Below are 72,089 nucleotides of genomic sequence, written 5' to 3'. Positions count from 1 at the left end.
GAACGAAACGCGCGAACAAAAAGGAGGTATTTGGACATAAATGATGGACTTTATCGAACAAAACAAACATTTATTGTGGAACTGGGATTCCTGGGAGTGCATTCTGATGAAGATCATCAAAGGTAAGGGAATATTTATAATGCTATTTCTGACTTCTGTTGACTCCACAACCTGTACTCAGATTATTGCATGGTGTGCTTTTTTTGTAAAGCTTTTTTTGAAATCTAACACAGCGGTTGCATTAAGGAGAAGTATATCTTTAATTCCATGTATAACACTTGTATTTTCATCAACATTTATGATGAGTATTTCTGTAAATTGATGTGGCTCTCTGCAAAAACACCGGATGTTTTGGAAGCAAAACATTTCTGAACATAATGCGTCAATGTAAACTGAGATTTTTGGATATAAATATGAACTTTATCGAACAAAACATACATGTATTGTGTAACATGAAGTCCTATGAGTGTCATCTGATGAAGATCATCAAAGGTTAGTGATTCATTTTATCTCTATTTCTGCTTTTTGTGACTCCTCTCTTTGGCTGGAAAAATGGCTGTGTTTTTCTGTGACTAGGTGCTGACCTAACATAATCGCATGGTATGCTTTCCTTATAAAGCCTTTTTGAAATCGGACACTGTGGTTGGATTAACAACAAGTTTATCTGTAAAATGGTGTATAATACTTGTTTGTTTGAGGAATTTTAATTATGAGATTTATGTTGTTTTGAATTTGGCGCCCTGCACTTTCACTGGCTGTTGTCAAATCGATCCCGTTAACGGGATTTCATCCATAAGAAGTTTTAAGTTGTAGAAACATCTCAAGGATGATCAATGGAAACAATATGTACCTGAGCTCAATTTAGAGTCTCATAGGAAAAGGTCTGAATAGTTATGTAAATAAGGTATTTCAGTTTTTTTAAAGTTTTTTTTAATACATTTTCAAAAAGGTCTAAAAACCTGTTTTGACTTTGCCATTATGGGGTATTGTGTGTTGATTGATGTATTATTTAGTACATTTTAGAATAATGCCGTAACTTTAATATATATTATTTTTTAAGTCAAGGGGTCTGAATACATTCTGAATGCACAGTATCATCATCATCAGACACATACAGCGCCTTCAGAAAGTATTCACACCCCTTGACTTTTTCCACATTTTGATGTGTTACGGGCTGAATTTAAAATGTATTTAGTTTATATTTTTTGACACTCTTCTTCACACAATAACCCATAATGTCAAAATTTACTTATGTTTTTAGAAATGTTTACAAATTAATAAAAAATGAAAACTTGAGTCTTGAGTCAATAAGTATTGAACCCCTTTGTTATGGCAAGCCTAAATAAGTTCAGCAGTAAAAAACAGCTTGACAAGTCACATGAGTTGTATGGACTCACTGTGTGTAATAATAATGTTTAACATGGTTTTTGAATCACCACCTCATCTTTGTACCTCACACATACAATTATCTGTAAGGTCCCTCAGTTGAGCAGTAACTTTCAAACACAGGTTCAACCCAAAGACCAGGAAGGTTTTCGAATGCCTCGCAAAGAAGGGCACCTATTGGTAGATGGGTATAAATAAAAATAGCAGACGTTGAATATCCTTTTTGAGCATGGTGAACTTATTAATTACACTTTGAATGGTGTATCAATACACCCAGTCACTACAAAGATAAAAGCGTCCTTCCTAACTCAGTTGCCGGAGAGGAAGGAAACCACTCGGGGATTTCACCATGAGGCCAATGGTGACTTTAAAACAGTTACAGAGTTTAATGGCTGTGATAGAAGAAAACTGAGGATGGATCAACAACATTGTAGTTACTCCGCAATACTAACCTAACTGACAGAGAAGGAAGAAGGAAGCCTGTACAGAATAGCAATATTTCAGAACATGCATCCTTCTTGCAACAAGGCACTTAAGTAATACTGTAGAAAATGTGACAAAGCAATTAACTTTTTTTCCTGAAGACGAAGTGTTATGTTTGTGGCAAATCCAATCCTTCACATTACTGAGTACCACTCTCCATATTTGCAAGCATAGTGGTGGCTGCATCATGTTATGGGTATGCTTATGATCTTTAAGGACTGGGGAGTTTTTCAGGATAAAAAAGAAACGGAATGGAGCTAAGCACAGGCAAAATCCTAGAGGAAAACCTGGTTCAGTCTGCTTTCCACCCGACACTGAGAGATTCATTTGCCTTTCAACAGGACAATAACAGGACAATAAGGCCAAATCTACACTGGAGTTGCTTACCAAGAAGACAGTGAATGTTCCTGAATAGCCGAGTTACAGTTTTGACTTGAAGATACTTAAGAATCTATGGCAAGACCTGAAAAAGGTTGTCTAGAAATGATCGACAACCAATTTGAGAGAGCTTGAAGATTTTTGAAATGAATAATTGGCAAATGTTGCATAATCCTGAAATGGAAAGCCCTTGCAGAGTTACCCAGAAAGACTCACAGCCATAAAAGCCCCGAAGGGGCTTCTAAAAAGTATTGACTCAGGGGTGTGGACACCTAGGTAAATGAAATAACTCAGTGTTTCATTTTTAATAACTTTGTAAAAATGTCACTTTGTTGTTATGGACTACTGTGTTAGATTCAGTCCTCCAGTATATTTTACCTTTATTTAAATAGGCAAGTCAGTTAAGAACAAATTCTTATTTTCAATGACGGCCTACCAGGGAACAGTAGGTTAATTAACTGTAACGGTTGTTCTCCTCCTCTTCGTCCGAAGAGGAGGAGTAGGGATTGGACCAAAGCGCAGCGTTGTTATATGACATAATGATATTTATTAAAGTAAAGACGAAACACGAAAATACTTCAACAAACTACAAAACAAATAAACGAGGTAGACAGACCTGAACTAGAGAACTTACATAAACACGAAGAACGCATGAACAGGTACAGACTACACAAACGAACGAACAAACGAAACAGTCCCGTGTGGTGCACAGACACAAACACGGAAGACAACCACCCACAAACAAACAGTGTGAACAACCTACCTTAATATGGTTCTCAATCAGAGGAAACGTAAAACACCTGTCCCTGATTGAGAACCATATCAGGCTAAATGACAATGAACCTAAACATAGAAACACATAACATAGAATGCCTACCCCAACTCACGCCCTGACCAACTAAACACATACTAAAACAAGAGAAAACAGGTCAGGAACGTGACATTAACTGTCTTATTCAGGGGCAGAACAACAGATTTTGACCTTGTCAGCTCGGGGATTCGATCGTGCAACCTTTCGGTTACTAGTCCATCGCTCTAACCACTAGGCTACCTGTTGCCCAATATAGGGGGGCTAGATTCAGTCCTCAACTATACAGTGGGGCTAGATTCAGTCCTTCTTGTAAATAGTTGGGCTAAATTCAGTCCTTCAGGTCAGAGTGGGGCTAGATACAGTCCTCCAGTACATAGTGTGGCTAGATCCAGTCCTCCAGTATATAGTGGGGATAGATTCAGTCCTCCAGTACATAGTGGGGCTAGATTCAGTCCTTCAGTTCAGAGCGGGGCTAGATTCAGTCCTCCAGTACATAGCGGGGCTAGATTCAGTCCTCCAGTACATAGTGGGGCTAGATTCAGTCCTTCAGTTCAGAGCGGGGCTAGATTCAGTCCTCCAGTACATAGTGGGGCTAGATTCAGTCCTTTAGTTCAGAGTGGGGCTAGATACAGTCCTCCAGTACATAGTGGGGCTAGATTCAGTCCTTCAGTTCAGAGTGGGGCTAGATTCATCCTTCAGTTCAGAGTGGGGCTAGATACAGTCCTCCAGTACATAGTGGGGCTAGATTCAGTCCTTCAGTGTAGAGTGGGGCAAGATTCAGTCCTCAACTATACAGTGGGGCTAGATTCAGTCCTCCAGTACACAGTGGGGATAGATTCAGTACTCCAGTACATAGTGGGGCTAGATTCAGTCCTCCAGTACATAGTACATAGTGGGGCTAGATTCAGTCCTCCAGTATATAGTGGGGATAGATTCAGTCCTCCAGTATATAGTGGGGATAGATTCAGTCCTCCAGTTCAGAGTGGGGATAGATTCAGTACTCCAGTACATAGTGGGGCTAGATTCAGTACTCCAGTACAAAGTGGGGCTAGATTCAGTCCTCCAGTATATAGCGGGGCTAGATTCAGTCCTCCAGTACATAGTGGGGCTAGATTCAGTACTCCAGTACAAAGTGGGGCTAGATTCAGTCCTCCAGTATATAGTGGGGATAGATTCAGTCCTCCAGTTCAGAGTGGGGATAGATTCAGTACTCCAGTACATAGTGGGGCTAGATTCAGTACTCCAGTACATAGTGGGGATAGATTCAGTTCCCCAGTATAGAGTGGGGCTAGATTCAGTTCCCCAGTATATAGTGGGGCTAGATTCAGTTCCCCAGTTCAGAGTGGGGCTAGATTCAGTCCTCCAGTACATAGTGGGGCTAGATTCAGTTCCCCAGTATAGAGTGGGGCTAGATTCAGTTCCCCAGTATATAGTGGGGCTAGATTCAGTTCCCCAGTTCAGAGTGGGGCTAGATTCAGTTCCCCAGTTCAGAGTGGGGCTAGATTCAGTCTTCCAGTACATAGTGGGGCAACAGGAGAGATCCAAGTGAAATATGCTCTCAATTACTGCAAGGGGTGTTGGGGCTCATAAAGTGAGTGTCCCTACAAGACACCAGAGCAGACTAATGGATCCTGGCTAATGAATCCTGGCTAATTGATCCTGGCTAATGGATCCTGGCTAATGTATTCTGGCTAATTGATTCTGGCTAATTGATCCTGGCTAATTGATTCTGGCTAATGGATTCTTGCTAATGGATCCTGGGTAATAGATTCTGGCTAATGGATCCTGGCTAATGGATATTGGCTAATGGATATTGGCTAATGGATTCTGGCTAATGGATCCTGGCTAATGGATCCTGGCTAATTGATCCTGGCTAATGGATTCTGGCTAATGGATTCTGGCTAATTGATCCCACCTAGCCATGTTGGGATATTGGCTAATTGATCCTGGCTAATTGATCCTGGCTAATGGATCCTGGCTAATGGATCCTGGCTAATGGATATTGGCTAATTTATCCTGGCTAATGGATCCTGGCTAATGAATCCTGGCTAATTGGTCCTGGCTAATGAATTCTGGCTAATGGATTCTGGCTAATTGATCCTGGCTAATTGATCCTGGCTAATGGATCCTGGCTAATGGATCCTGGCTAATGGATCATGGCTAATGGATATTGGCTAATTGATCCCGGCTAATGGATTCTGGCTAATGGATTCTGGCTAATGGATCCTGGCTAATAGAACCTGGCTAATGGATCCTGGCTAATTTGCTTTGACTGATGGATATCCACTGCAGTCGCTCACGTGGGGTTGAATAATTGACATTTATCACAAGAAACACAGACTCATTAAGGATTAGCAGAAGAGGGTTCATTAAAGCGATATTGTTTTTCTGAAGGAAAGCAGCATGTAGCAGCCACACGGGTTGATCACAATCATGTCTGTCCCAACATGGCTAGGTGGGAGCTGTGTTTGTCTGTCCCAACAGGACTAGGTGGGAGCTGTGTTTGTGTCTGTCCCAACAGGACTAGGTGGGAGCTGTGTTTCTGTCTGTCCCAACAGGACTAGGTGGGAGCTGTGTTTCTGTCTGTCCCAACATGGCTAGGTGGGAGCTGTGTTTGTCTGTCCCAACATGGCTAGGTGGGAGCTGTGTTTCTGTCTGTCCCAACATGGCTAGGTGGGAGCTGTGTTTCTGTCTGTCCCAACATGGCTAGGTGGGAGCTGTGTTTGTCTGCCTCAACATGCCTCCCGGGTGGCGCAGTGATCTAGGGCACTGCATCGCAGTGCTAGCTGCGCCACCAGAGTCTCTGGGTTCGCGCCCAGGCTGGGCTGGGTTCGCGCCCAGGCTCTGTCGCAGCCGGCCGCAACCGGGAGGTCCGTGGGGCGACGCACAATTGGCATAGCGTCGTCCGGGTTAGGGAGGGTTTGGCCGGTAGGGATATCCTTGTCTCAGTATGTAAAAATGTAATATGTAAAAAATGTAAAATATAATAAAATGTATGCACTCTACTGTAAGTCGCTCTGGATAAGAGCGTCTGCTAAATGACTAAAAATGTAAATGTAAATGGCTAGGTGGGAGCTGTGTTTGTGTCTGTCCCAACATGGCTAGGTGGGAGCTGTGTTTCTGTCTGTCCCAACATGGCTAGGTGGGAGCTGTGTTTGTCTGCCTCAACATGGCTAGGTGGGAACTGTGTTTGTCTGTCCCAACAGGACTAGGTGGGAAATGTATTTGTCTGTCCCAACAGGACTACATTTACATTTACATTTAAGTCATTTAGCAGACGCTCTTATCCAGAGCGACTTACAAATTGGAAAGTTCATACATATTCATCCTGGTCCCCCCGTGGGGAATGAACCCACAACCCTGGCGTTGCAAGCGCCATGCTCTACCAACTGAGCCACACGGGACTAGGTGGGAGCTGTGTTTCTGTCTGTCCCAACAGGACTAGGTGGGAGCTGTGTTTGTCTGTCCCAACATGGCTAGGTGGGAGCTGTGTTTGTGTCTGTCCCAACATGGCTAGGTGGGAGCTGTGTTTCTGTCTGTCCCAACATGGCTAGGTGGGAGCTGTGTTTGTGTCTGTCCCAACATGGCTAGGTGGGAGCTGTGTTTGTCTGTCCCAACAGGACTAGGTGGGAGCTGTATTTGTCTGTCCCAACAGGACTCGGTGGGAGCTGTGTTTCTGTCTGTCCCAACAGGACTAGGCGGGAGCTGTGTTTGTCTGTCCCAACATGGCTAGGTGGGAGCTGTGTTTGTGTCTGTCCCAACATGGCTAGGTGGGAGCCGTGTTTCTGTCTGTCCCAACATGGCTAAGTGGGAGCTGTGTTTCTGTCTGTCCCAACATGGCTAGGTGGGAGCTGTGTTTGTCTGTCCCAACATGGCTAGGTGGGAGCTGTGTTTCTGTCTATCCCAACATGGCTAGGTGGGAGCTGTGTTTGTCTGCCTCAACATGGCTAGGTGGGAGCTGTGTTTGTGTCTGTCCCAACATGGCTAGGTGGGAGCTGTGTTTGTGTCTGTCCCAACATGGCTAGGTGGGAGCTGTGTTTGTGTCTGTCCCAACAGGACTAGGTGGGAGCTGTGTTTCTGTCTGTCCCAACAGGACTAGGTGGGAGCTGTGTTTGTCTGTCCCAACATGGCTAGGTGGGAGCTATGTTTGTGTCTGTCCCAACAGGACTAGGTGGGAGGTGTGTGTGTGTCTTTGGCAAAAAACGTATGATGGATCCGCACTCAAACGGTATAAAAGGATTCCCATCGAAAGGCAGTACATTTGGTCAGAAGTTGTGGTAGTAGTGGTCAGTAGTTATGTGATTCAGTAGTTGTGGTCAAAAGTTGTTTGGATATGGTTAGTAGTTAAATGTGTGATCAGAAGTTGTGTTGTTGTGGTATATAATTGTGTGGTTGAGGTCAGGAGTTGTGTGGTTGTGGGCACCAGATGTGGTCAGAAGTTGTTTGATTGGGGTCAGAGGTTATGTGGTTGATGTATGTCATTGTGTGGTTGTGGACACCAGATGTGGTCAGAAGTTGTGTGGTTGCGGTTAGAAATTGTGGTCAGTAGTTGTGTGGTCAGTGGTTGTGTGGTTCAGTAGTTGTGGTCAGTAGTTGTGTGGTTCAGTAGTTGTGTGGTTCAGTAGTTGTGTGGTTCAGTAGTTGTGGTCAGTAGTTGTGTGGTTCAGTAGTTGTGTGGTTCAGTAGTTGTGTGGTTCAGTAGTTGTGTGGTTCAGTAGTTGTGTGGTTCAGTAGTTGTGGTCAGTAGTTGTGTAGTTCAGTAGTTGTGTGGTTCAGTAGTTATGTGGTTCAGTAGTTGTGGTCAGTAGTTGTGTGGTTCAGTAGTTGTGTGGTTCAGTAGTTGTGGTCAGTAGTTGTGTGGTTCAGTAGTTGTGTGGTTCAGTAGTTATGTGGTTCAGTAGTTATGTGGTTCAGTAGTTGTGGTCAGTAGTTATGTGATTCAGTAGTTGTGTGGTTCAGTAGTTATGTGGTTCAGTAGTTGTGGTCAGTAGTTGTGTGGTTCAGTAGTTATGTGGTTCAGTAGTTATGTGGTTCAGTAGTCGTGTGGTCAGAAGTTGTGTGGTCAGTAGTTATGTGATTCAGTAGTTGTGTGGTTCAGTAGTTATGTGGTTCAGTAGTTGTGTGGTTCAGTAGTTGTGGTCAGTAGTTATGTGGTCAGTAGTTATGTGGTTCAGTAGTCGTGTGGTCAGAAGTTGTGTGGTCAGTAGTTATGTGGTCAGTAGTTGTGTGGTTCAGTAGTTATGTGGTTCAGTAGTTGTGTGGTTCAGTAGTTATGTGGTTCAGTAGTTGTGTGGTTCAGTAGTTATGTGGTTCAGTAGTTGTGTGGTTCAGAAGTTGTGTGGTTCAGTAGTTGTGGTCAGTAGTTATGTGATTCAGTAGTTATGTGGTTCAGTAGTTGTGTGGTCAGTAGTTGTGTGTTCAGTAGTTGTGTGGTTCAGTAGGTGTGGTCAGTAGTTATGTGGTTCAGTAGTTGTGTAGTTCAGTAGTTGTGTGGTTCAGTAGTTATGTGGTTCAGTAGTTGTGTGGTTCAGTAGTTGTGTGGTTCAGTAGTTGAGTGGTTCAGTAGTTATGTGGTTCAGTAGTTATGTGGTTCAGTAGTTGTGTGGTTCAGTAGTTGTGTGGTCAGTATTTGTGTGGTTCAGTAGGTGTGGTCAGTAGTTGTGGTCAGTAGTTGTGTGGTTCAGTAGTTATGTGGTTCAGTAGTTGTGTGGTTCAGTAGTTATGTGGTTCAGTAGGTGTGTGGTTCAGTAGTTATGTGGTTCAGTAGTTATGTGGTTCAGTAGATATGTGGTTCAGTAGTTGTGTGGTCAGTAGTTGTGTGGTTCAGTAGTTGTGTGGTTCAGTAGTTATGTGGTCAGTAGTTGTGTGGTTCAGTAGTTATGTGGTTCAGTAGTTGTGTGGTCAGTAGTTGTGTGGTTCAGTAGTTGTGTTCAGTAGTTGTGTGGTTCAGTAGGTGTGGTCAGTAGTTATGTGGTTCAGTAGTTGTGTGGTTCAGTAGTTGTGTAGATATGGTCAGTAGTTAAATGTGCGGTCAGAAGTTGTGTGGTTGTGGTATGTGATAGTGTGGTTGTTGTCACTAGATGTGGTAAGCAGTTGTGTGGTTGCTGTCACTAGATGTGGTAAGCAGTTGTGTGGTTGTTGTCACTAGATGTGGTAAGCAGTTGTGTGGTTGTTGTCACTAGATGTGGTAAGCAGTTGTGTGGTTGTTGTCACTAGATGTGGTAAGCAGTTGTGTGGTTGTTGTCACTAGATGTGGTAAGCAGTTGTGTGGTTGTTGTCACTAGATGTGGTAAGCAGTTGTGTGGTTGCTGTCACTAGATGTGGTAAGCAGTTGTGTGGTTGTTGTCACTAGATGTGGTAAGCAGTTGTGTGGTTGCTGTCAGAAGTTGTAAAGTTGTGGTATGTGATAGTGTTAGTGATCAAAACGGCAGCTGTTTGGGAACGTTTGAAAAACACGGGGAAATGCAGTTACAAAAACAGCTGTACCGTAAGTTCCGTATGGAATATTTAGATTTTGCGCACAGCTATGAATAGCAGAGAAGTAGAGGAATATCCTGTACACTCCAACTTTTTGTGTAACTTGCTGCTGTATTGGTCAAAACGGACGTTGTTTGCCAAAATGTTCCGGAAAATGATGTTGATGCAGTTACTAAAACTGCTGTAGCTTTTGATGCAAATATTATTTGAGTAGCAGAGACGTATACGAAGCTGGTAGTATGATAGGTGCAGTGTAATGTGTTGTTGTACAGGGTCAGTCATAGTAGTATGATAGGTGCAGTGTAATGTGTTGTTGTACAGGGTCAGTCATAGTAGTATGATAGGTGTTGTTGTACAGGGTCAGTCATAGTAGTATGATAGGTGTTGTTGTACAGGGTCAGTCATAGTAGTATGATAGGTGTTGTTGTACAGGGTCAGTCATAGTAGTATGATAGGTGCAGTGTAATGTGTTGTTTACAGGGTCAGTCACAGTAGTATGATAGGTGTTGTTTTACAGGGTCAGTCACAGTAGTATGATAGGTGTTGTTGTACAGGGTCAGTCATAGTAGTATGATAGGTGTTGTTGTACAGGGTCAGTCATAGTAGTATGATAGGTACAGTGTAATGTGTTGTTTTACAGGGTCAGTCACAGTAGTATGATAGGTGCAGTGTAATGTGTTGTTTTACAGGGTCAGTCATAGTAGTATGATAGGTGTTGTTGTACAGGGTCAGTCATAGTAGTATGATAGGTGTTGTTGTACAGGGTCAGTCATAGTAGTATGATAGGTGTTGTTTTACAGGGTCAGTCATAGTAGTATGATAGGTGTTGTTTTACAGGGTCAGTCATAGTAGTATGATAGGTGTTGTTGTACAGGGTCAGTCATAGTAGTATGATAGGTGTTGTTTTACAGGGTCAGTCATAGTAGTATGATAGGTGTTGTTTTACAGGGTCAGTCATAGTAGTATGATAGGTGTTGTTGTACAGGGTCAGTCATAGTAGTATGATAGGTGTTGTTTTACAGGGTCAGTCATAGTAGTATGATAGGTGCAGTGTAATGTGTTGTTGTACAGGGTCAGTCACAGTAGTATGATAGGTGCAGTGTAATGTGTTGTTTTACAGGGTCAGTCATAGTAGTATGATAGGTGTTGTTTTACAGGGTCAGTCATAGTAGTATGATAGATGTTGTTTTACACGGTCAGTCACAGTAGTATGATAAGTGTTGTTTTACAGGGTCAGTCATAGTAGTATGATAGGTGCAGTGTAATGTGTTGTTTTACAGGGTCAGCCATAGTAGTATGATAGGTGTTGTTTTACAGGGTCAGTCACAGTAGTATGATTGGTGCAGTGTAATGTGTTGTTTACAGGGTCAGCCATAGTAGTATGATAGGTGTTGTTTTACAGGATCAGTCACAGTAGTATGATAGGTGTTGTTTTACAGGGTCAGACACAGTAGTATGATAAGTACAGTGTAATGTGTTGTTTTACAGGGTCAGTCACAGTAGTATAGCACCCCTGGTGAAATTTAGGTTTAAGTGCCTTGCTCAAGTGCACATCTACAGATTTTTCACCTTGTCGGCTCAGGTATTCGAACCAGCAACCCTTCGCTTACTAGCCCAACACTAACTTTTCTGGGCAGTAATATTTGATATATCTACAGTATACCCCATGAGGCTCATAATAAGACCACGTAATTAGTCTATTAACAGGTTTATCTGACTCCACAAAGATAATATAGAGATATGCAAGAGACTGTAGTTGAGTCACAGAAATAGACAATGAAGAAATGTCTGAGAATGTATTCTATTTACAGGTGTATTTAATGACTTTGTAAAATGAATTGATTCTACATACATACAAGGCATAAAGCTGAAGTTACAAGGAAATACTGACATCAATCAAGTTTATTTTATATAGCCCTTCGTACATCAGCTAATATCTCGAAGTGCTGTACAGAAACCCAGCCTAAAACCCCAAACAGCAAGCAATGCAGGTGTAGAAGCACGGTGGCTAGGAAAAACTCCCTAGAAAGGCCAAAACCTAGGAAGAAACCTAGAGAGGAACCAGGCTATGAGGGGTGGCCAGTCCTCTTCTGGCTGTGCCGGGTGGAGATTATAACAGAACTATGCCAAGATGTTCAAAATGTTCATAAGTGACAAGCATGGTCAAATAATAATCATGAATCATTTTCAGTTGGCTTTTCATAGCCGATCATTAAGAGTTGAAAACAGCAGGTCTGGGACAGGTGGCGGTTCCATAACCGCAGGCAGAACAGTTGAAACTGGAATAGCAGCAAGGCCAGGTGGACTGGGGACAGCAAGGAGTCATCATGCCCGGTAGTCCTGACGTATGGTCCTAGGGCTCAGGTCCTCCGAGAGAGAGAAAGAAAGAGAGAGCCAAGATTTTCAAAATGTTCATAAATGACAAGCATGGTCAAATAATAATCAGGAATAAAAGTCAGTTGGCTTTTCATAGCCGATCATTAAGAGTTGAAAGCAGCAGGTCTGGGACAGGTAGGGGTTCCATAACCGCAGGCAGAGCAGTTGAAACTGGAACAGCAGCAAGGCCAGGTGGACTGGGGACAGCAAGGAAACAAACAAAGCATACTTCTAGGCATATAGATCCTAAGATTAATTTAGAAGACAAGGCATGAACAAGGAGATGCTTACTAGGCCAGAGGCCCAGAAGCTCTAGGAAATGAGAATTGTTTACGCCAACCTTTCTCCATGGACTGGATACAGCATAACAGAGAGAACAAAAGGCATTTCATTCCATTTATACCGTCTAAAGGTATAACCTCAACCCTAAACCAACCACCATTGACCAATCAAATAATATCAAGTTTACAGTGTAATCTGACCACCAAGGCCAAATCTCCACAGGGTGACACAGCATCAAAAGGCTTTTGTTGGGGAAAGAGACCAACGTAAATCAAATCGAATTTGTCACATGCGCCCCGAATACAACAGGTGTAGTGTAGACCTTATAGTACAATTGTAACGGCAGCCTTCCCTCTCTTCACTAAAAGAGGGGGTGAAACAGGGATCGGACCAACACGCAGCGTAGCCAGTGCTCAACATGTTTAATTAAACAAAAAACAGTGAACACTTACAACGAACAAAAAATAACAAAGTGTGGCAAACCGAAACAGTCCTATCTGGTGCAGACCACGAACACAGAGACAGGAAACAACCACCCACAATCCCCAACACAAAACAAGCCACCTATATATGATTCTCAATCAGGGACAACGATTGACAGCTGTCTCTGATTGAGAACCATATTAGGCTGGACACAGAAACAGACAAACTAGACACACAACATAGAATTCCCACCCAGCTCACGTCCTTACCAACACTAAACAAGCAAAACACATAAGAACTATGGTCAGGACGTGACAACAATGCTTTCCTACAAGTCCTTAACCAACAATGCAGTTTTAAGAAAAATAAGTGTTATTAAGTAAAGAATAGATAAGTAAAAAAAATAAAAAATACATTTAGGGGCAGCAGTAAAATAACAAGCGAGGCTATATACAAGAGGTACCGGCACAGAGTCAATGTGCGGGGGCACAAGTAGAAAGGCAAGTAGAGGGGGGGGGGGGGGGAGGAACTTGTATGTCGGCCCTGTATTAAAGAACATAAATGGTTAAAGAAAAGTGTGATAAATAAAAACATATACCAATTTAATTTAAGGACCAAAAAACTGACAGCTGTGCCTTATAAATAGTTGGGAAGAGATTTTCGATGTACCCATTCCATGGCACATGGTTTATGAATTGATACGCAAAACAACGCCGGATTCAAAACTTCGAATTTTTTTATTTAAATTACTATACAAAATTCTTGCAACTAATAGAATGTTATATATATGGGGGATACAATCTTCCCAGCTCTGCAGATTCTGCTGTGAGGAGGCAGAGTCATTAGATCATTTATTTTGGTACTGTCAATATGTAGCTCGTTTTTGGTCACAGGTCCAGGAATGGCTGAGGAATTGCAACATTTACCTAGAACTAACGCTACAGATGGCAATACTGGGTGATTTGAAAAGCCATAGTCAATCAATCAATCAATAATATAATAATTATTTTAGCAAAAAAATATATTTTTAATTTACAATCTGTAGAAGCTATGAGAATAGGAAGGTTCAGTACTTTTGTGAAGCATCACAGCACAGTTGAAAAATATATGGCAAATAGAAATCCAAAATGGATGGTGTTAAGAGATAGATGGGAGGGGTTGAATGGAGCTGAAGGGTGGGACTAATAACAAGATAAACAATGTAAAACATATGGTGTCTGTAAAATGTATATAGGTTCGGAACTTTTGTGAAATAGCACAGTTACAAATAGAAATCAAACTGGATGGACATCAGAAATAGAGGAAGGACTAAGAACAAACAAGAGAGAACTATTGTAAAGTAGACTGTGTCTGTAAAATGTGTATAAGATGTATAAACTGAAGGTAGAAGCCTAAGTGTTTATTAGTTTACTCCAATTGGGGGAAGGGTGGTAGGGTTTGCGGGGAATAATAATAAAGGTATATTCTTTAAAAAAGTATGTATGTCTATATAGGTATGTGAATGTATATATGTGTATATGTATGCATGTGTGTATGGATATATTTACCCCAAAAATATATGGGGGATTGGAAATGATGCAGACAATTACATTGATGGAAGGAACATTCTTTCCGCAATATTAAGCTGATCCACCCCGTTATAAAAAAATATATAATAATAATTTTGCGGGGGCACAGGTTAGTCGAGGTAATTGAGGTAATATGTACATGTAGGTAGAGTTAAAATGACTTGTTGTCACGTTCCTGACCTGTTTTCCTTTTTTCTTGTATTTATTTAGTTGGTCAGGGCGTGAGTTGGGTGGGTTGGTCTATGTGTGTTTTTCTATGTTGGGGTTTTTTGTGTTCGGCCTGGTATGATTCTCAGTCAGAGGCAGCTGTAGATCGTTTGTCCCTGATTGAGAATCATACTAAGGCAGCCGGGGTTTCACGTGTGTTTTGTGGGTGGTTGTATCGCGTGTCTGCATTCGTGCCTCACGGGACTGTTTGTCGATTGTTTTCATGGTGTTCTTTTGTTTCGTGTTCAGTTTCGAATTAATAAATAATCATGGACACTAATCACTCCGCATATTGGTCTGATCCTTCTCGCCTCTCCTCCTCGTCCGAGGAGGAGGATTACGACGATCGTTACAGAACCACCCACCAATCTAGGATCAAGCGGAGTGCAAACGGGCAGCGACAGCAGTGGGAAAAAACCCAGGACTCCTGGACTTGGGAGGAGATCCTGGACGGCAAAGGACCCTGGGCTCAGCCAGGGGAATATCGCCGTCCCAAGGCGGAGCTGGAAGCAGCGAAGGCAGAGAGGCGCTGGTATGAGGAGGCAGCGCGGCGACGCGGTTGGGAGCCCGAGAGTCAGACCCAAAAATTTCTTGGGGGAGGGCACACGAGGAGTGTGGCAAAGCCGGGTAGGATACCTGAGCCAACTCCCCGTGCTTACCGTGGAGTGAGAGGGCGTCGTACTGGTCAGACACCGTGTTATGCGGTAAAGCGCACGGTGTCCCCAGTACGCGTGCTTAGCCCAGTGCGGGCTATTCCACCTCGCCGCACTGGTAGGGCTAAGTTGGGCATCGAGCCGGATGTCATGAAGCCGGCCCAACGCATCTGGCCTCCAGTGCGTCTCCTCGGGCCGGCATACATGGCACCAGCCTTACGAATGGTGTCCCCGGTTCGCCAGCATAGCCCAGTGCGGGCTATTCCACCTCGCCGCACTGGCAGGGCTACGGGCACCATTCAACCTGGTAAGGTTGGGCAGGCTCGGTGCTCAAGAGCACGTGTCCTCCTTCACGGTCCGGTATACCCGGTGCCACCTCCAAGTACCAGTCCACCGGTGGCAGCCCCCCGCACCAGCCAGGATCCGCCAGAGCCAGCCAGCCAGGATCCGCCCCTCAGTCCGGTGCTGCCCCTCAGTCCGGTGCTGCCCCTCAGTCCGGTGCTGCCCCTCAGTCCGGTGCTGCCCCTCAGTCCGGTGCTGCCCCTCAGTCCGGTGCTGCCTTTTGGTAGAGTGGGTTTGACATGGAGGGTGGCCATTGGGAGGAGACCACGGAAGCGGGGTTTGACTATGGTGGGTTGGGGACCACGACCAGCGCCAGAGCCGCCACCGTGGACAGACGCCCACCCAGACCCTCCCCTAGAGTTTATGCGGGTGCGCCCGGAGTTCGCACCTTAAGGGGGGGGTTATGTCACGTTCCTGACCTGTTTTCCTTTTTTCTTGTATTTATTTAGTTGGTCAGGGCGTGAGTTGGGTGGGTTGGTCTATGTGTGTTTTTCTATGTTGGGGTTTTTTGTGTTCGGCCTGGTATGATTCTCAGTCAGAGGCAGCTGTAGATCGTTTGTCCCTGATTGAGAATCATACTAAGGCAGCCGGGGTTTCACGTGTGTTTTGTGGGTGGTTGTATCGCGTGTCTGCATTCGTGCCTCACGGGACTGTTTGTCGATTGTTTTCATGGTGTTCTTTTGTTTCGTGTTCAGTTTCGAATTAATAAATAATCATGGACACTAATCACTCCGCATATTGGTCTGATCCTTCTCGCCTCTCCTCCTCGTCCGAGGAGGAGGATTACGACGATCGTTACACTTGTCTGTCAGTACTCCTGAGAAAACTATAAAACCTCTTTGCATACAGTAATTCAGAGTTCTCCCTGTACAGATATAAGTTACCACAGACATCCAGAGTTATCCTCAGAGAACAGTTACAACAGAGATCATAAATCCATATAGATAGCATCAGAGTTATCATCAGTGAACAGTCAAAACAGAGATCATAAATCCATATAGATAGCATCAGAGTTATCATCAGAGAACAGTTACAACAGAGATCATAAATCCATATAGATAGCATCAGAGTTATCATCAGTAAACAGTTCCAACTGTCACGCCCTGACCTTAGAGAGCCTTTTTATGTCTCTATTTGGTTTGGTCAGGGTGTGATTTGGGGTGGGCATTCTACGTTTTGTTTTCTATGATTTTGTGTTTCTATGTTTTGGCCGGGTATGGTTCTCAACCAGGGACAGCTGTCTATCGTTGTCTCTGATTGGGAACCATACTTAGGTAGCCCTTTTTCCCTCCTTTCATTGTGGGTAGTTAACTTTGTTTGTGGCACTAATTCCCTGTAAGCTTCACGGTTGTTTCTTTCGTTTGTTGTTTTGATGGCGTCATTTTAAATAAAGAGGAAAATGTACGCTCACCACGCTGCACCTTGGTCTTCTTCCAGCATCGGCCATGACAACAAGATGCCCACCCAGACCCATAGAGAACCAAGGGCTCTCTATGGTCAGGGCGTGACACTCAGTGAACAGTTACAACAGAGATCATACATCCATATATACATAGCATCAGAGTTATCCTCACAGTACAGTTACAACAGAGATCATACATCCATATAGATAGCATCAGAGTTATCATCAGAGAACAGTTACAACAGAGATCATAAATCCATATAGACATCATCAGAGTTATTGTAATGGCTTTCGTCGGTAGAAGGAGAGGAGGACCAAAGCGCAGCGTGGTGCGTATCCATAATTTATTAGAATACTTCTCAATATGAACAAAAACAATAAACAGACGAAAAACCAACGAAGCTACAGTCCCGAACTAGTGAACACAGAAAAACCAGGAACACACGAACAGGAACAAACAGTGAAAACAGGCTACCTAAATATGGTTCCCAATCAGAGACAACGTAAAACACCTGCCTCTGATTGAGAACCATATCAGGCCAATAAGACAAACCTAACCTAGAAACATAGAACATAGACTATACCCACCCAGCTCACGTCCTGACCAACTAAATAAAGACAAAACAAAGGAAATAAGGTCAGGAACGTGACAGTTATCATCAGAGAACAGTTACAACAGAGATCATAAATCCATATAGACATCATCAGAGTTATCATCAGAGAACAGTTACAACAGAGATCATACATCCATATAGATAGCATCAGAGTTATCATCAGAGAACAGTTACAACAGAGATCATACATCCATATAGATAGCATCAGAGTTATCATCAGAGAACAGTTACAACAGAGATCATAAATCCATATAGACATCATCAGAGTTATCATCAGAGAACAGTTACAACAGAGATCATACATCCATATAGACAGCATCAGAGTTATCCTCAGAGAACACGTTTCACAGAGATACCAGACATGGATACTACCGCATTATTCTATTCCACATCCAATATTCAGTCGTCTGGATACTTAGAGATTTCGGCCCCTCAGAGGGGGAAGGGCTGACTAGTCCATGGGTATTGCGCTTGTGTTCCTAGACCATTTGCCACGCAACTCCAGGTGACAGAGAACACATTAATTAGGGCCGAGCCTACAGTACACTAACCACTAGGCTACCTGCCACCCCTTGAGTGTGTACGTGTGCATGTGAGAGCGTGTGTTTGTGCGTGTGAGACAGTGTGTTTGTGTGTGAGAGCATTTGTTTGTGTGTGTGAGAGAGTGTGTGAGAGCGTGTGTGTGAGAGCGTGTGTGTGAGAGCGTGTGTGTGAGAGCGTGTGTGTGAGGGCGTGTGTGAGGGCGTGTGTGTGAGAGCGTGTGTATGAGAGGGTGTGTGTGAGAGCGTGTGTGTGAGGGCGTATGTGTGAGAGCGTGTGTGTGAGAGCGTGTGTGTGAGAGCGTGTGTGTGAGGGCGTGTGTGTGAGGGCGTGTGTGTGAGAGCGTGTGTATGAGAGGGTGTGTGTGAGAGCGTGTGTGTGAGGGCGTGTGTGTGAGAGCGTGTGTGTGAGGGCGTGTGTGTGAGAGCGTGTGTGTGAGGGCATGTGTGTGAGAGCGTGTGTGTGAGAGCTTGTGAGAGCGTGTGTGTGAGGGCGTGTGTATGAGAGGGTGTGTGAGAGCGTGTGTGTGTGAGCGTGTGTGAGAGAGCGTGTGTGTGAGGGTGTATGAGTGAGAGCGTGTGTAAGAGCGTGTGTGTGAGGGTGTGTGTTAGAGCGTGTGTGTAAGAGCATGTGCGTGAGGGCGTGTGTGTGAGAGCTTGTGAGAGCGTGTGTAAGAGCGTGTGTTTGTGTGTGTGAGAGCGTGTGTGTGAGAGCGTGTGTGTGAGAGCGCGCGTGTGTGTACGGGAGTGTCAGTGTATTTTAATTGAGTTCACCTTAATTTTAACAAGTTAGTCTCATTGAGATTAACAATCTCTTTTCCAAGAGAGACCTGGCCAAAATAGCTGCACACAAACAGTTTAAAAAACATCAGTTTACACATTGAACAGCAAGATGGTTTGGGGAAGTGTAGTGCGGTTAGGGGTCAAAAAATTGACAGCCCTCTATTTCATTTTCCATTATAGTGTTTAACCTAGCATTAATTTCAGGACCCTTTGAGGCTTGTTCCAATCGGAAGGGGGAGAGAACTGGAAATATTTTTTTTCCCCCCTAGCTCTGTACGAGCCTTAGGCACAATCAACAAAACACAGTCATGTTAGCGCAGGGCAATCGTTTTCATTTGTCTGATGGACAATGTAGTTACACAGGTAAAATAGGAGCTGTTTCAATATGGCCTTATGAATAAATCCGTATAAATGATTTGATCTCCGCAGAGCTAAGGAAGACCAGCCCAGTCTAATATAGAAAGTACAGTGATGACTGAGGGCCCCATTGTGAAGGCGTGATAGGTGGATATACTGCACACATAAACAGGGCTGAAAAGTGACAGGTAGCAGGAATATATAAATACTTCCGGTAATATACTCATGGTAATACTGCATAGACATGTAAACAAGACTAATAGTGACCAGTAGCAGGATACATAGATACATCATATTCATAATGGCAATCGGGAATCAATGAATCCGTGTTTATGCACGGGGTGGAGTGTATGTTGAACTTTTTATTTAAGAAAGTTTTGCAGCATTGGCAGTAATTACTTAACTGACATACTTTGTCAGTTTAAGTTTATTTGTTTGTAAAAAAACAAAAAAACAATCCCATTTGCACATCAAAAACCGAGCTGTAGTTCCCATGGAACTGTTTCCAACTCCAGTCCCCAGAATGCTTTCTGTTCCACTCTTATTGAGCGGTCTTAACGTGTACCCTTGTTGTGTCTGTTCTCTACCAACTCCAGTCCCCAGAATGCTTTCTGTTCCACTCTTATTGAGCGGTCTTAACATGTACCCTTGTTGTGTCTGTTCTCTACCAACTCCAGTCCCCAGAATGCTTTCTGTTCCACTCTTATTGAGCGGTCTTAACATGTACCCTTGTTGTGTCTGTTCTCTACCAACTCCAGTCCCCAGAATGCTTTCTGTTCCACTCTTATTGAGCGGTCTTAACGTGTACCCTTGTTGTGTCTGTTCTCTACCAACTCCACGTTGCTAACTATTGATTTGCATTTAATTAAACTCACTCATTTGCTCGTGAATGACGCCACATTGATCAAGGAGATCAATGATAGAACGTTGACATCCCATATGGCACCCTATTCCCTTTATAGTGCCCTACTGTTAACCAGGGTTGTATGGGGGGCTCTAGTCAAACGTAGTGCACTGTAAAGGGAATAGGGTGCCATTTGGAAAGCATCTCATATTACCAAAGTCAGCCGCCGTCGTTTGAGAAGGGGAAGAAGTAGGAAACAACCGATCTATCTCAGAATCATATGCTACGCTTACCTTTTAATGGAATCCGTTCCAAAAGGCACCCTGTCCCCTATTCACTATACAGAACCCTGGTCAAAAGTAGTGCACGATATAGGAAATCGGTTGCTATTTGGGACGAAGTCGTGGTGTCACGACCTGACCAGAAACAATAGTAATTTCTCTACCACATGGGACAGGGAAAGGAGAAAGTCCACAGAAACACAATTTGCAAAAAGTAATGACCATGAACCCTTAGATCAAGGAATTAATTCACACACATCCAAAAAAATTATCCCCAGGAAAGTTTATAGGACATTTTAATAAGGGGAAATTGTAAAACGCTGCCATACGCTGACACCATTTTACATTCGATTTTCACTTTGTTGATCCTCGTCCTCAGACGAGTTTTGGTGGCATTTCAGAGTTGCATTTTCATGTTGTCTCCTGACAAGCCTCGTTGGGCCATCCTGATCTCAGGAGATTACATCATGTTTCTCTGAAAGGAAATGAGTGCGCAGCATTCAGGATTGCGAGTCATGCTCCCATATGGCCATTGCCCAAACAGGTGATGCATTCTAACAGGTGATGCTGTATCGTATGTAGTAACAGGTGATGCTGTATTGTAAAAGGTGACATTCTATTGTAACAGGCGATGCTGTATTGTAATAGAGTCTGCTGTATTGTAACAGGTGATACTGTATTGTATGTGGTAACAGGTGATAATGTATTGTATGTGCTAACAGGGGATGCTATATTTTATGTGGTAACAGGTGATTTTGTATTGTAACAGTATTGTATGTAGTAACAGGTGATGCTGTGTTGTAACAGATGATGCTTTATTGTAAGTAGTAACAGGTGATGCTGTATTGCAACAGGTGATGCTGCATTGTAACAGGTGATGCTGTATTGTAACAGGTGATGCTGTATTGTAACAGGTGATACTGTATTGTAACAGGTGATGCTGTATTGTAACAGGTGATGCTGTATTGTAACAGGTGATGCTGTATTGTAACAGGTGATGCTGCATTGTAACAGGTGATGCTGCATTGTAACAGGTGATTCTGTATTGTATGTAGTAACATGTGATGCTGTATTGTAACAGAGTCTGCTGTATTGTAACAGGTGATGCTGCATTGTAACAGGTGATGCTGCATTGTAACAGGTGATTCTGTATTGTATGTAGTAACAGGTGATGCTGTATTGTAACAGATGATGCTGTGTTTTATGTGGTAGCAGGTGATGCTGTATTGTATGTAGTAACCGGTGATGCTGTGTTGTAACAGATGATGCTGTGTTGTATGTGGTAGCAGGTGCTTCTGTATTGTATGTGGTAACAAGTGTTGTATAGTTTATTCTGTAAGTATTCAGACCCCATGACTTTTTTCACATTTTGTTACGGTTCAGCCTTATTCTAAAATGGATTAAATTATTTTCCCCCCGTCATCAATTTACACACAATACCCCATAATGACATCACAATACCCCATAATGACATCACAAAACCCCATAATGACATCACAATACCCCATAATGACATCACAATACCCCATAATGACATCACAATACCCCATGATGACATCACAATACCCCATAATGACATCACAATACCCCATAATGACATCACAAAACCCCATAATGAAAAGGCACAAACAGGTTTTTAGAAAGTGTTGCTAATTTATTAACAATAAAATAATGAAATGTCACATTTACATAAGAATTCTGACCTTTACTCAGTACTTTGCTGAAGCACCTTTGGCAGCGATTACAGCCTCGAGTCTTCTTGGGTATGACGCTACAAGCTCGGCACACCTGTATTTGGGGGGTTTCTCCCATTCTTCTCTGCAGATCCTCTTAAGCTCTGTTAGGTTGGATGGGGAGCGTTGCTGCACAGCTATTTTCAGGTCTCTCCAGAGATGTTCAATAGGGTTCAAGTCTGGACTCTGGCTGGGCCACTCAAGGACATTCAGAGACTTGTCCCGAAGGCACTCCTGCATTGTCTTGGCTGTGTGCTTAGGGTTGTTATCCTGTTGGAAGGTAAACCTTCACCCCAGTCTGAGGTCCTGAGTGCTCTGGAGCAGGCAAAATCTAAGCGGGTTGTCATGTGCCTTTTACTGAGGAGTTGCTTCCGTCTGGCAACTCTACCATAAAGGCCTGAATGGTGGAGGAACTCTGGAGCTCTGTCAGAGCTTCGGGTTCTTTGTCAACCTCCCTGACCAAGGCCCTTCTTCCACGATTGCTCCGTTTGGCCGGGCGGCCAGCTATAGGAAGAGTCTTGGTGGTTCCAAACTTCTTCCATTTAAGGTATTTCTGTTGTTTATCTGTTATACATTTGCAAAAACATTCTAAAAACCTGTTTTCGCTTCGTCATTATGGTTGTATTGTGTGTATAATTATAAATGTAATCAATTTCAGAAAAATGTAATGTAATGTCACAAAATGTGGAAAAAATCAAGAGGTCTGAATAGTTTTCAGAGTACACTGTATGTGGTTGGGTTGCAACTGGTAGGCGTTCAGTTGTCCTCTCTGTGTGAAAAGCCTGTTCCGTCGCTTGATGCTCACTCAGTCAGGATGGTGTACGCTTGTCTGTTTCCTGGATGTTGAGCAAATGGCCCAACATTACCTGAACTATTAACATATAGGCTCCTCTCTGACAGACAACACACTGATCTAATAACATATAGGCTCCTCTCTGACACAGACAACACACTGATCTATTAACATATAGGCTCCTCTCTGACAGACAACACACTGATCTATTAACATATAGGCTCCTCTCTGACACAGACAACACACTGATCTATTAACATATAGGCTCCTCTCTGACACAGACAACACACTGATCTATTAACATATAGGCTCCTCTCTGACACAGACAACACACTGATCTATTAACATATAGGCTCCTCTCGGACAGACAACACACTGATCTATTAACATATAGGCTCCTCTCTGACACAGACAACACACTGATCTATTAACATATAGGCTCCTCTCGGACAGACAACACACTGATCTATTAACATATAGGCTCCTCTCTGACACAGACAACACACTGATCTATTAACATATAGGCTCCTCTCTGACACAGACAACACACTGATCTATTAACATATAGGCTCCTCTCGGACAGACAACACACTGATCTATTAACATATAGGCTCCTCTCGGACACAGACAACACACTGATCTATTAACATATAGGCTCCTCTCTGACACAGACAACACACTGATCTATTAACATATAGGCTCCTCTCTGACACAGACAACACACTGAACTATTAACATATAGGCTCCTCTCTGACACAGACAACACACTGATCTATTAACATATAGGCTCCTCTCGGACAGACAACACACTGATCTATTAACATATAGGCTCCTCTCTGACAGACAACACACTGATCTATTAACATATAGGCTCCTCTCGGACAGACAACACACTGATCTATTAACATATAGGCTCCTCTCGGACACAGACAACACACTGATCTATTAACATATAGGCTCCTCTCTGACACAGACAACACACTGATCTATTAACATATAGGCTCCTCTCTGACACAGACAACACACTGATCTATTAACATAGGGTCTTCTCTGACACAGACAACACACTGATCTATTAACATATAGGCTCCTCTCTGACACAGACAACACACTGATCTATTAACATAGGGTCTTCTCTGACACAGACAACACACTGATCTATTAACATAGGGTCTTCTCTGACACAGACAACACACTGATCTATTAACATAGGGTCTTCTCTGACACAGACAACACACTGATCTATTAACATATAGGCTCCTCTCTGACACAGACAACACACTGATCTATTAACATAGGGTCTTCTCTGACACAGACAACACACTGATCTATTAACATATAGGCTCCTCTCTGACAGACAACACACTGATCTATTAACATATAGGCTCCTCTCTGACACAGACAACACACTGATCTATTAACATATAGGCTCCTCTCTGACAGACAACACACTGATCTATTAACATAGGGTCTTCTCTGACACAGACATCGACCGTGATCGACAACACAAACACAACCACTTCAAAGATCTAATGATGTATGAATGAAACTTTAGCTCAGCTCCAACTGAAAAAAAAAAAAAAAGCTTCTCTGCACTTTAGTGGCATAGGCTTGCGTCACAAACGGCACCCTATTCCCCTTTATAGTGCACTAGTTTTGACCAGGGCTCATGATCAAAAGTGATGCATTGTATAGGGAATAGGGTGCCACTTGAGACTAAGTCATAATAATATAATATAATGAAGTGTGAGTTTCTTTGTGCTGGAGAGGTGTCTTTTAGCAGCTCTGTCTCATATCGCTTCTCCCACAACCCATCACGCTCAATATGGTTGCTTCCAAAATGGCACACTGGTCCCACATTATATAGTGCACAAAGGGGGCCCTGGTCAAAAGTAGTCCACTATATAGTGAATAGGGTCTTTTATCAACACTTTATCTCTTCCTTCCCCCACGGGGCTGCAAACTTCATTACAGAAGAGTTGTTCTTGTGTATAGCAACCCACCGGGGGGGATCCATACTGCCAGACAAGTCTCTCTCTCTCTCTCTCTTGTCTCTGTTTAAACATTTAAATAGTGTTGCTTCTTATTGTTGTCCCTCTTTCATCCAGTATGTTTGAAATAATAATGCTGTGGCTGATGGGAAACTGCTATAGGACAGAGGAGGGGTCTCAGAGGAGACAGAGAAGGGGGAGAGGAGACAGGGAGCGAGAGAGAGAGAGAAAGAGGGGAGAGAAGGAGGAGAGGGGAGAGAGAAAGGGAGATGAGAGAGAGGGGAGTGAGAAAGGGAGAGAAAGAGAGAAAGTGAGAGAAAGATTGACTTGAATTGAGAGAGAGAGAGAGAGAGAGAGAGAGAGAGAGAGAGAGAGAGAGAGAGAGAGAGAGAGAGAGAGAGAGAGAGGGGGGAGTGAGAAAGGGAGAGAAAGAGAGAAAGTGAGAGAAAGATTGACTTGAATTGAGAGAGAGAGAGAGAGAGAGAGAGAGAGAACAATTTCAGAGGGGGCAGCAATTCCCCCACCCCCATCCAACCCCCCCACTTCACTAAGCCAATCTTACTGCAGGAGACTGAAGATGAAAAAAGAGAATGAAGAACAACTGTTTTGTTGCAGATGAAATGCTCATTAAAAAGCAGACTATAGAACAAACAAAGCTGTTCCTATGAGGCCCTTACTCTTCCATTCAAACTAATTTCATAATTTCATCCCTGTTTTAATAAACTAATAATTCCTTGGTGGAAAAGGTATTCATTCAGACTTTTCCGGTCGTTTTGTTCTAGTGAGTGAGAGGTGGTATTATGAGAATGGCAAGGAGAATGGGACTCAAACCTCTAGAGGTGGACTAGCATCGTCTGTCTGTACTGATGGGAAATCAGCCTGATGTTGTATCAATCTCCTTGGATCCTGGACAATTAAATGATTTAAGTGTAATAATATTGAGCCTTTACACATCTGATGTCTGGTTAATGAAGCCAGGGGCTGGATGTCTAATATAGTGTGTCTTGTAAAGGAGAAGCTCAAGCTGAATGTCAAACAACTTTTGTCTTCATAACTTGAAGTTTTATGAAAGCTGAGTGTACAAAACATCAGGATATGTTTTTTTTCTTCGTTTTTAATACATTTGCAAAAAAATTTATTAACTTTTTTCGCTTTGTCATTATGGAGTATTGTGTCAAGATTGATGAGATTTATATATATATATTTTAATCCATTTTAGAATAAGGCTGTAACGTAACAAAATGTGGAAAAAGTTAAGCGGTGGAAAGACTTTCCGAATATATATATATATTGTGCCAGTCAAAAGTTTGGACACACCTACTCATTCAAGGGTTTTTCTGTATTTGTATTATTTTCTACACTGTTGAATAATAGTGAAGACATCAAAACTATGAAATAACACATTGAATCATGTAATAATCTCAAGAAATGTTAACAAATCAAAATATATTTTATATTTGAGATTCTTTAAAGTAGCCACCCTTTGCCTTGATGACAGTTTTACACACTCTTGGCAATTTTCTCAACCAGCTTCATCCTGAATGCTTTTCCAACAGTCTTGAAGGAGTTCCCACATATGCTGAGCACTTGTTAGCTGCTTTTCCTTCACTATGCGGTCCAACTCATCCCAAACTATCTCAAATGGTTTGAGGTCGGGTGATTGTGAAGGCCAGGTCATCTGATGCAGCACTCCATCACTCTCCTTCTTGGTCAAATAACCCTTACACATCCTGGAGGTGTGTTTTGGGTCAATGTCCTGTTGAAAAACAAATGATAGTCCCACTGAGCGCAAACCAGACGGGATGGCGTATCGCTGCAGAAGGCTGTGGTAGCCATGCTGGTTAAGTGTCCCTTGAATTCTAAATAAATCACAGACAGTGTCACCAGCAAAGCACCCCCACACAATCAGACCTCCTCCTCCATGCTTCACGGTGAGAACCACACATGTGGAGATCATCCGTTCACCTACTCTTCATCTCACAGAGACACGGCAGTTGGAACCAAAAATCGCAAATTTGGACTCACCAGACCAAAGGACAGATTTCCACCGGTCTAATGTCCATTGCTCGTGTTTCTTGGCCCAAGCAAGTCTCTTCTTATTGGTATCCTTTAGTAGTGGTTCATTTGCAACAATTCAACAATGAAGGCCTGATTCACGCAGTCTCCTCTGAACAGTTGATGTTGAGTTGTGTCTGTTACTTGAACTCTGTGAAGCATTTATTTGGGCTGCAATTTCTGAGGCTGAACTTATCCTCTGCAGCAGAGGTAACTCTGGTCTTCCTTTCCTGTGGCGGTCCTCATGAGAGCTAGTTCCATCATAGCGCTTGATGGTTTTTGCGACTGCACTTGAAGAAACTTTCAAAGTTCTTGAAATGGTTTCCGGATTGACTGACCTTCATGTCTTAAAGTAATGATGGACTGTCATTTCTCTTTGCTTATTTACAGCATTGAAGGTCCCCAAGAACACAGTGGCCTCCATCATTCTTAAATGGAAGAAGTTTGGAATCACCAAGACTTCCTAGAGCCAGTGGTGGAAAAAGGACCCAAAGTCATACTTGAGTAAAAGTAAAGATACCTTAATTGAAAATTACTCAAGTAGAGGGAAAATACTACTTGAGAAAAAGTTTTTTAAAGTATTTGGTTTGAAATATACTTAAGTATCAAAAGTAAATATAATTGCAAAAATATCCTTAAGTATCAAAAGTAAAAGTAAATATATAAATAATTTCAAATTCCTTATATTAATCAAACCAGACAGCACACTTTTCTTGTTTTTTTAATGTACGGATAGCCAGGGCCACAATCCAACACTCAGACATCTTTTAAAAAAACCAGGCATTTGTATTTACTGAGTCCACCAGATCAGAGGCAGTAGGGATGACCAGGGATGTTCTCTGATTAGTGAGTCCTCCAGATCAGAGGCAGTAGGGATGACCAGGGATTTTCTCTTTAAGTGCGATAATTAGACAATTTTCCTGTCCTGCTAAGCATTCAAAATGTAACGAGTACTTTTGGGTGTCAGGGAAAATGTACGGAGTAAAAAGTACATTATTTTCTTCAGGAATGTAGTGGATTAAAAGTAAAAGTGGTCAAAAATATAAATAGTAAAGTACAGATTCCTTAAAAACTACTTAAGTAGTACTTTAAAGTACTTTACACCACTGCTTAGAGCTGGCCACCCTGCCCAACTGAGAAATCAGTGGAGAAGGGCCTTGGTCAGGGAGGTGACCAAGAAGCTGATGGTCACTCTGACAGAGCTCCAGAGTTCCTCTGTGGAGATGGGGGAACCTTCCAGGAGGACAACCATCTCTGTAGCACTCCACCAATCAGGCCTTTATGGTAGAGTGGCCAGACGGACGCCACTCCTCAGTAAAAGGCACATGACAGCCCACTTGGAGTTCGCCAAAAGGCATCTAAAGGACTCTCAGACCAATGAGAAACAAGATTGTCTTGTCTGATGAAACCAAGATTGAACTCTTTGGCCTGAATGCCAAGCGTCACATCTGGAGGAAACCTGGCACCATCTCTACGGTGAAGCATGGTGGTGGCAGCATCATGCTGTGGGGGTGTTTTTCAGCGGCAGGGACTGGGAGACTAGTCAGGATCGAGGGAAAGATGAAAAGAGTAAAATACAGCGAGATCATTGATGAAAACCTGCCCCAGAGCGCTCAGGACCTCAGACTCGGGCAAAGGTTCACCTTCCAACAGGACAACGTGCCTAAGCACACAGCCAAGACAAACACAGCAGTGGCCTGAGACAACTGAGACATGGTTTGTGTATGTGTGTCATTCAGAGGGTGAATGGGCAACAAAAGATTTAAGTGCCATAGAACGAGGTATGGTAGTATGTGCCAGGTGCCTCGGTTTGTGTCAAGAACTGCAACACTGCTGGGTTTTTCACGCTCAACAGTTTCCCGTGTGTATCAAGTCCACCACCCAAAGGACATACAGCCAACTTGACACAACTGTGTGTAGCATTGGAGTCAACATGGACCAGCATCCCTGTGGAACACTTTCAACATCTTGTAATCCATGCGCCGATTAATTGAGGCTGTTCTGAGGGCAAAAGGGGTGTTGCAACTCAATAGTAGGAAAGTGTTCCTAATGCTTTGTACACTCGGTGTTAGTAACAGAAGGACACTGCAGGTACACCAATGTGCTATAAATATATAATAATAAAATAACACTCTGGTTTATACCATACAACACATATGTTACTAGAAAAAAAGAAAAGCCACATGGTAATATCAGTATTAATAACAACAGAAACATCATCTTATTGTATTTTGTAAATTGTAAAGAGTGCAGTTACTTTCATTGACAGATGATGGCGCTGTTCTCCCTGTTACAAAAGTGTACAAAGCATAAACTATGGGTCGAATTAAACTTGTTTCGTGAAATATTAAGAGAAAGGCACAATCTGTAATTTTAACAGCCCGACTCTTTACATTTTTTTTTTTTTGTAAAGATAAGGGGTAGGGCTGGGGTTTAGGTAGGTCTAACCAAGTGGTTAGACCTACTGACAGTCCATGAAGATCGACACAAAACTAATAAGGCATTGAAGTTATATTCGTTAAGAATTTAATTAAACGCCCTTAATAAAGCACTAAGTAACCCCATGCTATTACACTGGTGTAACTGGTGTGATTACTGTACTACACATGTACAAGAGCAACTTATTTTAAAGTATAACCAAGCAGACAAGAATGTTGTGAGTAATGTTTTGCGTAAGGATCCGATATTTGTTCGTAATGTGTGCGTAATGACTTTGCGTAGTGAGATGTTGCTGTTCTTTTTGGACAATTTTTTTTGGAGGTTGTTAATTTCCTAAACACAATGTGTCATACACACGGACCTACTGTGAAACTCTTCACGGCGCCATTAGGGACAGTTGTACGGTAACCATTCTCAGTACAAAGATGAGTTTCTCTCCTTCGACCCGCGGCGTAGCCTACAAGACGAGTATATCTCATTCAGATGCATTTTTCTTCCTTTACTTGGTGTCCAAGTCAACTACGTTCTTCTGATTGGGTGGATTTGTTATTCCGCTTGAATGGACCGCGTGTAGATTGGCTGCAGAGAGGTTTGCGTCATCCAACTAGAGGAGGTTTACTTGGGATTTTCGTTCTGTCACTGTCAAATGTAGAGCAGGCGACCATTGGGGACAAGGTAGCGTTGAACAGAAGAGAGAGAGAGATAGATAGAGAGAGATAGAGAGAGAGGACAGTAGTCGCGTATTGCCGCAACATTTTTGTTGTGCGTGCATCATTATAAACTTAGTGCCAGCCAGGTCTTCTGTATTAATTATTGCATGCGTAGAGCAGATCATCCAGCGTTGGACTGGCATCTGATTACGAAAGAAACGGGACGGCACCAGTGGAAATACTATCTGAAAACTCCATTAGCCTTGCTTCCTTCGTTTTACAATTGCCAGCAGTCACAGTCACAGCAGCCTATTTCTGAGGACGCGAATCGCGATCACAGGGACCGCTGGAGAAGTCGCACGTTTGTCGTTTGATTTATAGACTGGTCACTGTAATTTACGCAATAGTCTAGTTTTCTGGACTCCTTGTACAATTTTTTTTGGGGGGGTCCAAAGTAGTCCATGCAAGCCTAGTTGCTATACCATTTTTTAAGAAACCTACGTGACAGACAGATTCAATCATTACTCTCAAAAGGGACAAACGAGGTGGGTGTTTTATTATTGTTGTTGTGGGTCTGAATGTGTCGCATCATGGCACTTTAATGTGATTTATTACAATGCCTGTTATACCTAACAATAATGAAGGTTTAGGTCCAATTGGGTGTGAAAGGTTCCACTAAAAAGAGAATACTATACTTTTATTGTGCGTCTTTGCGTATGATTTTATATCATGTTAATATTATATTAATTAATCTAACCTCTAAAACGTACTGTCAATATGTTATTGTAATTTGTAAACATAGAGAGTCTGCGTTCAAATAAGGGAATTCGTAAAAGTAACCCCATGCATGTTCCTTACGTTCTATTTTTCCACGTTTTAATTTTCTCGACACGGGCACAGGCAATAAATATAACACCTTCTTTTCAGTGTTCTACTGTAGTCTGCTGTAGTGTATTCCATTTACTTTTGGCTTTCCATTAAAACGCAGCCATCAGATTGGCAGAACGGGAATGGGGGGTTTGTTTAGCCTTGGGCTGCAGCCGGTCTGGGTTGCCTGATCTGTTTTGTATTTCTCTCCGACTCCATCTCACTGCCTTCTAAATTGCCTGTCCGTGTAATTACTTGAGTTAGCCCATTTAAGTTAAAAGCTTTACCCCCTCAAATGTCCTCTCTTTCCCCAACCCGGAATGAAACTTGACATGGCCCATCTTATTTATCCAGGGAGTCACTTTCGGGCCAGCTTTTTGATTCATCTCCTTTTAGATTTAATCAGCACTAAGGTATAGCTTGTCCCTAAGAGCCTCTGCTAATGGGGTTAGTGAATGCTTTTCTCAGTGCAGCGTTTTTCCCCCCTTCCCTTCTCCTCTAATTACCTTTCAACAAAGATTTGTCTCAGCTAGCCATGAAGTCTGCCTTGCAGGCTGAAAATTGGGAAAGGATTAGAATTAAAATATATTTGTTTCAGATCAGTTTGAACAAAAAGTGTTTTGCATTGCGTAAATAGATGATCACAAATAGGATAGTAGGATAGTAATAGTCTTATGTAATACATTAATCCATAGTAGCCTGTGATATCAGTAGATTTGAGTCTCTCTGTAACGCCAACACATGCTAGACATTGATAGGGTCCGTCCCCTGCAGACAGAGTTAGGCAAAGTCTCATACAACTTTTATGGTTTTTCAATTAATAGCACTCCTGTGTTCACCCAGTCTTCCCTCCATTATAACAAGCCAATGCAGACCACCTTTCTTTCTGCCATCCATAGAAAGGGGACATTGACAGGTGTGAAGAACAGCGTGGTATAGAGTCATGTGTTGTTCTAAAGCCATTAAGAGCCCAACAAAAGGCAGGGCCCCCGTGCAGCTCTGCTCTAATTGTTCTTCTGGCTCTTGGTGTTATCAGTGAACACACATTCTTCACATCACACCGCAACCACAGAATGGATGGAGGAAACCGCATTTAGATGAGAGGAGAGAGTGTGTGTGTGTGTGTGTGTGTGTGTGTGTGTGGGGAGAGAAAGAGAGAGAGATAGCGACAAGAGAGAGAGAGTCAGAAAGATCAAGTGCAGATTTAGTACAGTAAATGACTTGTAGCCCCTCTCCTCTATAACCCTAGAACAGGTTTAACCACTGATGAAGGGACGGAAGAGTTCTACTGCTGTTTTATAAATACACTTATTACAGTCTGTAGTCCTTTTACAGCTGTGCGAATTCTTAATCTGACTATAACAGGCTAATAACTTATGGATGCCACATTGGGAAGCTTTTTTGACAATGACAGTTTGTCTGGAAAAGCACTCTGTATGTATAGGTCTATATGGTCTTTCAGTTGTTTACAGACGACCTACAGACAGACACTCAACATAAAGCTTTTACAGACTACAGACAACATTGCCGATGCTATCGGACCCAAACTGGAGCTTTCACAAACAACCGACAGACACTACAGACACGGTCTATCTCAGACTAGAGCTTTTTCAGCCTGCCTGGGTTGCCTCGTTGGTGAGGACGAGGTGTGGTTTACATGTGGCTGATCACGTGACCCCCGAGAAAACAGCGTAATTTAACACTACTTTAATTACCTTGTTACAACACTGGCCTCTCTGTTGACCAGGAATTCAAATGTAGGCTAATTGAAAATTCAGTTGGTTCAACTTCACATGTATAGGCCTATTTTGTAGCTTGGCTGCCAAAATGCTGCTTTGGACAAAAATTAAGTAGTGACTGCGTTGTAAATTGGCCATTATAAAACTTTTGCTAGAAGTATATTTAAAATAAATGTAAGTCTTATCTCAATAATAAGCACACTTTTAGTTGAAATGTAAAATTATTGACCATTTTCGTGTGAGAAGAATACTTATAGTTTCAATATGAGCTGCCATAAACCGCAATGTTTCAATATGAGCTGCCATAAACCGCAATGTTTCAAAATGAGCTGCCATAAACCGCGATGTTTCAATATGAGCTGCCATAAACCGCGATGTCTCAATATGAGCTGCCATAAACCGCAATGTCTCAATATGAGCTGCCATAAACCGCAATGTCTCAATATGAGCTGCCATAAACCGCAATGTTTCAATATGAGCTGCCTTAAACCGCAATGTTTCAATATGAGCTGCCATAAACCGCAATGTCTCAATATGAGCTGCCATAAACCGCAATGTTACAATATGAGCTGCCATAAACCGTAATGTTTCAATATGAGCTGCCATAAACCGCAATGTCTCAATATGAGCTGCCATAAACCGTAATGTTTCAATATGAGCTGCCATAAACCGCAATGTCTCAATATGAGCTGCCATAAACCGCAATGTCTCAATATGAGCTGCCATAAACCGTAATGTTTCAATATGAGCTGCCATAAACCGCAATGTCTCAATATGAGCTGCCATAAACCGCAATGTTACAATATGAGCTGCCATAAACCGTAATGTTTCAATATGAGCTGCCATAAACCGCAATGTCTCAATATGAGCTGCCATAAACCGTAATGTTTCAATATGAGCTGCCATAAACCGCAATGTCTCAATATGAGCTGCCATAAACCGCAATGTCTCAATATGAGCTGCCATAAACCGTAATGTTTCAATATGAGCTGCCATAAACCGCAATGTGCACTGTGTCAGACAACAATCCTTTAGTTAACAATCCCTGAAAACCCCATCTGAAACTTCTGAGTGCTGTCTTACAGGTTGTAGAAAAGTGAATTCCTGCACACAACAAAATATGACCTATAACCTCTGCATGTTTATTGTTTTGTTGTTTCGGTCAGCAACCTTTTTCTTGTCTTAATATGTTCCAGGTGTCACCACCTGTCAGTCACCACCTCATAGTCACCACCTCACAGTCACCACCTGTCAGTCACCACCTGTCAGTCACCACCTCATAGTCACCACCTCACAGTCACCACCTGTCAGTCACCACCTCATAGTCACCACCTCACAGTCACCATCTGTTAGTCACCACCTGTCAGTCACCACCTCATAGTCACCACCTCACAGTCACCATCTGTTAGTCACCACCTGTCAGTCACCACCTCATAGTCACCACCTCACAGTCACCATCTGTTAGTCACCACCTGTCAGTCACCACCTCATAGTCACCACCTCACAGTCACCATCTGTTAGTCACCACCTGTCAGTCACCACCTCATAGTCACCATCTGTTAGTCACCACCTGTCAGTCACCACCTCATAGTCACCACCTCACAGTCACCATCTGTTAGTCACCACCTGTCAGTCACCACCTCATAGTCACCACCTGTCAGTCACCACCTCATAGTCACCATCTCACAGTGACCATCTGTTAGTCACCACCTGTCAGTCACCACCTCATAGTCACCACCTGTCAGTCACCACCTCATAGTCACCATCTGTTAGTCACCACCTGTCAGTCACCACCTCATAGTCACCACCTCATAGTCACCATCTGTTAGTCACCACCTGTCAGTCACCACCTCATAGTCACCACCTCACAGTCACCATCTGTTAGTCACCACCTGTCAGTCACCACCTCATAGTCACCACCTCACAGTCACCATCTGTTAGTCACCACCTGTCAGTCACCCCCTCATAGTCACCACCTCACAGTCACCATCTGTTAGTCACCACCTGTCAGTCACCACCTCATAGTCACCACCTCACAGTCACCATCTGTTAGTCACCACCTGTCAGTCACCACCTCATAGTCACCACCTCACAGTCACCACCTCATAGTCACCATCTGTTAGTCACCACCTGTCAGTCACCACCTCATAGTCACCACCTCACAGTCACCATCTGTTAGTCACCACCTGTCAGTCACCACCTCATAGTCACCACCTCACAGTCACCATCTGTTAGTCACCACCTGTCAGTCACCCCCTCATAGTCACCACCTCACAGTCACCATCTGTTAGTCACCACCTGTCAGTCACCACCGCATAGTCACCACCTCACAGTCACCACCTGTCAGTCACCACCTGTCAGTCACCACCTCATAGTCACCACCTCACAGTCACCACCTGTCAGTCACCACCTGTCAGTCACCACCAGTCTCATAACAACTTTCTTAATCTCTTGTGTTTTTTCTTCATAACCAGGAACAATGCATCAAAATCAATACTAACAGGAATCCTTATCGCTTCTGTATTTCTTAACCAGTGACCAATACTGATGTCAACATGTTTGTCTCTCTTGTTATTTCTTCACCAGGGACCATGGTGAATCCTGGAGGTAGCAGCCAGCCCCCTCCGGTGGGAGCAGGGTCCCTGTCCTGGAAGAGGTGTGCGGGCTGCGGGGGGAAGATCGCTGACCGCTTCCTTCTCTATACCATGGACAGCTACTGGCACAGCCGATGCCTTAAGTGCTCCTGCTGCCAGGCCCAGCTGGGGGAGATAGGCACCTCCTGTTACACCAAGAGCGGCATGATCCTCTGCAGAAACGACTACATCAGGTGAGACTGGCGGGGCCTGCTGGGAGTGTGTGTGAGTATGTGTATTAACATCGGTTGAGGGCTCGGGCACAGGCGGCTGTGTGTGTGTGTGTGTGTGTGTGTGTGTGTGTGTGTGTGTGTGTGTGTGTGTGTGTGTGTGTGTGTGTGTGTGTGTGTGTGTGTGTGTGTGTGTGTGTGTGTGTGTGTGTGTGTGTGTGTGTGTGTTTTGTTGTTGCGCGTGTGAATTGTGCAGATCACCCTTCAGCGAGGGTGCATACAGGTAACATGTGTGGGTGTTTGTGTGTGTGTGTGTTTCTGTCTGTTTGGGTGCTTTGGTCTGTTTGCGTGTGTGTATTGTGCGGTACAGATCTGCCCTCAAGCCGTAACATACTGTATATCATTTTATATTCTGGAATGACAACTTGTATCGATGGATCTATGTCCCACATTAATTTCCTGACAAAAAAAGGATGTTACTGTCATGAAAAATAAAGGTGACGCCCTGGTTTAAAGGGGACGCCCTGGTTTAAAGGGGACGCCCTGTTTTAAAGGGGACGCCCTGGTTTAAAGGGGACGCCTTGGTTTAAATGGGACGCCCTGGTTTAAAGGGGACGCCCTGGTTTAAAGGGGACGCCTTGGTTTAAAGGGGACGCCTTGGTTTAAAGGGGACGCCTTGGTTTAAAGGGGACGCCCTGGTTTAAAGGGGACGCCCTGGTTTAAAGGGGACGCCTTGGTTTAAAGGGGACGCCTTGGTTTAAATGGGACGCCTTGTTTTAAATGGGACGCCTTGGTTTAAATGGGACGCCTTGGTTTAAATGGGACGCCTTGATTTAAAGGGGACGCCTTGATTTAAAGGGGACACCTTGGTTTAAAGGGGACGCCTTGGTTTAAAGGGGACGCCTTGGTTTAAAGGGGACGCCTTGGTTTAAAGGGGACGCCTTGGTTTAAAGGGGACGCCTTGGATTAAAGGGGACGCCTTGGTTTAAATGGGACGCCTTGGTTTAAAGGGGACGCCTTGGTTTAAATGGGACGCCTTGGTTTAAAGGGGACGCCTTGGGTTAAAGGGGACGCCTTGGTTTAAAGGGGACGCCTTGGTTTAAAGGGGACGCCCTGGTTTAAAGGGGACGCCTTGGTTTAAAGGGGACGCCTTGGTTTAAAGGGGACGCCTTGGTTTAAAGGGGACACCTTGGTTTAAAGGGGACGCCTTGGTTTAAATGGGACGCCTTGGTTTAAAGGGGACGCCTTGGGTTAAAGGGGACGCCTTGGTTTAAAGGGGACGCCTTGGTTTAAAGGGGACGCCCTGGTTTAAAGGGGACGCCTTGGTTTAAAGGGGATGTCTTGGTTTAAAGGGGACGCCTTGGTTTAAAGGGGACGCCTTGGTTTAAAGGGGACACCTTGGTTTAAAGGGGACGCCTTGGTTTAAAGGGGACGCCTTGGTTTCCGGGACAATAGAAAATAAAGGAGAACAGCGTGTTGCTAGGTAGGAAAAGTGCACCTTATGTATTCTTCTATCAAGATGTAGAATTAATTAAGTCATGGATATGACATGAAGGAGTTGTAGAAATATGGTACAGGCTATATAACGATGTATGGAAGCATGGAATGTATTTTCCATTCAGAATATTGAGAACATGTGTCTCAAATTCACCCGACGTCGGGGCCTTGTTTAAAAGTCTCTCCTCGTTGAATTCTCTCGGTTACTATTCTTAAAACGAGGTCAAACTGACTTGCTGGCATGTTGACAGAGAACAAGACGAAAAACAGTATTTTTCTAATAGAACATCTGCACGTCTGTTTGTTCATCGTGCCATTTTTCATCAAGCAGCAAAAGGTGGGAGCCTGGCTAAGGGCTGTGTTCCCCAGGGTTTTGTATTTGCTTTACGAGATGCTAGGAGAGACTATACAGGACAGGCATAGGTGACCTTTTAACACTGGGGGAATTTAAAAGGGTTTCTCATCCTGTTTGGCAAGTTTGTGTATCAGAAAAGAGATAATTTAATTAACAAAGAGGGTCTTTTTAAATATTTATATAAAGTGTGTGGGACACTTAACCAGCTAGCGCTTGATGACGGCAGGCGGTCTCATTCTGCTAATGCGGAATCGCCTGATTTGACAGCCTGATCGTTCAACAATTTGACCTTGCGAAGAAGAGCCAAAACGCTCAGTGGGCAGAGACACAGTGTAATGCAAGGATCAGGAGAACATTTCTCATAATAGACCACAATAAAATAACAAGAGTTGATTAAGTAGATGTGTCTTAGCAATACTTTTAGCTTCAGACTGTGTCACACCACTTAACAAAAAAAGTATATATATATATATATATATATATTACAGACTATTGCCAAACAGTAAACATAGTTTGTTATTTATTTTTATTTTGATAAATATTTATTGTAATAAGAGGTATTTTCTGATATTGTTTGTCTTACAGAAATGGACAGTTAAATGTGCAAAGATTTAGTTTTTCAGTGATCATATATGCCTATAATCTGAACGCTCTAAATATACTGTACTGCTAGTAATTGAGTTAATACTCAGTAACATGCTGCTGCTACTTATCAACACAGGCAGGTATATACAAACACTATACACACTATAGACCATACTATACACGTACTATATTACACTGTACTACACACCGTACTATAAAACACAATACTATACACCGTACTATATTACGCTGTGCTATACACTGTAGTGTAATACACCATACTATAATACCCTGTACAATAATACACCATACTGTACACCGTACTATAATACACTGTACTGTAATACACTGTACTATAATACACTGTACTATACACCATACTATAATACATCATACTATACATTGTACTATAATACACTGTACTTTACACTATACTACTCACCATAATATTATACCCTGTACTATACACCGTACTATAATACATCATGCTATACATTGTACTATAATACACTGTACTTTACACTATACTATTATACACCGTACCATAATACACCATACTATTATACACTGTACTATACACCGTACTGTAATATACTATAATACACTTACTATATGCCGTACTATAGACCATACTATAATACAATGTACTATAATACACCATGATATAATACAATGTGCTATACACCATACAATAATAAATGTACTATACAATGTACTATACTACACCGTACTATAATACACCATACTATACACCATACTATGCACTATATTATAATACACTATAATATACAATGTACTATACTACCCTGTAATATACATATACTATAATACACTACTATACACGGTACTATAATACACAGTACTATAATACACGATACTATAATACATTGTACTATAATACACCATACTATAATACACTGTAATATACACTGTACTAATATACATCATACTATACTACACCATACTATACACCATACTATAATACACTGTACTAAACACCATGCTATAATACACCGTGCTATATATCGTACTATAATGTACCATAATATAATACACCATAATATATACCATATTATAATACACTGTACTTTACACCGTACTATACACTATACTACAAAACATACTATAATACATAATACTATACACAGTACTATACACCATAATATAATACACCGTATTATAATACACCATACTGTAATAAATCAAATCAATTGTTTTTGGTCACATACACATGGTTAGCAGATGTAAATGCAAGTGTAGCGAAATGCTTGTGCTTCTAGTTCCGACCGTGAAGTAATATCTATCAAGTAATCTAACAATTTCACAACAACTACCTCATACACACAAGTGTAAAGGGATGAATAAGAATATGTACATATAAATATATGAATGAGCGATGGCCGTGCAGCATAGGCAAGATGCAGTAGATGGTATAGAGTACAGTATACAGATATGAGATGAGTAATGTAGGGTATGTAAACATCATATAACGTGGCATTGTTTAAAGTGACTTGTAATACATTTATTACATCCAATTTTTAATTATTAAAGTGGCTAGAGATTTGAGTCAGTATGTTGGCAGCAGCCACTCAATGTTAGTGATGGCTGTTTAACAGTATGATGGCCTTGAGATAGAAGCTGTTTTTCAGTCTCTCGGTCCCAGCTTTGATGCACCTGTACTGACCTCGCCTTCTGGATGATAGCGGGGTGAACAGGCAGTGGCTCGGGTGGTTGTTGTCCTTGATGATCTTTTTGGCCTTCCTGTGCCATCGGGTGGTGTAGGTGTCCTGGAGAGCAGGTAAAACACCATACTATACACCATACTATAATACACCATACTATACACCGTACTATAATACACCGTACTATAATACACCGTACTATAATACACCATACTATACACCATACTATAATACACCATACTATAATACACTATACTATAATACACCATACTATACACCATACTATAATACACCATACTATACACCGTACTATAATACACCATACTATAATACGCCGTACTATAATACACCATACTATAATACACCATACTATAATACACCATACTATAATACACCATACTATACACCATACTATAATACACCATACTATACACCATACTATAATACACCATACTATAATACACCATACTATAATACACCATACTATAATACACCATACTATAATACACCATACTATAATACACCATACTATAATACACTATACTATAATACACCATACTATACACCATACTATAATACACCATACTATACACCGTACTATAATACACCATACTATAATACGCCGTACTATAATACACCATACTATAATACACCATACTATAATACACCATACTATACACCATACTATAATACACCATACTATAATACACCATACTATAATACACCATACTATACACCGTACTATAATACACCGTACTATAATACACCGTACTATAATACACCATACTATACACCATACTATAATACACCATACTATAATACACTATACTATAATACACCATACTGTAATACACCATACTATAATGCGCCATACACCATACTATACACCATACTGTAATACACCATACTATAATACACCATACTATACACCATACTGTAATACACCATACTATAATACACCATACTATACACCATACTATAATACACCATACTATAATGCACCATACACCATACTATAATACACCATACTATAATACACCGTGCTGTAATACACCATACTGTGATACCCTGTACAATAATACACCATACTGTACACCGTGCTATAATACACTGTACTATAATACACCATACTATAATACACCATACTATAATACACCATACTATACACCGTACTATAATACACCATGCTATAATACACAATACTATACACCATACTATACACCATACTATAATACACCGTACTATAATACACCGTACTATAATACACCATACTATACACCATACTATAATACACCATACACCATACTATACACCATACTATAATACACCATACTATAATACACTGTACTATAATACACCGTACTGTAATACACCATACTATAATACACTGTACTATACACCGTACTATAATACACAATTTATAATACATCATACTATACACTGTACTATGCACCATACTATAATACACTGTACTATACGCCATACTATAATACACCATACCATACACCATACTATAATACAATGTACTATAATACACCGTACTGTAATACACCGTACAATAATACACTGTACTATACACCATACTATAATGCACCATGCACCATACTATAATACACCGTACTGTAATACACCGTACTGTAATACACCGTACTATACACCATACTATAATACACCATACTATAATGCACCATACTTTAATGCACCGTACTATAATACACCATACTATAATGCACCATACTTTAATACGCCGTACTATAATGCACCATACTATAATACACCATACTATAATACGCCGTACTATAATACACCATACTATAATACACCATACTATAATACACCATTTATAATACATCATACTATACACTGTACTATGTACCATGCTATAATACACTGTACTGTACAACTTACTATAATACACCATGCTATACACTGTACTATATTACACCGTACTATAATACACCGTACTATAATACACTAAACTATAAACCATACTATAATACACCATACTATACAGCATACTATAATAAACTGTACTATACATCACACTATTATACACCATATTAAACACACCATACTATACATCATCTGTAATACACTGTACTGTACACCATACTATACACCATTCTATACTCCATTCTGTAATACATTGTACAATATATCGTACTATACATCATATTATAATACACATAATATACACCGTAATGTACACTGTACTATATACTGTGTTATAATACACTGTACTATAATACACCATACTATAATACACCGTATTTTAATACATATACTATACACTGTACTATATACCGTACTATACACCATAATATAATACACCGTACTATACACTGTACTATATACTGCTCTATAATACACCGTACAATAATGGACCACACTATAGACTATACTATATCACACCCTACTATAATACACCATACTATACACCATGCTATGTACTGTACTATAATACACAATACTGTATACTGTACTATACACCATACTATACACCATACTAGAATCCATCAAACTTGAATACACCATATTGTACACCATACTATACACCGTACTATAATAGACTTTACTATGCACCATATTATAACACACCGTACTATAATGCACCATACTGTAATACACTGTACTATAATACACCATACTGTAATACACTGTACACCATACGGCAGGTAAGCAGGTAGCCTAGTGGTTAGAGCGTTAGACTAGTAACCGAAAGGTTGCAAGATCGAATCCCTGAGTTGACAAGTTAAAAATCTGTTGTTCTGCCCCTGAACAAGGCAGTTAACCCACTGTTCCTAGGCTGTCATTGAAAATAAGAATTTGTTCTTAACTGACTTGCCTACTTAAATACCAAGCACCATACTATAATGCACCATACTATAATACACCATACTATAATACACCATGCTATACACCATACTATAATACACCATACTATAATACACCATAATATAATACACCCTTCTATAATGCACCATACTATACACCATAATATAATACACCATATTATACACCATAATATAATACACCATACTATAATACACCATATTATACACCATAATATAATACACCATACTATACTACTCCATACTGGGCACCATAATATAATACACCATACTATACACCATAATATACTATACTATACACCATAATATAATACACCATACTATAATACACTACTATAATACACCATTCTATAATACACCATAATAAAATATACTGTACTATACACCATACTATAATACACCATACTATACACCATAATATAATACACCATACTATAATACACCATACTATACACCATAATATAATACACCATACTATAATACACCATACTGTGTACCATAATATAATACACCATAATATAATATACTATACACCATAATATAATACACCATAATATAATACACCATACTATAATACACTACTATTATACACCATTCTATAATACACCATACTAAAATATACTGTACTATACACCATACTATAATACACCATACTATACACCATAATATAATACACCATACTATAATACACCATACTATACACCATAATATAATACACCATACTATAATACACCATACTATAATACACCATAATATAATACACCCTTCTATAATGCACCATCCTATACACCATACTATAATACACCATACTATACACCATAATATAATACACCGTACTATAATACACTACTATAATACACTGTACTATAATACACCATACTATACACCATAATATAATACACCATACTATAATACTCCATACTGGGCATCATAATATAATACACCATTCTATACACCATAATATACTATACTATACACCATAATATAATACACCATACTATAATACACTACTATAATACACCTTTCTATAATACACCATACTAAAATATACTGTACTATACACCATACTATAATACACCATACTATACACCATAATATAATACACCATACTATACACCATAATATAATACACCATACTATAATACACCATACTGTGTACCATAATATAATACACCATAATATACTATACACCATAATATAATACACCATAATATAATACACCATACTATAATACACTACTATTATACACCATTCTATAATACACCATACTAAAATATACTGTACTATACACCATACTATAATACACCATACTATACACCATAATATAATACACCATACTATAATACACCATACTATACACCATAATATAATACACCATACTATAATACACCATACTGTGTACCATAATATAATATACTATACACCATAATATAATACACCATAATATAATACACCATACTATAATACACTACTATTATACACCATTCTATAATACACCACACTAAAATACACTGTACTATACACCATACTAAAATACACTGTACTATACACCATACTATAAAACACCATACTATAATACACCATACTATAAAACACCATACTATAATACACCGTACTGTAATACACCATACTATAATACACCATACTATAATACACTGTACTATACACCATACTATAATACACCATACTATAAAACACCGTGCTATAATACACCATACTATACACCATACTATAAAACACCGTACTATAATACACCATACTATAATACACCATACTATACACCATAATATAATACACCATACTATACACCATAATATAATACGCCGTACTATAATACACTATACTATAATACACTACTATAATACACCATGCTATAATACACCACACTATAACACACCATACTACAATACACAACTATAATACACTATACTATAATTCACTACTATAGTACACCATACTATAATACACCACTATAATACACCACTATAATACACCACTATAATACACCTGTATAATACACTACTATAATACACCATACTATACACCATACTATAAAACACCGTACTATAATACACCATACTATAATACACCATACTATACACCATAATATAATACACCATACTATAATACACCATACTATACACCATAATATAATACGCCGTACTATAATACACTATACTATACACCATACTATACACCATACTATAATACACCATGCTATAATACACCACACTATAACACACCATACTACAATACACAACTATAATACACCATAATATAATACACTATACTATAATTCACTACTATAGTACACCATACTATAATACACTACTATAATACACCATACTATAAAACACCGTACTATAATACACCATACTATAATACACTATACTATACACCATACTATAATACACCATACTATAAAACACCGTACTATAATACACCATACTATAATACACCATACTATACACCATAATATAATATGCCGTACTATAATACACTACACTATAATACACCACTATAATACACCACTATAATACACCACTATAATACACCACTACAATACACCACTATAATACACCACTATAATACACCACTATAATACACCACTATAATACACCACTATAATACACCACTATAATACACCACTATAATACACCACTATAATACACTATACTTTAATACACTACTATAATACACCATACTATAATACACCATGTTATAATGCACCGTACTATACTACACCATACTTTAATGCACCATACTTTAATGCACCATACTTTAATGCACCGTACTATAATACACCATACTTTAATGCACCATACTTTAATGCACCGTACTATAATACACCATACTTTAATGCACCATACTTTAATACACAATACTATAATGCACCATACTATAATACACCTTACTATACACCGTAAACAGACCTCCAGGGATGATGAGGGCCTGTGTCTCTCCTCTCCCCACCTAGCTCCTCATCAACAAGGATCAAGTCAATGGGTCACTCCATTCATAATGGCACTACAACATAATTTAAATAGAGAGGAAGGGATGGATGGAAAAGAGGACACACTTTGCCACTTGTAATGTAATGAGAGCTAGGTGGTAGAGGGGAGAGGAGCTGAAACACAGGCTTCCCAAACAGCACTCTATGCCCTTTATAGTGCACTACCACTACTTTTGACCAGAGCACTATAAAGGGAATAGGGGGCCATTGGGACAGAGTCCCTGCCTGTCTCTGCACTAGACTAGCCCTTGATTTGAGGAGAGATAAGGAAAGGAAAGCAGGTTAGAAAAAAACATCTGACAGTAAGTCCACACAATTAAAGTCTTTAATTAGAGTCCCCCTTCATTTAGCTTTAGTCCTGATGGGTTTTATCTAATGAGATCTGCTCTCAGGCTCCTCTCCTCTCCTCTCCTCTCCTCTCCTCTCCTCTCCTCTCCTCTCCTCTCCTCTCCTCTCCTCTCCTCTCCTCTCCTCTCCTCTCCTCTCTACTCCCTCCTCTTCCTCCACTCCTCTCACTCCTCCCTTTTCCTCCTCTCTACTCCCTCCTCTCCCTCCTCCCCTCTCCCTCCTCCCCTCTCCTCTCTACTCCCTCCTCTTCCTCCACTCCTCTCCCTCTTCCCCTCTTCCTCCTCTCTACTCCATCCTCTCCATCCTCTCCTCCCCTCCCCTCTCCATCCTCTCCTCCCCTTCCCTCTCCCTCCTCTCCCTCCTCCCCCTCCTCCCTCCTCCCCTCTTTCTCCTCTCTCCCCTCTCCTCTCTACTCCCCCCTCTCCTCCCCTCTCCCTCCTCTCCCTCCCCCCCCTCCTCCCCTCTCCCTCCTCCTCTTCCTCCACTCCTCTCCCTCCTCCCCTCGTCCTCCTCTCTACTCCCTCCTCTCCCTCTCCCTCCTCCCCTCTCCTCTCCTCTCTACTCCCTCCTCTTCCTCCACTCCTCTCCCTCCTCCCCTCTTCCTCATCTCTACTCCCTCCTCTCCCTCCCCCCTCTCCCTCCTCTCCATCCTCTCTACTCCCTCCTCTCCACTCCCTCCTCTCTACTCCCTCCTCCCCTCTCCCTCCTCTCTACTCCCTCCAATCCCTCCTCTCTACTCCCTCCTCTCCCTCTCCCTCCTCTCCTTCCTCCCTCCTCTCTACTTCCAATGACGTGTCCACACATCTAACAAACAAAACATTTAATTAACCAAATTGGCTTTTGAGAGAGCGAGAGAGAGATGGAGATAGAGAAAGGGGTAGAACGAAAGAGAGAGAGAATAGGGGGGATTATTGTGAAGGCCAGTTTTTTCTGGGTCTCAGTTTTTTCTGGGTCTCATCTTGTAATGGATTATTAAATTGCTCTTGCAGTATAAATAATGGAGTTATATCTCTTACTTTTATTAATAAAGCTGATGTGAAAACCGCTCCACATTGATCGTGACGCATGAGTGAAAATGCATCACATTACTTCTAATGGGAGACGTGCCTGACCTGAGATGATACCCATTCACCATCAATCACACAGGAAGACACACCACAAACACTGTGTATAGGGCCAAACGCTGTCACTCTGTAGGGCTGTCAGGGTACATTGCAACCTATCCCCTGTATAGTGCACTACTTATGACCAGGGCCCATGACACCCTATTCCCCTCAAACTCAACTGCGGACCTCCAAGACAGTTACACTGCATTTTTTTTATTTTTTACATTGTTCCCCTCTAATCAGGGACTGATTTAGATCTGGGATACCAGGTGTGGGCAATTAATAGTCAGGTAGAACAGAAAACCAGCAGGAACTCGTAGGTTAAGAGTTGAATACCCCCTGCCCCCTGCCCTATTCTCTATGTAGTACATTACATTTGACCAGGACCCATAGACCTCTTTTGCTCTCTGGTCAAAAGTCGTGCTGTATATATATATAGGGAGGGATTAAGGTACATTTAAGGTATCCGTTTGTCTCTGTCTGTGTAAAATAACCTCCCAATACAGCTTTCACCAGCTTTACTTACTGTCGTGTTTAAATCAGAGGTGCTATTATTTGTGTGGGTTGGTTTCAGTGAAGAGAGAGAGAGAAATAATTAATTTATCTAGCGTAGCAATCGTGTCGGCTGGATTTGGACGTAAAATGAACACTGTCCCTTTAATTTGAATAGAGACAAGGTAATTAAATGGCACTTTTCTAGTAGAATGTGCTGCTAGGTAAATGTAATAGTTGGTTCTTTAATATCACTTTGAAGTCTGCAGCACTATGACAGCAACAGGAACATGTGAAGTATTAGGGAAAGAACCGGGATTTCAGAAATTAATTAAATCGCATGCAATTTAGGCAAAACGTTTATCTTGATTTGTCATAACAGAATTAATTCAAGGCCTTCAATTCACCAGGGGCCAGATCTGTTACTCTAAATTAACCAAGTGTAATTGGCTGATCCCCCCCCCCCCCCCCGTCACCACCTCCCTCCCCCCCCTCCTCTCTCCTCCCCCCTCCCCTCTCCTCTCAACACCTCCCCCCTCCCAACCTCTCTCACTCTAATACAGCTCTTGTCATTATGTAAAGCCCTGTTTAAGTATCAATATGGCCTTAGTGCTTTTAAGGTGCTTTGGCTGACGATGTAGAGAGGCATTTTTTAATGGACTATGACGCGGAAATCATTGTTGTGTGGTTATTTCACCGCTGCTTCAAAAAGCCTCAGCGAGCGAGCGGCGGAACGAGGCTATGCATTTGCCAGACAGCCTAACAACACAACAAGCTGCGATGCTGTATTTCAGATCACCTGGCACACTCAGTCAGAGCTGAAATCCGGTAGTCTCTTATAGACAGACAGTAGACAGCACCAAATGATCTTTTAATGAAAGACATACGCTATCTTGTAGTGTCTCTTATTCCGATCACTTGCGTGGGAGGGGAACAGGGAGGGAAACACAAATAAAATCACCACATAGCCCCCCCATGGTGGTTGACAAAACCATCCTCCCATGTCATGTGATTGATTGTTCAGGCAAAGTGCTTGAAAAACAACAAAGGAACCCATTGAAAACCTCTGAACCTCTGATTTGGAGGGAAATTAACTGAAAACCAGTCATGTTGCTAACGAGTCCCCAGACCTGAATTATACTGACCTGGGGCTTCCTCATCCCCTTCTCTCCCCCTGTCCTGTCATCCTGTCCTCTCCCGTCATCCCCTTCTCTCCCCCTGTCCTCTCCCGTCATCCTCTTCTCTCCCCCTGTCCTCTCCCGTCATCCCCTTATATCCCCCTGTCCTCTCCCATCATCCCCTTCTGTCCTCTCAAGTCATCCCCTCATCTCCCCCCTGTCCTCTCCCGTCATCCCCTCATCTCCCCCCTGTCCTCTCCCGTCATCCCCTTCTCTCCCCCTGTCCTCTCCCGTCATCCCCTTCTCTCCCCCTGTCCTCTCCCGTCATCCCCTCATCTCCCCCTGTCCTCTCCGGTCATCCCCTCATCTCCCCCCTGTCCTCTCCCGTCATCCCCTTCTCTCCCCCTGTCCTCTCCCTTTATCCCCTCATCTCCCCCTGTCCTCTCCCGTCATCCCCTCATCTCCCCCTGTCCTCTCCCGTCATCCCCTTCTCTCCCCCTGTCCTCTCCCATCATCCCCTTCTCTCCCCCTGTCCTCTCCCATCATCCCCTTCTCTCCCCCTGTCCTCTCCCGTCATCCCCTCAATCTGTCCTCTCCCATCATCCCCTTCTCTCCCCCTGTCCTCTCCCATCATCCCCTTCTCTCCCCCTGTCCTCTCCCGTCATCCCCTCAATCTGTCCTCTCCCATCATCCCCTTCTCTCCCCCTGTCCTCTCCCATCATCCCCTTCTCTCCCCCTGTCCTCTCCCGTCATCCCCTCATCTCCTCTATAACCTCCACCCCAATACAGCAGCTCAATGGAAAACAGAGACCGTTAAAGTCCAAGTCCAGACTGATAGCAACTTCATTGAGCAGCCCTTTAAATCAAATACTATCAGCAGCTATCCCTGCCTGGTGATTAACCTGCTATGTATAGAGACCCAGCGATGGGGAGACGAAAGGAAAAGGAAGAATGGACGGAGGGCAGAAAAGTCTTTATTTTCTTTGTTTAAACCGCCCCTTTAAAGACATGAACACTGGCTAAATGTTGTTATACTGGGAAATACATAGATGAGAAGAGCTGTGCTGCAGTGTACGATGTTTCCTATGTGTTCAGGGTCAGAGTGAATGAGGCCTGGTAGTGTTAAACAAGATGTTAACACACAGTATTTGCACACAGCTGTAGAAACAAACAGAACAAAGTGTCATTTTCATTTCTGTTTCTATCTCACCGAGTGTTTGTTTCTTATATCCAATCAAATATGACCATTTTCCTATAACTTAGAGTGTTTTATGTGTTGTGTGTGGTTTTTTGACAACAGCACTTCCTGTTGGTGAAATGTCTCCCTGTAAGACTATAAGAACAATGGATCGGAGGATTTACAGTATCCAACTTTATTTTTTTTGTGATTGTGTTTGTCTATACACCAAACCTAATTACTTACGTCTGGAATTGAACAGCGTAGATAATATAAGAGATAACATTGTGATGCTTTTCTGTAGTGTTAAAACAAAGATATCCCTCTCCTCTTCCTACACACACACACACACGCACGCACGCACGCACGCACGCACGCACGCACGCACGCACGCACGCACGCACGCACGCACGCACGCACGCACGCACGCACGCACGCACACACACACACACACACACACACACACACACACACACACACACACACACACACACACTATGTGTACCCCAGCTAAGGCCCTGAAATGGCGGCAGTGTTGTCACAACAGTCGTCCAGCTAATTCCTTTTTGAAATGGAGTTTTGATTGAGCCCTTTCAATCGATGCCAAGACAAAATGTGTTTCTTCAGCTTCCTATTGAAAGCCATTTTAGTGGTTCCCTTTCCAATGAAGTCTCTGTCACTCTATGTCAATACATTTAACAACAACAGTCAGTCAGAGAGGGGACAGCTGAACCAGGTTAAGTACTTGGTGTCATTTGTCCACTATTTAATGAATTTGTTTGTAAAATAGGTACAGACTCCTACAAGAATATTGCTCAGAATATTCCTAATGAATAACATCATTCATCTCATTTAATTTTAGAATAATTTGTAAGAGTTCAAGAATAAACGATCACAAATATATTCCTCATCTGCGATTTAGGCAGAACATCTTCATCTTCGGATCCACATACACGAATGTTAACCACTCTCCCCTCCCCTCCCTCCCTCTCCTCCCTCTTTCCCCCTCTCTCTATCCCTCTCTCTATCCTTCCTTCCTCCTCTCTCTCGTCCTCTCCCCTCCCTTCCTCGCCCCCTCTCTCCCCTCCCCTCCCCTCCCTCCCTCCCTCTTTCCCCCTCTCTCTATCCCTCTCTCTATCCTTCCTTCCTCCTCTCTCCCGTCCTCTCCCCTCCCTTCCTCGCCCCCTCTCTCCCCTCCCCTCCCCTCCCTCCCTCCCTCTTTCCCCCTCTCTCTATCCCTCTCTCTATCCTTCCTGCCTCCTCTCTCCCGTCCTCTCCCCTCCCTTCCTCGCCCCCTCTCTCCCCTCCCCTCCCTCTTTCCCCCTCTCTCTATCCCTCTCTCTATCCTTCCTTCCTCCTCTCTCCCGTCCTCTCCCCTCCCTTCCTCGCCCCCTCTCTCCCCTCCCCTCCCCTCCCTCCCTCTCTCTATCCCTCTCTCTATCCTTCCTGCCTCCTCTCTCCCGTCCTCTCCCCTCCCTTCCTCGCCCCCTCTCTCCCCTCCCCTCCCCTCCCCTCCCCTCCCCTCCCCTCCCCTCCCCTCCCTCCCTCTTTCCCCCTCTCTCTATCCCTCTCTCTATCCTTCCCTCCTCCTCTCTCCCGTCCTCTCCCGTCCTCTCCCCTCCCTTCCTCGCCCCCTCTCTCCCCTCCCCTCCCCTCCCTCCCTCTCCTCCCTCTTTCCCCCCCCCCTCTCTCTCCTGAGCATGTCAGATGCTGTGGTCTTATTTGATTGCATAAGTGCAGTGATAGAGCAAACACCCGGTGAGATATGATGACAAATGGGGCCAGATCCCAGTAAATTACTTTCTGCTCAAATCGAAATTTCATTCAGTTTGTTGCTCGGCGAGATGAAGTAATCTAAATTGTGGACTCAGAAGGCAGATAGAAGGGAAGTTGGAGCAAGCATTTCATTATCAAGAGAGGGAGAGAGAGATGAGAAGAGAGAGAGAGAAGGAGCGCGAGAGAGAGAGAGAAGGAGCAAGAGCGAAAGAGGGAGAGAGACAGACAGACAGACAGAGAGAGGGAGAGAGAAAGGGAGAGGGAGAAAGAGCGAGAGAGAGAGAGAGAAGGAGCGAGAGAGGGAGAGGGAAAGAGAGTGACAGACAGACAGAGAGAGAGGAAGAGAGAGACAGACAGAGAGAGAGAGAGAAAGAGTGGCGAGGTTAGGGACGAAAGAGATGAGCAGAAGCAAATCCAAAGTGTTGACACCATGATTGAAAAGGTTAACCCATGCACATTATATATCAACCCCAGTAGCTGCAGGTTTCTAATGGAAACCCGGCTACTGACAGAGCATTCTACCCAAGTCCTAATGGCAAAAGCACTATGTCTCCGCCTAGATGTACAATCAAATCCTCTTAGAGGCCCTGATTGCTTATGTTCCTAGTTATTATCAGGAAGCAAGAAAAATGCCCTGCGAAAGGTAATAAATAGTTAGAGTCGCTAGAAGCTTCTGGAGAGCAGGCGGGCAGAGTAGCAGGAGGTTTTATTTGGTTTCCTAGTATTCCTATGTTTTTTTTTATTACATAAATATCAATTTTGTTGGGTGTGTGTGTGTCCGTCATTGCCTTTTCCATGAGGCTCGAAGTCATTTAAATCCTGGCATAGTGGGAATAAATGTCACACAGGAAAACATATCAGAACTCTGAATACATTTTTGCAACATGGTACTCTGTTAATATCTACATCAGATTACAGCCAAAACATGATTATTATTATTGCATTTTATATGGGAGTTTTACACTGCTTCCTTTCAATTCTCCCCAGTTCAGTAGGGCCTTACATCTATGGAGTAAAACGGATTGGAATTTACAGGTGAATTTACAGGGAATTTACAGGTGAATTTACAGGTGAATTTACAGGTGAATTTACAGGTGAATTTACAGGGAATTTACAGGTGAATTTACAGGTGAATTTACAGGTGAATTTACAGGTGAATGTACAGTTGAATTTACAGGGAATTTACAGGTGAATTTACAGGTGAATTTACAGGTGAATTTACAGGTGAATTTACAGGTGAATGTACAGGTGAATTTACAGGTGAATGTACAGGTGAATTTACAGGTGAATTTACAGGTGAATGTACAGGTGAATTTACAGGGAATTTACAGGTGAATGTACAGGTGAATTTACAGGGAATTTACAGGTGAATTTACAGGTGAATGTACAGGTGAATTTACAGGGAATTTACAGGTGAATTTACAGGTGAATGTACAGGTGAATTTACAGGTGAATGTACAGGTGAATTTACAGGTGAATGTACAGGTGAATTTACAGGGAATTTACAGGTGAATTTACAGGTGAATGTACAGGTGAATTTACAGTTGAATTTACAGGTGAATTTACAGGTGAATGTACAGGTGAATGTACACGTGAATTTACAGGTAAACGTGATGTTAATGGTTGTATTTCTAATGTGTCTTCTCTCCTCTAGGTTATTTGGGAACAGTGGGGCATGCAGTGCTTGTGGCCAGTCCATTCCAGCCAGTGAACTGGTCATGAGGGCACAAGGCAATGTGTACCATCTCAAGGTGAGCCCTCTCTCTAACCTCTAACCTCTGACCTCCTTTAACACCTAACCTGGGTCATGTTCTTTAGGACATGCAAAACATTTTAAAGCGTTATGCAACAGGGGAAAACAAAACAAAAATAGATAATATCTTATTGGAGAAATCCACACGGTGTCTTTGATGTCTAATGACCCCTGACCTCAGATAACTCTGATAGAAATCCCACAGCAGTATCATATATCCATTATCAGCATTAGCGTTTTAAAACTGTGAACCTACTTCTAGTCACTTGGTAACTTTAGGGGCTTATATATAAGTGAATCATTAGTGTACGCCTACTAGGTTAGGTGGTATAAGAGAGCCCATAGGGATGTGTTTAAAACCCTTTAGACGCTGTTTATCACATGGCCTTTAGTTGTGTTGCACGACCACTGTTTGGGTTGGTTAAGACACCCTTTATGAATTAATAATCAGGAGTTATTTATAGATATAAAGTGGAATGAGCTTTACTATAATTACTTTCCCTTGTACATTAGGTTAAATGTGTGTGTGTGTGTGTGTGTGTGTGTGTGTGTGTGTGTGTGTGTGTTAGCATGTGCTTAGTTGCTAATGTTTTTATGCATTGGTGTGTGCATGTGCAGACTTGACCGTATTGCTTGATGGGTCGTAGGGATTGAGTGGAGGTGTGCAGTTTGTGATTCTCTCTCTCTCTCTCTCTCTCTCTCTCTCTCTCTCTCTCTCTGTCTCTCTCTCTGTCTCTGTCTCTGTCTCTCTGTCTCTCTGTCTCTCTGTCTCTCTGTCTCTCTGTCTCTCTGTCTCTCTGTCTCTCTGTCTCTCTGTGTCTCTGTCTCTGTCTCTGTCTCTGTCTCTCTCTCTCTCTCTCTCTCTCTGTCTCTGTCTCTGTCTCTCTCTCTCTCTCTCTCTCTCTCTCTGTCTCTCTGTGTTCCCCCGTAGTGTTTCACGTGTTCTACCTGCCGGAACCGGCTGGTCCCAGGGGACAGGTTCCACTACATCAACGGCAGTCTGTTCTGTGAACACGACAGACCCACAGCACTCATCAATGGACATTTGAGTTCACTGCAGACAAACCCACTACTGCCCGACCAGAAGGTATGTACTGTAGGAAACACACACTGTAGGAAACACACTACGTACCTAACCTAGTCCTTTGTCTGCTAATAATTAGCCATGTATACAGTAATGAATCGGAATAGTATTTTTGACAATATTGCTATATTATGTTTGAGCTAGTCCTGTGCCAAAACTCTGCTATTTGTCCATCAAATCAAATCAAACTTTATTTGTCACATGCGCCGAATACAACAACTGTAGACCTTACTGTGAAATGCTCACTTACAAGCCCTTAACCAGCAGAGCAGTTCAAGAAGAGTTAAGAAAATATTTACCAAATAAACTAAAGTAAAAAATAATAAAAAGTAACACAATAACATAACAATAACGAGGATGAATACAGGGTGTACCAGTACAGAGTCAATGTGGAGGCTATATACAGGGTGTACTGGTACAGAGTCAATGTGGAGGCTATATACAGGGTGTACTGGTACAGAGTCAATGTGGAGGCTATATACAGGGGGTACCGGTACAGAGTCAATGTGGAGGCTATATACAGGGGGTACTGGTACAGAGTCAATGTGGAGGCTATATACAGGGTGTTACGGTACAGAGTCAGTGTGGAGGCTATATACAGGGTGTACTGGTACAGAGTCAATGTGGAGGCTATATACAGGGGGTACCGGTACAGAGTCAATGTGGAGGCTATATACAGGGGGTACCGGTACAGAGTCAATGTGGAGGCTATATACAGGGTGTTACGGTACAGAGTCAGTGTGGAGGCTATATACAGGGTGTACTGGTACAGAGTCAATGTGGAGGCTATATACAGGGGGTACCGGTACAGAGTCAATGTGGAGGCTATATACAGGGTGTTACGGTACAGAGTCAGTGTGGAGGCTATATACAGGGTGTTACGGTACAGAGTCAATGTGGAGGCTATATACAGGGTGTACCGGTACAGAGTCAATGTGGAGGCTATATACAGGGGTACCGGTACAGAGTCAATGTGGAGGCTATATACAGGGGGTACCGGTACAGAGTCAATGTGGAGGCTATATACAGGGGGTACCGGTACAGAGTCAATGTGGAGGCTATATACAGGGGGTACCGGTACAGAGTCAATGTGGAGGCTATATACAGGGTGTACCGGTACAGAGTCAATGTGGAGGCTATATACAGGGAGTACCGGTACAGAGTCAATGTGGAGGCTATATACAGGGGGTACCGGTACAGAGTCAATGTGGAGGCTATATACAGGGTGTTACGGTACAGAGTCAATGTGGAGGCTATATACAGGGTGTACCGGTACAGAGTCAATGTGGAGGCTATATACAGGGTGTTACGGTACAGAGTCAATGTGGAGGCTATATACAGGGTGTACCGGTACAGAGTCAATGTGGAGGCTATATACAGGGTGTTACGGTACAGAGTCAATGTGGAGGCTATATACAGGGTGTACCGGTACAGAGTCAATGTGGAGGCTATATACAGGGTGTTACGGTACAGAGTCAATGTGGAGGCTATATACAGGGTGTACTGGTACAGAGTCAATGTGGAGGCTATATACAGGGGGTACCGGTACAGAGTCAATGTGGAGGCTATATACAGGGTGTTACGGTACAGAGTCAGTGTGGAGGCTATATACAGGGTGTTACGGTACAGAGTCAATGTGGAGGCTATATACAGGGTGTACCGGTACAGAGTCAATGTGGAGGCTATATACAGGGGTACCGGTACAGAGTCAATGTGGAGGCTATATACAGGGGGTACCGGTACAGAGTCAATGTGGAGGCTATATACAGGGGGTACCGGTAGAGAGTCAATGTGGAGGCTATATACAGGGGGTACCGGTACAGAGTCAATGTGGAGGCTATATACAGGGGGTACCGGTACAGAGTCAATGTGGAGGCTATATACAGGGGGTACCGGTACAGAGTCAATGTGGAGGCTATATACAGGGGGTACCGGTACAGAGTCAATGTGGAGGCTATATACAGGGTGTACCGGTACAGAGTCAATGTGGAGGCTATATACAGGGGGTACCGGTACAGAGTCAATGGGGAGGCTATATACAGGGGGTACTGGTACAGAGTCAATGTGGAGGCTATATACAGGGGGTACCGGTACTGAGTCAGTGTGGAGGCTATATACAGGGGGGTACCGGTACCGAGTCAGTGTGCGGGGGTACAGGCTAGAGGTAATTTGTACATATAGGTAGGGGTGAAGTGACTGAGCATTGTTGTCCATCTTCCATGTTTTCAGCACTTTCATTTCCATGACTGTTCAAAACTAGTTTTCTCATGGCTCTCTCTCTCTCTCTCTCTCTCTCTCTCTCTCTCTCTTTTTTTTCTCTCTCTCTCTCTCTCTCTCTCTCTCTCTCTCTCTCTCTCTCTCTCTCTCTCTCTCTCTCTCCTCTCTCTCTCTCTCCCTCGTCTCACTGCAGCAGACACGCTCTAATATGTTTGGAACATTGAATCACTATAAAATCACACTATCGAATCACAATACAGTGCCTTGCATAAGTATTCATCCTCCTTGGCTTTTTCCCTATTTTGTTGCATTACAACCTTTAATTTAAATTGATTTTTATTTGGATTTCATGTAATGGACATACACAAAATAGTACAAATTGGTGAAGTGAAATGCAAAAAATTACTTGTTTAAAAAAATGCAAAAAAATTCAAAATGGAAAAATGGTGCGTGCGTATGTATTCACCCCCTTTGCTATGAAGCCCCTAAATAAGATCTGGTGCAACCAATTACCTTCAGAAGTCACATAATTAGTTAAATAAATTCCACCTGTGTGCAATCTAAGTGTAACATGATCTGTCACATGATCTCAGTAGATATACACCTTTTATGAAAGGCCACAGAGTCTGCAACACCACTATGCAGGGGTTACCACCAAGCAAGCGGCACCATGAAGACCAAGGAGCTCTCCAAACAGGTCAGGGACAAAGTTGTGGAGGAGTACAGATCAGGGTTGGGTTATAAAAACAATATCCAAAACTTTGAACATCCCACAGAGCACCATTAAATCCATTATTAAAAAATGGAAAGAATATGGCACCACAACAAACCTGTCAAGAGAATGCCGCCCACCAAAACTCACAGACCAGGCAAGGAGGGCATTAATCAGAGAGGCAACAAAGAGACCAAAGATAACCCTGAAGGAGCTGCAAAGCTCCACAGCAGAGATTGGAGTATCTGTCCATAGGACCACTTTAAGCCGTACACTCCACAGAGCTGGGCTTTACAGCCAAAAGGCATGTGGGAGACTCCCCAAACATATGGAAGAAAGTACTCTGGTCAGATGAGACTAAAATTTAGCTTTTTGGCCATCAAGATAAACGCTTGGTCTGGCGCAAACGCAACATCTTTCATCACCCCGAGCACCCCATCCCGACAGTGAAGCATGGTGGTGGCAGCATCATGCTGTGGGGATGTTTTTCATCGGCAGGGACTGGGAAACTGGTCGGAATTGAAGGAATGATGGATGGTGCTAAATACAGGGAAATACTTGAGGGAAACCTGTTTCAGTCTTCCAGAGATTTGAGACTGGGACAGAGGTTCACCTTCCAGCAGGAAAATTACCCTAAGCATACTGCTAAAGCAACACTCGATAGGAAACATTTAAATGTCTTGGAATGACCTAGTCAAAGCCCAGACCTCAATCCAATTGAGAATCTGTGGTATGACTTAAAGGTTGCTGTACACCAGCGGAACCCATCCAACTTGAAGGAGCTGGAGCAGTTTTGCCTTGAGGAATGGGCAAAAATCCAAGTGGCTAGATGTGCCAAGCTTATAGAGATATACCCCAAGAGACCTGCAGCTGTAATTGCTGCAAAAGGTGGCTCTACAAAGTATTGACTTTGGGGGGGTGAATAGTTATTTTTTGGTCTTATTTCTTGCTTTTTTCACAATGACAAATACTTTGCATCTTCAAAGTGGTAGGCATGTTGTGTAAATCAAATGATACAAACCACGAAAGAATTCCATTTTAATTCCAGGTTGTAAGGTAACAAAATTGGAAAAATGCCAAGGGGGTGAATACTTTCGCAAGCCACTGTATATATAGAATCGTAAGAATCGTGAGAATCAGCACCTAAGTATGGTGGTAATTTGGTATAGTGAGGTCCCTCAGTATAGTGATAATATGGTATGGTGGTATGGTATGGTGAGGTCCCTCAGTATGGGGATAATATGGTATGGTGATAATATGGTATGGTGAGGTCTCTCAGTATGGGGATAATATGGTATGGTGAGGTCTCTCAGTATGGGGATAATATGGTATGGTGATAATATGGTATGGTGAAGTCCCTCAGTATGGTGATAATATGGTATGGTGATAATATGGTATGGTGACAATATGGTATGGTGATAATATGGTATGGTGATACTATGGTATGGTGATAATATGGTATGGTGACAATATGGTATGGTGACAATATGGTATGGTGATAATATGGTGATAATATGGTGATAATATGGTATGGTGACAATATGGTATGGTGATAATATGGTATGGTGACAATATGGTGATAATATGGTGATAATATGGTGATAATATGGTATGGTTATAATATGGTATGGTGATGTCCCCGGTAATTCTCAGCTAATACATGACTGTGTTTGTAGCTTGAGCTCTGGAGGTCGTTGGCCAGTTGTTCTCAAACTGGGATGCCACCTGTCACTCCTGAAGCCTGAGAGAAAGAGTGTAACATTTTGACCTAAAGGTCTTTCTCAGGCTTGAAACATAGCTAACATAACCCTCTGTCTGTCAGCTAATGAATGACAACTAGCTTGAACACTGCTTGTAGCTTGTAGCTTTCAGAATCTTTGTTTTTTGTTACTGAAACAAAAATAAAACTCGGCACCTTTTATTTTCGCAAGAAATAAAAGATAATGTTAGAAAACTTTCAAATTAAATAACAACAACATCATGAATCAGGGAGTTTTTTGTTGTTGTTTGTTGTTAAAACCACTGCTCTGCTAGTTACTTACTGTATCCACACAGGCTACCTGTAGCTGTCAGGTCTAGGGCCAGACGAGGCTCTGCTAGTTACTTACTGTATCCACACAGGCTACCTGTAGCTGTCAGGTCTTGGGCCAGACGAGGCTCTGCTAGTTACTTACTGTATCCACACAGGCTACCTGTAGCTGTCAGGTCTTGGGCCAGACGAGGCTCTGCTAGTTACTTACTGTATCCACACAGGCTACCTGTAGCTGTCAGGTCTAGGGCCAGACGAGGCTCTGCTAGTTACTTACTGTATCCACACAGGCTACCTGTAGCTGTCAGGTCTTGGGCCAGACGAGGCTCTGCTAGTTACTTACTGTATCCACACAGGCTACCTGTAGCTGTCAGGTCTTGGGCCAGACGAGGCTCTGCTAGTTACTTACTGTATCCACACAGGCTACCTGTAGCTGTCAGGTCTTGGGCCAGACGAGGCTCTGCTAGTTACTTACTGTATCCACACAGGCTACCTGTAGCTGTCAGGTCTAGGGCCAGACGAGGCTCTGCTAGTTACTTACTGTATCCACACAGGCTACCTGTAGCTGTCAGGTCTAGGGCCAGACGAGGCTCTGCTAGTTACTTACTGTATCCACACAGGCTACCTGTAGCTGTCAGGTCTTGGGCCAGACGAGGCTCTGCTAGTTACTTACTGTATCCACACAGGCTACCTGTAGCTGTCAGGTCTTGGGCCAGACGAGGCTCTGCTAGTTACTTACTGTATCCACACAGGCTACCTGTAGCTGTCAGGTCTTGGGCCAGACGAGGCTCTGCTAGTTACTTACTGTATCCACACAGGCTACCTGTAGCTGTCAGGTCTTGGGCCAGACGAGGCTCTGCTAGTTACTTACTGTATCCACACAGGCTACCTGTAGCTGTCAGGTCTAGGGCCAGACGAGGCTCTGCTAGTTACTTACTGTATCCACACAGGCTACCTGTAGCTGTCAGGTCTTGGGCCAGACGAGGCTCTGCTAGTTACTTACTGTATCCACACAGGCTACCTGTAGCTGTCAGGTCTAGGGCCAGACGAGGCTCTGCTAGTTACTTACTGTATCCACACAGGCTACCTGTAGCTGTCAGGTCTTGGGCCAGACGAGGCTCTGCTAGTTACTTACTGTATCCACACAGGCTACCTGTAGCTGTCAGGTCTTGGGCCAGACGAGGCTCTGCTAGTTACTTACTGTATCCACACAGGCTACCTGTAGCTGTCAGGTCTAGGGCCAGACGAGGAAAAGTGCAGTGTCATTTAATCGGGAGCGAATTTGTTACAGAGACTAACATCCCCTTTAAAGAATATGACATTCTATGCAAGCCAGACACCAGTAAACAAAGGGTGTGGCTGCAAGGCAGCTATAAAAACCTCACCATTTCTCACAACCTTTTTGCATACTTACTGATTATGTATTGACGACATTGATTAATTTACTATTTTACTGAAAGCAGCGCTGCAATAGATATGACATCTTATTGACCAAATATTAATTTAAATTTTGGATGGGGGGGGGGCAGGGGGGGGGGGGGGGGCGATAGATTTTTCCATCATTCGGTTGGTTGAAGTAAAAAAAATGTGCTTTTCCATCATGATGAGTGGCAGTAGGGGCCTGTGTTGATTTATTACATCCAATACCAGGTCTGAGATGTGACGGCGCAGGCCCGCGGGTTCATCACAGATCTCACGCTGTTTTGTCGATGAGGAAAAAAAGCCTTATTGTAAAGACGTGATAAAACGGTTCAACAGCTTATAACAAGTTATAAGAGCATTAAATGCCATAGCGATGAGTAAAAAGTGTGTATAACATTCTGTATGAATCATCGGCATTTCATAAATGCACTATAACGCACAACATAACGTTATAAATGAACTTCTAATGCATTATGAACAGGCTAGTCATAGAGATGCTACCAAAGTTCCAGCTATTAGTTCTGCTATCTGGGGCTTGTCCTGGTTTAGAGTTGTATCTCCCGCATCCAGCTGAAGCAATGTCAGCCAGACCACTCATTTACTCTACTGCTCTACAAACATAATAACATTAGTTTAATGTTATATAATGACGTTAGTATAACATTAGTTTATTCCCCTCTTTCTGTCTGTCGGGCCAGTAGGCGATCATATCGTTGGGTCATAACACAGTTTTATTAGTGCTTCATCTGGATGTATCAGAGGACATTTTGTGTGTGTGTGTGTGTGTGTGTGTGTGTGTGTGTGTGTGTGTGTGTGTGTGTGTGTGTGTGTGTGTGTGTGTGTGTGTGTGTGTGTGGGTGGGTGGGTGGGTGGGTGGGTGGGTGGGTGGGTGGGTGGGTGGGTGGGTGGGTGGGTGGGTGGGTGGGGTGGGTGGGTGGGTGGGTGTGTGTGTGGGTCTGCCCCGTTGCGTGAGTTGACTGTGTGCGTCCCTTTGTTCGTACTTGTGGCAAGTGCCTGTGTGTGTGTGTGTTCAGTAAGGGAAGGAGCTGTGCTCTGAGAACATCTGAGTCTTACTGAAAGAGTGGAGTGATATTGTTGGGAGTAGGACCATTCATTTCACCTTGAGTGGAGCTGCGAGGGAGCTCCCTCCCTCCGTTAAGCCCTCCTCCTCTCCCTCCTCTCCCTCCCTCCATTAAGCCCTCCTCCTCTCCCTCCGCTCCCTCCCTCCATTAAGCCCTCCTCCTCTCCCTCCGCTCCCTCCCTCTGTTAAGCCCTCCTCCTCTCCCTCCCTCCATAAAGCCCTCCTCCTCTCCCTCCGCTCCCTCCCTCCATTAAGCCCTCCTCCTCTCCCTCCGCTCCCTCCCTCCATTAAGCCCTCCTCCTCTCCCTCCCTCCATAAAGCCCTCCTCCTCTCCCTCCGCTCCCTCCCTCCATTAAGCCCTCCTCCTCTCCCTCCGCTCCCTCCCTCCATTAAGCCCTCCTCCTCTCCCTCCCTCCATAAAGCCCTCCTCCTCTACCTCCGTTCCCTCCCTCCATTAAGCCCTCCTCCTCTCCCGCCGCTCCCTCCCTCCATTAAGTCCTCCTCCTCTCCCTCCGCTCCCTCCCTCCATTAAGCCCTCCTCCTCTCCCTCCCTCCATTAAGCCCTCCTCCTCTCCCTCCCTCCATTAAGCCCTCCTCCTCTCCCTCCCTCCATTAAGCCCTCCTCTCCTCTCCTCTCCCTCCGCTCCCTCCCTCCATTAAGCCCTCCTCCTCTACCTCCGCTCCCTCCCTCTGTTAAGCCCTCCTCCTCTCCCTCCGCTCCCTCCCTCCATTAAGCCCTCCTCCTCTCCCTCCCTCCATTAAGCCCTCCTCTCCTCTCCTCTCCCTCCGCTCCCTCCCTCCATTAAGCCCTCCTCCTCTACCTCCGCTCCCTCCCTCCATTAAGCCCTCCTCCTCTCCTCTCCCTCCGCTCCCTCCCTCCATTAAGCCCTCCTCTCCCTCCGCTCCCTCCCTCCATTAAGCCCTCCTCCTCTCCCTCCGCTCCCTCCCTCCATTAAGCCCTCCTCCTCTCCCTCCGCTCCCTCCCTCCATTAAGCCCTCCTCTCCCTCCGCTCCCTCCCTCTGTTAAGCCCTCCTCCTCTACCTCCGCTCCCTCCCTCCATTAAGCCCTCCTCCTCTCCTCTCCCTCCGCTCCCTCCCTCCAATAAGCCCCCCTCCTCTACCTCCGCTCCCTCCCTCCAATAAGCCCTCCACCTCTCCCTCCGCTCCCTCCCTCCGTTAAGCCCTCCTCCTCTCCCTCCGCTCCCTCCCTCCATTAAGCCCTCCTCCTCTCCTCTCCCTCCGCTCCCTCCCTCCGTTAAGCCCTCCACCTCTCCCTCCGCTCCCTCCCTCCAATAAGCCCTCCTCCTCTCCCTCCGCTCCCTCCCTCCATTAAGCCCTCCTCCTCTCCTCTCCCTCCGCTCCCTCCCTCCGTTAAGCCCTCCTCCTCTCCCTCCGCTCCCTCCCTCCGTTAAGCCCTCCACCTCTCTCTCCCTCCGCTCCCTCCCTCCAATAAGCCCTCCTCCTCTCCCTCCGCTCCCTCCCTCCATTAAGCCCTCCTCCTCTCCCTCCGCTCCCTCCCTCCATTAAGCCCTCCTCCTCTACCTCCGCTCCCTCCATTAAGCCCCCCTCCTCTCCCTCCGCTCCCTCCCTCCATTAAGCCCTCCTCCTCTCCTCTCCCACCGCTCCCACCCTCCATCACCAGGCCTTTTAGGGCCTCGTCACTTTTTTTTTTACAAATCAGCACTAAGAGCAGCTCACATTCAAATTGAAAGCCTTTGCATTATCTGGCTTAATTTTAAATGTCTGTTTAAGCCTCACGCTCACCCCTCCACCACCACGTCTCTCTCACCACGCAGGCTGCAGTAAATATGAGGACTCATTGTTTATTGATGCTTCAACATCAATTGCAGTGAAACCAGCTGAATTATTAATGCTAAAATGCAATCTGAATATTGGCTCCGGTGCTTTAATTATAGGAGCGAGAGAGAGAATTATTAAACACACACACACACACACACACGCGCGCGCGCGCGCTTAAAATGATCTTGCTGAGGAGGCACTTTATAAAATGTATATTATTTTCCCGTATTGGGATGAATCCGGGATGCATTCAGGAGTATATTATTTTCCCGGATTGGGATGAATCCGGGATGCATTCAGGAGTATATTATTTTCCCGTATTGGGATGGGTCCAGGAGGCATTCAGGAGTATATTATTTTCCCGTATTGGGATGGATCCAGGATGCATTCAGGAGTATATTATTTTCCCGTATTGGGATGGATCCAGGATGCATTCAGGAGTATATTATTTTCCCGTATTGGGATGGATCCAGGATGCATTCAGGAGTATATTATTTTCCCGTATTGGGATGGGTCCAGGGTGCATTCAGGAGTATATTATTTTCCCGTATTGGGATGGATCCAGGATGCATTCAGGAGTATATTATTTTCCCGTATTGGGATGGATCCAGGATGCATTCAGGAGTATATTATTTTCCCGTATTGGGATGGATCCAGGATGCATTCAGGAGTATATTATTTTCCCGTATTGGGATGAATCCAGGATGCATTCAGGAGTATATTATTTTCCCGTATTGGGATGAATCCAGGATGCATTCAGGAGTATATTATTTTCCCGTATTGGGATGGATCCAGGATGCATTCAGGAGTATATTATTTTCCCGTATTGGGATGGATCCAGGGTGCATTCAGGAGTATATTATTTTCCCGTATTGGGATGGATCCAGGATGCATTCAGGAGTATATTATTTTCCCGTATTGGGATGGGTCCAGGATGCATTCAGGAGTATATTATTTTCCCGTATTGGGATGAATCCAGGATGCATTCAGGAGTATATTATTTTCCCGTATTGGGATGAATCCAGGATGCATTCAGGAGTATATTATTTTCCCGTATTGGGATGGATCCAGGATGCATTCAGGAGTATATTATTTTCCCGTATTGGGATGGATCCAGGGTGCATTCAGGAGTATATTATTTTCCCGTATTGGGATGGATCCAGGATGCATTCAGGAGTATATTATTTTCCCGTATTGGGATGGATCCAGGATGCATTCAGGAGTATATTATTTTCCCGTATTGGGATGAATCCGGGATGCATTCAGGAGTATATTATTTTCCCGTATTGGGATGGATCCAGGGTGCATTCAGGAGTATATTATTTTCCCGTATTGGGATGGATCCAGGATGCATTCAGGAGTATATTATTTTCCCGTATTGGGATGGATCCAGGATGCATTCAGGAGTATATTATTTTCCCGTATTGGGATGGATCCGGGATGCATTCAGGAGTATATTATTTTCCCGTATTGGGATGGATCCAGGATGCATTCAGGAGTATAGGACCCCTAATTGTGTGTGGCCTTCCTCCTCCTATTCAGTTTTAAAGAACAGTACTTTAGTAAACACATAGTGGTTGTAACTCTTCCAGCTGTCTCAACAGCACAAAACATTGTGTGATTTCACAGTGACATAATTGGTGTTGTCTGTGTCGGTGGCGGCGGCGGCGGCGGCAGCGCAGGACATTTGATGCTCATTTATTAAGTAGCTTCCCGGCTTCACCCTAATCACTTTGTTCAGGACAGACAAATAACCTTTCTTTCTCATCCAGTGCCTGAACTCTGGTGAACCAGACCGTCCCAGTCAGCTACAGCACTCTAATTAGCCCCAAAGTGGGGCTTCGCAATTACTAATAGACTAAAGCTTTCGCAGTGGTTGCAGCGAATAGAAGAACAGGGGATGTAAATTGCCCCCTAGAATCTTAAAAACAAAAAGAGAAATATGGAGAGAAAAAAAGTTCTGACTGTTCTGACAGAAAAACAGAATAGAACGGTTCCTCAAGACACATTCTAATTGTCTTTGTTCCTCTGTATTTTTATACTTCACAAAGAACCTTGTCAATACTCTTGGGATTGTGTTTGTTAGAGCATTGTTAGAATCATATGAAAAGATACTCACTTTATAAATGTGCTTTAAAGTTAATGCAGAAGAAATAGGGCAGCAGATGGCTCACAAAGCCTCACTAATCAATAAACGAGGTGCTTTAACTTCTAGTTCCTCCCAAACCCGGATCCGGGAGCACCCCCGTCAGTAAAAAAGCTGACTAGCATAGCCTAGCATAGCGTCACAAGTAAATAGTAGCATCTAAATATCATTAAATCACAAGTCCAAGACACCAGATGAAAGATACACATCTTGTGAATCCAGCCATCATTTCTGATTTTTAAAATGTTTTACAGGGAAGACACAATATGTAAATCTATTAGCTAACCACGATAGCAAAAGACACAACTTTTTTTGTCCACCATTTTTTTCCTGCATAGGTAGCTATCACAATTTCGACCAAATAAAGATATAAATAGCCACTAACCAAGAAACAACTTCCTCAGATGACAGTCTGATAACATATTTATTGTATAGCATATGTTTTGTTAGAAAAATGTGCATATTTCAGGTATAAATCATAGTTTACCATTGCAGCCACCATCACAACTCTCACCAAAGCAACTAGAATAACTACAGAGACCATCGTGTATTACCTAATTACTCATCATAAAACATTTCTTAAAAATACACAGCATACAGCAAATGAAAGACATAGATCTTGTGAATCCAGACAATATTTCAGATTTTCTAAGTGTTTTACAGCGAAAACACAATATAGCATTATATTAGCTTACCACAATAGCCAGAAACACAACACCATTTACCAGCAGCAAAGGTTAGCGATCGTAACAAACAGGCAAAAGATATATAATTTTTGACTAACCTTGATATTCTTCATCAGATGACAGTCCTGTAACATCATATTACACAATGCATATAGGGTTTGTTCGAAAATGTGCATATTTAGCGGCACAAATCGTGGTTATACAATGTGATTAGTGGCCAAAACTTCAAGCAATCTGTCCGGCGCCATCTTGGAGAGGCACCTATTCTAATCGATAAGTAATCATAAACTTGACTAAAAAATACAGGTTGGACAGCATTTGAAAGATACATTAGTTCTTAATGCAACCGCTGTGTTAGATTTTTAAAATTAACGTTACTGCGCAATACAGCGTGCGCTAAAGCGAGACCGCACCGAAATTCATGGCGGAATTATTATTTGACATTTGTCAACATAAATACAAATTAACAGCATAAAGACTGCTTACTATTAGCTGAGCTTCCATCAGAATCTTGGGCAAGGTGTCCTTTCTCCAGAACAATCGTCTTTTGGTTGAAAGATGTCCTCTTCTCCTGTAGAAATAGCAGCTAACGATAGCCACCCACTGGAGAGGTGTCCAACTCGTGAAAGCGCGTCACAAAGAAATTCCAGAAAATCGCAATAAACTGATATAAACTGCTATAAGTCGGTTTAAATTAACTACCTTATGATGTCTTTAACACCTATAACGAATAAAAACATGACCGGAGATATCGAACTGCTAAAACGAAAGCTTTTGCAGGACGCCATTGTGATGTCCCTCTTGCGCCAGGCGCCCCGTTGAAAAGAACGGTACTTCCGTTCCATGAGCCTTTATAGTGTCCCAGATTGTGCAATCCACTCCATTCAAATTCTCACCGCTTACTGACATCTAGAGGAAGGCGTATGCAGTGCATGTAGCCCCGTAGCTTACATGGGGACTTATAAACTGACCTCAGAACAGGGACCTCGATTTCAGAAATCTGACTTCCTGACAGGAAATGTGCTGCAGAATGAGTTCTGTTTCACTCAGAGAAATAATTCAAACGGTTTTAGAAACTAGAGAGTGTTTTCTATCCAATAGTAATAATAATATGCATATTGTACGAGCAAGAATTGAGTACGAGGCAGTTTAATTTGGGAACGTAATTATTACAAAGTCCCAACAGCACCCCCTATTGAGAAAAGGTTAAAGGAGCTGGCAAAAGTGAGTAGAATCTTTATAAGACAGACACAAGAAATGTAGACGCCATTTTGAAACATTGCTTCTGTATGACTGAGAAGGAGGAGGCTAAGGGAATGACAAGGGAATGACAAGGGAATGGCACCATATGAGATTGGCAAACATACAGTGAATTGAGAAATCACGCAACTAAGCTAAACAAAAAGAAGAAGAAACTATACTATGGAACAAAGATAAATGATATAAAGAATGATAGTAAAAAGCTCTGGAGGACCTTAAATGTAATTCTAGGTAGAAAAGCTAACTCAGCTCCATCCATTGAGACTGATGGCTTGTTCACAACAAAAGCCTTTGATATTGCCAACCACTTTAATAACTTTTTTGTAGACATGATTAGCAAACTTAGGAATGACATACAAAACAATTGATATCATTGATATCATTGATCATAACATATTGCTTGAAAATATAACATCAAATCAAATGTATTTATATAGCCCTTCTTACATCAGCTGATATCTCAAAGTGCTGTACAGAAACCCAGCCTAAAACCCCAAACAGCAAGCAATGCAGGTGTAGAAGCACGGTGGCTAGGAAAAACTCCCTAGAAAGGCCAAAACCTAGGAACAAACCTAGAGAGGAACCAGGCTATGAGGGGTGGCCAGTCCTCTTCTGGCTGTGCCGGGTGGAGATTATAACAGAACATGGCCAAGATGTTCAAATGTTCATAAATGACCAGCATGGTCAAATAATAATAATCACAGTAGTTGTCGAGGGTGCTGCAAGTCAGCACCTCAGGAGTAAATGTCAGTTGGCTTTTCATAGCCGATCATTCAGAGTATCTCTACCGCTCCTGCTGTCTCTAGAGAGTTGAAAACAGCAGGTCTGGGACAGGTAGCACGTCCGGTGAACAGGTCAGGGTTCCATAGAGGCTTCCATTTTCTCTAATGCCAATTTGGTTATGTGTGGTGTACCGCAGGGCAGCCGGCTTGGACCATTATTGTTTTCTGTGTTTACTAATGACCTTCCACTGACCTTGAATCAAGCCTGTGTGTGTCCATGTATGCTGATAACTCAACAGTATACACGTCAGCTGCGACAGTAAAATAAGTAGCTGACACCCTTAACATAGAGCTACAGTCAATTTTAGAATGGGTAACTAGCAATAGGTCTGTGCTAAATATCTCAAAACTAAAAGCATATTTCTTGGGACAAAATCACTCGCTCAACCCTAACCCTCATATGGATCTATTATTGAATAATGTGTCTATTGCGAAACTTGAGACTAAACTGCTGGGTGTCCTCTTTGATATCAAGCTATCATGGTCAAAACATAATGACTTAATGGGATACTAAAGTGGGAAGCGGTCTTTCCATCCTAAGGTGTTTCACGATATCCCCGTTCAACCAGACAGCCCCTAGTTTTGTCGCACCTGGACTACTGTCCAGTTGGGTGGTCAGGTGCAGCAAAGAAGGACTTAGGCAAATTGCAGTTGGTCCATAACAGAGCAGCACGTATTGCACTTAGTTGTATACGGAGGACGAATGTCAATGATATGCATGTCAATCTCTTCTGGCTCAAAGAGATTGACTGCATCACCATTGGTCTTTGTGCGTGGTATTGCTGTGTTGATGATACCGAACTGTCTGTTCAAGTAGTTGACACACAGTTCGGACACTCATCGGTTACAACACAAGGAAAGTAGGATGGAACACAAGACATGCAACCAGAGGTCTCTTCGCGGTCCCCAGGTCCAGAACAGAGGCTGGGAAACACACAGTTATAATAGAGCCATGACTACATGGAACTCTCTGCCACCCCAGGTAACTCAAGCTAGCAATACAAACAGATGAAAAAAACAGATTAAAAAATACCTTGTGGTATGACGGGGAATGTGAAGAGACACACAGACAGTTGTATGCATTTTGTATTGTATTATGTAGTGATATGTGATACTTGGTTGTGATACGACTGTGACATGTGGTTGTCTCGCCTGGCTATCTTTAGATGAATGCACTAGCTGTGGGTCGCTGGGAACGTCTGCTGAATGACTCAATTGTAATGTAAATCTAGTGCTATGTATATTTATCTTTATTATGTATTTTATTTGTTGTGTTTTGTTTCCTGTTTGGACCCCAGGAAGCGTAGCCTTGGCGACAGCTAATTGGGGATCCTAATAAATACTAAATACAAAATATCAGTAAGACCTGGGAAGTGAAGATTGTTAATTATTGTTGTTTTCATGTATCTTTTTTGTCAATTGAATTTCCAGTTAAACTTATTATGCCCTTTTTCTACATTTCTCAACATTTTTCAACTTGTAACTTTTCTTCTCTTTGTCCCTGTCTCTCAGGTGTGTTAGGAGGGAGGTGTGCAATAAGCAGGATGCGTGCCTTCATTTTAACCCTAGCTTAACCCACTACTTCCTGGATCCCTGTACCATCCCTCCTGCCCTGCCCCCAGCCCGCCCCCCTGCTCTCCAGGCACCCAGACTCTTACCTGAGCCCCCAGGCAGCCTCCTCAATCTACCAAGACCCCCGCTTCTCTCCGTACAACACCCACCCTCGTCCCCACCCTAACTCCCTTTTACGGGAGGACAAACCCCCCTGCTTATGATGCGCCTGAGATGTGATTCTGAGGACTCCATGATTCTGACACTGGACTAAAAGGAGACTTGATCAGAACTGGAGGGACACTGAGAAAGAGAGGAAGAGGAACCGATTTGAGGATGGACAGAACGAGACAAAGAAAGAGAGAAAAATATCAAATGAAGCTAATCAAGTCGCGGTTGTTTTTCAAATCTGCACACAGTTGTACATTTGTTTCTGTCTTTAGTATCGGGGGAAAGAAACGACCGTCTCCTTTAAATGTATCCCTCTTTTCTGTTTCCATCCTACTTTCCTTCCAACCTGATATTCCCTTGTTCTTATTTGAAGTGTTGTGAAGAGACTGTGTTTCTATTTTGGTGGTATATAAAACAAGACTAGGTTAAAAAGTATCCGTGGCTTTTTTTTGTGGAAACGTAATACCATTATGATGAGCATTCTCTTGGTGTATTTGTAAAACTACCATGTATGTATGCATGTAAATGTTTTTTGTCCTGACGTGGCTCACAGTACATTCTGCTCCTGACACAGCCTAAAGGACCATACAGACCATAACGAATGTGGGCCGTGTGCAGCAGGTGTCTGTCGTATCGCCTCTGACCACAAACCACGGCCGTCAGTTTCTGTTCATTTACCGACGATTCTACATGTTGAATCACCACCGCTCATCGACACCTAGCAGATGATCTACTGCACACAGCCAATGTTGGTGTTGGTCTTTCCTGTCCTTAACCCCTACTCCTCTCCTCGCAACCTGAACCTAAACCTGAACCTAAACCTGAACCTAAACCTGAACCTGAACCTAAACCTGAACCCATGGCTTAACAAAAGAAAAATGTTCAGAGTCACTAATGTAGAGATTTTCACCAACCCTATAAATTCATGAATGAAAGAAAAATCTATTTGTGATATTTTCAGAGACATTTGCTCCAGTATGGTGTATTTGATTAATAAAAATAATTAAGATACAGAAAAGCTTCCTCAATTTACTGCTGGCAGTTCTACACTTTATTTTACCCAACGTATTCCATAATTTATTCAATTTTACACTTGGCAGTCTGCCAGTGATTAAAATGACAGAAGTTGGCTTGAACTTGTGTAGGCTACATATCATATACTTTATTGGTTCTGTGTCTTAAACTACATTTACTATAGGTCTTGAGGGATTTCAGTTCTTATTTGACTGTAATTTACCGTATGGTCATCCTGGTTTGTTTTTCATTACATTTCCGTAGCTAATTTATTTCCAACAGTCCTGTTTTTAGTCCAAATGGAACAGGATAATAACTGCATTTACTCTCATTCATTGTCCAGACACTCCTCTCTTTAATGATAGGCCTTCATTATGAAACTACTCACATTACGAATATAGAAAAAGCAGATTTATGCATAGCCGTTATCAGTTCTGATGAGGAGGAGCGTCTAACTCAACTGAAAATGGATAAACATGTTTTTTCTCTCTTTCCTGATCAAATTAACGTTTTCCATTTATCAACCCTAATACTCTGTTAGGTCATCAACTCTAATTCTCTGTTAGGTCATCAACTCTAATTCTCTGTTAGGTCATCAACTCTAATTCTCTGTTAGGTCATCAACTCTAATTCTCTGTTAGGTCATCAACTCTAATTCTCTGTTAGGTCATCAACTCTAATTCTCTATTAGGTCATTAACCCTAATTCTCTGTTAGGTCATCAACTCTAATTCTCTGTTAGGTCACCATCCTAATACGCTGGTAGAAGTAGTGGAACATATATCTTTGAAGACTCAATTACCGCCGAGAGAGAGAAGGTAGAGAGCGAGAGAAGACAGACAGAGCGGGTAGAGAGAGAGAGGGTAGAGAGAGAGAGAGAGAGAGAGAGAGAGAGAGAGAGAGCGAGGGTAGAGAGAGAGAGAAGACAGACAGACAGAGAGAGCGAGAGAAGGTAGAGAGAGACAGACAGAGAGACAGACAGAGAGAGAGACAGAGAGAGAGAAGACAGACAGACAGAGAGAGAGAGAGAGAGAGAGAGAGAGAGAGAGAAGGTAGAGAGCGAGAGAATACAGACAGGGAGGGTGGAGAGAGAGAGAGAGAGAGA

The 72,089-nt window shown here is 42.8% G+C and overlaps 1 protein-coding gene across 1 annotated transcript; it reads left to right on the top strand.

Moving 5' to 3' along the window:
- Window positions 1–35,064: 35,064 nt before the first annotated feature.
- Window positions 35,065–70,024, top strand: lmo4b (LIM domain only 4b). Its single transcript, XM_039001787.1, has 4 exons — window positions 35,065–35,300; window positions 52,932–53,028; window positions 53,962–54,117; window positions 69,872–70,024. The coding sequence occupies exons 1-4, from the start codon at window positions 35,065–35,067 to the stop codon at window positions 70,022–70,024; spliced, it is 642 nt and encodes a 213-aa protein (XP_038857715.1).
- Window positions 70,025–72,089: the final 2,065 nt, after the last annotated feature.

The sequence above is a fragment of the Salvelinus namaycush genome, chromosome 10 (assembly GCF_016432855.1).
Source record: "Salvelinus namaycush isolate Seneca chromosome 10, SaNama_1.0, whole genome shotgun sequence".
Lineage (NCBI taxonomy): Eukaryota > Metazoa > Chordata > Actinopteri > Salmoniformes > Salmonidae > Salvelinus > Salvelinus namaycush.
The sequence above is the reverse complement of the archived record's forward strand: the minus strand, read 5'-3'. Positions and strand labels throughout refer to the sequence as shown.

Excerpts from the sequence above, each read along its gene's own strand:
- lmo4b (XM_039001787.1), top strand. The coding sequence starts at position 35,065 with ATGGTGAATCCTGGAGGTAGCAGCCAGCCCCCTCCGGTGGGAGCAGGG. Across the intron at positions 35,301-52,931 it reads TGCAGAAACGACTACATCAG|GTTATTTGGGAACAGTGGGG; the intron begins GTGAGACTGGCG and ends TCTCTCCTCTAG. Across the intron at positions 53,029-53,961 it reads GCAATGTGTACCATCTCAAG|TGTTTCACGTGTTCTACCTG; the intron begins GTGAGCCCTCTC and ends GTTCCCCCGTAG.